General features: G+C 39.2%; 6 protein-coding genes across 6 annotated transcripts; 1 reads left to right on the plus strand and 5 right to left on the minus strand.

Annotated features, from left to right (window-relative positions):
- Window positions 1-11296: 11296 nt before the first annotated feature.
- On the minus strand, window positions 11297-16946 carry LOC147857726 (uncharacterized). The gene is made up of 9 exons (XM_087327462.1): window positions 15852-16946; window positions 15021-15219; window positions 14837-14929; window positions 14630-14758; window positions 13387-13440; window positions 13194-13271; window positions 12054-12116; window positions 11845-11957; window positions 11297-11515 (listed from the first exon to the last, which is right to left on the minus strand). The coding sequence occupies exons 1-9, from the start codon at window positions 16925-16927 to the stop codon at window positions 11410-11412; spliced, it is 1911 nt and encodes a 636-aa protein (XP_087183588.1). The 5' UTR covers window positions 16928-16946; the 3' UTR covers window positions 11297-11409.
- A 1669-nt stretch (window positions 16947-18615) lies between these two features.
- Window positions 18616-30935, plus strand: DEX1 (defective in exine formation protein (DEX1)). The gene is made up of 14 exons (XM_087326883.1): window positions 18616-18746; window positions 18849-18971; window positions 25569-25679; window positions 25781-25863; window positions 25948-26065; window positions 26153-26307; window positions 26425-26978; window positions 27916-27986; window positions 28243-28499; window positions 28579-28760; window positions 29353-29636; window positions 29781-29898; window positions 30015-30197; window positions 30474-30935. Exons 1-14 carry the CDS (start codon window positions 18742-18744, stop codon window positions 30783-30785), a joined length of 2556 nt encoding a protein of 851 aa, XP_087183009.1. The 5' UTR covers window positions 18616-18741; the 3' UTR covers window positions 30786-30935.
- Window positions 30936-36235: 5300 nt separating this feature from the next.
- On the minus strand, window positions 36236-39870 carry LOC147857728 (pentatricopeptide repeat-containing protein At2g39620-like). Its single transcript, XM_087327204.1, has one exon. It carries the CDS (start codon window positions 39830-39832, stop codon window positions 36695-36697), a length of 3138 nt encoding a protein of 1045 aa, XP_087183330.1. The 5' UTR covers window positions 39833-39870; the 3' UTR covers window positions 36236-36694.
- Window positions 39871-41776: 1906 nt separating this feature from the next.
- Window positions 41777-48418, minus strand: LOC147857729 (putative apyrase 6). Its single transcript, XM_087327335.1, has 8 exons — window positions 47625-48418; window positions 45965-46077; window positions 45634-45741; window positions 43584-43638; window positions 43292-43480; window positions 42771-42868; window positions 42460-42656; window positions 41777-42248 (listed from the first exon to the last, which is right to left on the minus strand). The coding sequence occupies exons 1-8, from the start codon at window positions 48295-48297 to the stop codon at window positions 41978-41980; spliced, it is 1704 nt and encodes a 567-aa protein (XP_087183461.1). The 5' UTR covers window positions 48298-48418; the 3' UTR covers window positions 41777-41977.
- An 11697-nt stretch (window positions 48419-60115) lies between these two features.
- On the minus strand, window positions 60116-63400 carry LOC147857730 (pentatricopeptide repeat-containing protein At4g13650-like). Its single transcript, XM_087327832.1, has one exon. The coding sequence runs from the start codon at window positions 62706-62708 to the stop codon at window positions 60207-60209; it is 2502 nt and encodes an 833-aa protein (XP_087183958.1). The 5' UTR covers window positions 62709-63400; the 3' UTR covers window positions 60116-60206.
- A 3455-nt stretch (window positions 63401-66855) lies between these two features.
- Window positions 66856-70570, minus strand: LOC147857731 (electron carrier/iron ion-binding protein). Its single transcript, XM_087327485.1, has 4 exons — window positions 70307-70570; window positions 68591-68652; window positions 68320-68468; window positions 66856-68083 (listed from the first exon to the last, which is right to left on the minus strand). The coding sequence occupies exons 1-4, from the start codon at window positions 70528-70530 to the stop codon at window positions 67265-67267; spliced, it is 1254 nt and encodes a 417-aa protein (XP_087183611.1). The 5' UTR covers window positions 70531-70570; the 3' UTR covers window positions 66856-67264.
- Window positions 70571-71918: the final 1348 nt, after the last annotated feature.

Consider the following 71918-nt stretch of genomic DNA (forward strand, 5'->3'; position numbering starts at 1 on the left):
ACAAATGATCAATGTGAGAGACACCCACAGAAAAACAAAGGGGGTTTACCTTTGTTGCTCCTACCGTGACCTCCATTAACCCATCCTCCACCTCATCAAGAATGTCAAGAGGTTCATAGTTGTTGTTGTCCAATCCCTCCTCAAGATCCCTAACATTGGCTTGGGCCACCACGACTTTTGGTGATTTCCTTCGGGGACATTCAGATGCTAAGTGTGGACCGCCACATTCAAAACAGCCCCTTCGAAGGTTTGGGAGCCTTTCCCCATTAGATGTGGATGCCATGCTTTTTCGTGCTCCATTATTACCCCCCAATTATCTTGGGACATAGCAGGTGATTTGTTGAAGACTCTTTACCCTTGACTACTAAAATCGCGTCTCATAGGGAAGTTGATGGACGATTTCATGGCTTGAAATGGTTGTTGAAGCTCTTCAAAATCACCAATTCGTTCAGCTAGTTGAACCACCATCTCCAAATTCATCGGTTGGTGCTTTTCAATCTCCATCCTGATTTTGGATCTTAAACCAAACAAAAAACCATGAATTTTAGTCACTTCATGAAAATGCAGGAGTTGAAGCATGAGTTGTCTATACTTGTCGACATAAGTCGACAAACTCCCCTCTCCTTGCCTTAATTTCCTCCATTCATCCATCAAACGAGTTGTTTCATTTGGTGGGATAAAATATTTCCGCATTCAAGTTGTGAAGGCTTGTCATCCCATGAACTGGTATGTGTTCTCTCCGACCAGATACCAATTTAAGGCCGTCCCTTCTAAAAAGTTTGTTGCAGATATGGTCCACTGGTTTTGAGATATACCAATTTGCCGAAGAAAGTGTTCTACCTCATGAACCCACCTATTCAAGGCTAGTGATTTTCGTTCGCCTGAATACATCCGAGGTTTGATTGGTGTGAACCTTCCGCCTCCCACTTCTATGCCCCTATTTGCATTTTTGAGAACGAGATCCACTAAAATTTCTCATTGATCCTTCAGTGGGGCTTGGTTGTGGCCAACATCCGTCTCCACGAGTCTTCTAGTTGTCTATTCTCGTGACTCTTGCCCTTCTACTTCCAACGCTTCATGGAGAGATCCGAATTCGATCCACGCCACTTCTTCCAAATCATGTGAGGTTTGCCCTCTTGGTTGTTCCATTTGATCAATACTATGCTCTAATATTTCTCTTGATTCAAATTCATCCACAATTTCCATATTTCCCCTTCGTCAAAGAGGGTGTGGTTCCCTATCCATTCTCCTTCTATTATTCAACATATTTTCAGAAATTTCTTACCTGAGGGTATGGCCGGTCGAGTAGGAATGTTGTCGATCGACACTTCTTATTCGATTAGCCGTATTTCTTGTGGCTATGATAGGATGTTCAACTCAACTGTTGCAGACAGAAAAAATAGAAGAAAAACAAATTCAGCCACCAATGTAGCCTCCACTCAATTTCTAACCACCACTTCCACTCTTGGCCGCCACGATTCAAGTTGTTGTTTGCTTCTCTCCTGGTTCCTAGATCTTTCCACGCATCTACACCTTCTTGGTGATACGCAGAACCTGCTCTGATACCAACATTCTTGTATTCTCAAATTGGATGAGACATCCGAGAACGAACATATTTTTTGTTTCTCTTCTCACTTTATCCCATAGACTTGTCTCTTCACTAGAATAGTCCAGACAAATTGTTCTTCCTATCAAAGACTTGCTCTTCTTATTCGTCTTTGAGACCACCCATGATGAGAAGACAATGAAAATAAATCCTATTCCAATGCAGATCAATATCCATAACCGCAAACCGAATACTATGGTTTTCTTTGAAAGGGCATTGTCTAGATCAATATCCATTCAGACCATAAATCCTAGAGTTCTCTATTTCAGAAAAATCATAAAAGAGTACGAAACTTACTGGAGAATTGAAAAGGATCAAATTTGTATCCTGAACATTGACGCCTTGAATCCGTAGAAATACATATTAAGAAAACCTTCAAATCCCTAAAAATCCATATTCGGAACAACCAAAACCTTAGAATCCTATATGCAGAAAATCAATGTAGGCCACATTCAGAACATAAAAAAGCTCGTAATCAAGAAGCCCCTCAAAACCCTAAAAGCCCCGCATTCCGGAAACTCTAAAAATCTAACATTTTAGAAAAAAAAAATCCCATCAAAAGTCCACATTCAAAAAAACCCATCAAAACGCTTAAACTTCCTAAAGAACCCGTAGTCAAAAAACCATCAAAACATTCAATCACTCGTATTATTACTCCAGCCAAGCTGCTTCTTTTTCTTTGACATAGCCTACCTTTCTGTAGCAACCGGAAGCAATACATATATGTATGTTGATATGTCGATTAGTTTTTGTCAGCAATCTTCACCTTCAGGTTTTACCGGTTATCTGATTCAGTGTTTTCAAAGAGAGAGAGAGAGAGAGAGAGAGTTGCGTGCAAAAACGAAACAAACTGACATAGAAGAAACAATGAAGTAGAGGACTGTGAATTGGGATTAGAATAGAAGGTGGATAGTTTAATCTTCTTTTTTTGTGATTGTCTAAATTTGGAGGACACTCACACAAAAGCTAATTCCTTCCTTCCTTCCTTCCTTCCTTCCTTCCTTCATTCATTCATTCATTGTATGTATGTCCAAACCTATTCTATACATATGCCCTTGTCCACCACCACAATAAGTTGTCGAAGGTTGATTGATTTGGATATATATATATACTTGTATGTCAAGAGCTCTAATGTGTGACTACAACATCTTACACAAACAAGACTCGACCTTTATACGATGCAATCTTGATGCCTATTACAATTACCAATAGAGATTTCTTTCGTATGAGCCTTACCGTTCATCTTTCTGCAAAGGTCGACGAGGACTAGTGTGGGAGAAGCTCATATTTCCTTAGCACATCAACTTATAATTGGAAATAGGAACATTGTGTCATGTGTGATGTACCATGTGACATTGAAGGCAAGGAATAATGAATAGATAAACCATATATACATATATATATATATATATATATATATAAGTGCAATTGGATGCAGGTCTTTGTGGAACCTTTGGTGGTGGTGAGGATAGTTCCCACTTTGTTCGTGCTCTTTTGGGCTCTCTAAAAATTAAGTGTGGCATTGTTGATGTTATTCACCTAAGCATGGACAAGGATAAAGGAAGAGGAGGATTCCATCTCCTTTTCACAAATCTCATTGATCTCCACACACGTTGCTCACACTCTTTCAATCGAATTCAAAAACATAAATGTCTTGATTCTTTGATGAACTTGATTGCCTTATTTGTTTCAATGGTTGGAAAATCAAATTATGACTTCTGGAATGGAATATTGACTTGTGAGCCCTGGAAATGGGAATACCAATGTACGGCAACCTCATGTATTGTTTATTTTCATTTATCATCTTTCAAAGATTGTAATATTGATGGCTCCATATAGTGCAACATATGGATATCTTTCAATACACCCATTGGTTCACTTTGTGAAACTGCAAGTGAGTTGACTGGTATCGATCACAATGAAGAATTAACCTAGAACACTAGTTTTACATATAAGATATTCATCATTTTGAATCCAAAACACGTTGCAAAACGCCTTCAACATAGGCTTGTGTCTCCATTAAATTATGCACCTACCTTGATGAGAAAAAATGAATGCCTATGGATGGGCACGTATAGGCATATGATGCCACAAGCTACATAAATTGTTGCATAATGTCTATTAGAAATTTAATTATACTGCAAGTAGACACGGAATCTAGGTAATATAGGTTGCTCAGCTCCTGTCGGAGTTGAAGCTTCTTGGTTGTAGTGCTTGTGGCGAAAATCTTCTTCTGATTTCCCCAAGCATCTTTCGGCGTTTTTGCATCCCGAATGTAGCTTAGGAGTTGTTTGCCCACACAAGACACGAAGCAGTACAATACTCTGCTCGCCAATTGTTCCCACACCGGGAAATCTCTGTGTGTCGATTCGGATGTTGTGTCATTTGCTCCGTCGACATAGCTCCAATAACCGTGCCCGAGCAAGTACTGGTGCATCTTGTAGGACCAAGACGTGTAGTTGTTTCTGTCGAGCTTCTCTATCAGAAGCGAGCTAGCCATGCCTCTCTATCCATCGGTTTTACCTGTTCTTCTTGGTTGGTTTTCCTTTCAAGCTATGTCGGCTGCAAAGGTTCTCAACCCTCAAGCTCTGATACCATGAAAAGAATAGCATGTGGAAGCAATAGAAAAACGAACACAAAAAAATACGCAAGTTTAATGGAGAGCTTGAATATACACGGTACGTGGGAGAGACAAAGAGAGAGAGAGAGAGAACACACAGAACTCAATTCAAAATAATACTCAATATGTACATCGTATGTGTTCAGTGAACACTTTTATACAAGTCCATACGGACTAACAGAAGTACGGTGTACTTCAATGCTCACACAAGCGTCTAACACTAACTATGAGACATTAACTACCTAGTAGTCTAGGCTGCTACTAGGCTTCCGGTTACTGATGGATCCGGCTAACCGGCTCCCCAGCTCATTGGCTCACTTGCTCACCGATCCGGCTCATCCTTCCGGATGCCGATCCGGATCCGGTTGAGCTTGCCGCTCAACATTATACATATACAACAATATGACAACGCACACTACTGTGATTGCGCTATTTCATATTTATACTCATATGAACTTAGAGCTATTTACAAATATAGCCTCAATAGGCTTACTCAAAACATATTTACAAATATGTCTGTCTTCCGGTTCTCACCGGGTCCATCCGATCCGGTTCTCACCGGGTCCTCTTCATTCATAACCGGATCCCATCCTGAGGGACCCAATTCCCAACAATCTCCCCCTTCACTCCGGCATGGGATGTCTCGTCATCCCGATCCGCTTTCGGCACGTGTCCAGCTTGTCAGTTATCAACACCTTGGTCAGCATATCTGACCCGTTCTCCTCCATGTGGATCTTTGTCAGCACGAACTCTTGATCTTCTACTCTCTCTCGGATCCAATGGTACCTCCGCTGGATATGTTTCGTCTGGGAATGGTAGGTCGTGTTCCTCGCAAGGTGGATGGCACTTCAACTGTCGCAATAGAGCCGGCATTCCTCCTGTTGGATCCCTAGCTCTCCGATGAAGTCTTTCATCCAGATTATCTCCTTGCTGGCTTCCACAATTTCCATGTACTCTGCCTCCGTGGTTGACAACGCAACCGTCTTCTGCAACCTCGACTACCACGAAACAGCTCCCCCTACATAAGTCATGACATATCCAGATGTAGACTAGCTGGTATCCGCATCAGCCGACATATCTGAATCGGTGAAACCTTCCAAGAGGAGTTTACCGGAGCCAAATCGGAGGCACATACTCGAGGTGCCTTTCAAATACCGGATTATCCACTTTACCGCGTTCCAGTGCTCTCTTCCGGGATTGCTCATGAGCCGGCTCACTACTCCGACTGCATATCCGATATCCGGTCGGGTACATACCATCGCGTACATCAGGCTTCCAACAGCAGAGGCATATGTTATCTTCATCATATCCGTCTTCTCCGCCTTTGTCCTCGGGCTTTGTTTTCCGGATAGCTTGCAGTTTGCCGAAAGTGCCGCTCTGACTGGTTTCGCCTCCGACATGTTGAACCATTGAAGCACCTTTGTCACGTACTTTTCCTGTGACAACCACAACAGCTTCTTCAACCGGTCCCGGATGATGTGCATTCCCAATATCTATCTTCTTGGACTCAACTCTTTCATTGAGAAGGTCCAGTTCAGAGCCTTCTTTAGCATCCGAATCTTGTCTTGGTCTCGTCCGACGATCAGCATATCATCCACATACATGAAGAGTATTAGGAAATCTCCTCCGTCAAATTTCTTCACAAACACGAAGTGATCGGCCTGCATCTTGTGGTACCCTTGGTCGGTCAGGAAGGAGTCGAACTTCGGGTACCATTGTCGGGGAGCTTGTTGCAGTCCGTATAAGCTCTTCTTCAACCGACACACCAAATGCTCATTCCCTTTCTTCACAAATCCTTTTGGCTGCTGCATGTAGATCTCCTTTTCGAGGTCACCATGGAGGAACGTCGTCTTTACATCTAGTTGCTCTACCTCGAGGTTCATGCTTTCCGCTATGCTCAACACCGTTTGGATGGAAGTCATCTTAACTACCAGGGCAAAGATCTCATCGAAGTCCACTCCTTTCTTCTACTAGAACCCCTTCACCATGATCCGGGCTTTGTATTTCAATGGGTTTCTGGCATCTCCCGGTTTTAGCTTGTACACCCATTTGTTCTAGAGTGCCCTCTTTCCTTTCGGCAACTCCGTCAATTCATACGTGTGGTTCTCATGTTGGGAATTCATCTCGTCCTGCATGGCACTCAAACACTTGCGGCTATGGGTGTCTTTCTTTGCTTCTTCGAAGCTTTTCGACTCCCCCTCATTGGTTAGCAATACATGCTCTACATTCGGAAATCTCCTGGGGGCTCTTCTCTCTCAGAGAGGATATCTCTGTCCTTGGTTTCTGACTACCAGTTCCTCCATTTGTTCCGAGTCCAAGTCCAATTGGGGATCTTGTTCGGTTCCGATGTCTTCTTCTTCTTCTTCTTCTTCTTCTTCTTCTTCTTCTTCTTAGTCGGTTCGGTTTCTGGTCCGAATCCGGCCGGTTCGTCGAGTGTCATCCGGTTTTCAACCAGGTAAGTCCTTGTGCCCTCAAGCTGGTTTTCATTGGATGATCCGGAGTTCATCACCTTCTTCTCCAACTCCCAGTCGGCAATGGTCCTGTCTTCCATGAAGACTATGTTCCGACTCCGGAACACCTTCTTGTCGACCAGATCCCACACCCGGTAACCGAACTCATCATCACTGTATCCAAGGAATATGCATGGCCTAGACTTCAAATCCAGATTTGCTCTCTTGTCCTTTGCAACATGCACATAGGCGAGACACCTGAACACCTTCAGATGCTGGTAAGACATGTCCTTACTGGTCCATACTCTCTATGGTGTGTCTCCATCCAAGGGTACTGAGGGTGATCTGTTTATCACGTAAGTCGCCATCATCAGCGCCTCAGCCCAAAATGTCTTGGGTACCTTTGCATGTGCAAGCATGCTCCGGACTCTCTCCATTACGGTCCAGTTCATCCTTTCGGTCAGCCCGTTTAGTTATGGCGTCTTCGGCATGGAAAATTCGAGCCGGATTCGCTTCGACCAGTAGTGCTCCTCGAACTGCCCCCGGTATTCTCCTCCGTTGTCCGCTCAAACCGCCTTCAGCGTTTGGCCGGTTTCTGTTTCCACTCTTCCGTGGAGCTCCTCGAAGACGGATAGCACTTGATCCTTTTTCTTCAGCGGTGAGACCCACAGCTTCCGGTTGTGGTCATCTATGAACGTCACGAAGTACTGCAATCCGGCATGTGACTTCGTGTCCACTTGACACACATCGGTATGCACCAGCTCCAGTGGTGCATTCCGTCTCATCGGTGGTCTTGACCGAAAGGAGGTTCGGTTTTGCTTGCCGACCAAGCAATCAACAATTGGAACGATGCTCCAAAATCAACAACCCACGTTGTATCGTCGCGGATAAGGTTTAACTCATTCTCCTCAGTAATGAGCATCAGTTCTTCTCCGCTTGTCGTTATTGCCATCATTCCTTTTCGATCCGGACCTCTCTGGTTCGAAGCGTTCCACTCTAAACCCTTCTTCGAATCGGCACTATCGGTTCCTTTCTCTTTCCGGACAGTTCTTCTAGAAGTGCCCCGACTTCCCACAGTAGAAGCAAGTAGGCCTCCCCCTTGACTTCGACCTCGGGGTTGAAGATTAGTACACGTACACACACGAACAATAGAGAGTACACAGGATGTTTATGTGCAAAACCCTAATAGGGAAAAACCACGGGAGCCCACAGACTCCAAACTATCACTATATAAGAAAGGTACAATCAGAGACTCAGAGGCAACGACCTTGAGCTCTGTATCTTCGCCAAACGGCTGTTACAACAAAGTAACACTCTGTATCTCTCTCTCTCTCTCTATACAACAGTTATACACATACAACAATATGACAACGCACACTATTGTGATTGCCCTAGTTCATATTTATACTCATATGAACTTAGGGCTATTTACAAATATAGCCTAAATAGGCTTACTCAAAACATATTTACAAATATGTCTGTCTTCCGGTTCTCATTGGGTCCATCCGATCCGGTTTCTGGATCTCTTCCGGTTCTCACCGGGTCCTCTTCATTCATAATCGGATCTCATCCGGAGGGACCGACTTCCCAACAAGTTGGTTGTAGTTAAAGCACGTTACTGGTGTTGAGTTTCTAGATTCCCCTTGCTTGAATTGGGATATTTGACTTTGTGCGGGATGATCTTCTCGGGCCAGCAAGGCGTAGGTATGGGCACGAGGAGCATTTTCCCAAGACTCGAGCCGGGGGTGTTTTCGATTATCGGTGTACAGAGGGTCTTGGCGATGGTTGTCGAAGGGTCGTGGATTATTGCCCGAGGGTCGAGGACCACGACTATTATAAGGAGGTCATCGGTCATGCCGTGGATACCTCAGTTCGTAGTAGTCCTCTCAGTCGTAATCATAGCGGTAATAGCCGTCGTCCAAACGATGGCGGTTGTCGCGATATCGATAGCCATCATCCTCGAGGCGCGGTCGATTATCTAGGCGATAGCGCGGCTCCTCCGGTCGGTATTGATTATCTCGGCAATAACGATTTGGCTTGGGTCGGTAGTCGTCATCCTACGGATGTCGATCGTCGTACCAAGGCCTCTCGGCATCCCTATTCTGTGGTGGGGAACGATCATCCTGTTGAGAGCGATCATGACGTGGCTCGATCTATCGTACAGGAGTAGACATGGTTCGATTAAGCATATTGTGCTCACATTGTTCGACCGTATGCACCCGAGAATGGCAGATTGGGTAGTGTGGCCGGATTGCGTGCACGTTGTGCATTGGAGGGCCTGTCGAAACTAGGTTTCTTCGTGGGTCGGCAAGGCATGTTGGGATGGGCCCATCGAAAAAGAAGTGTTATGATGCGCTCTATCTATTGTGACGATGCGAGCGACCACTTGCTCGATGGTTTGTTGGGAAAAATCTGTCAAGGCGAGAGTGGTGCGGAGGGGCTCCTGGAGGCCGACAAGGAACATGTTTTTTAAATGATTCGCGGAGACATCTTGAGCGAGTTGCCAATAGAGATCCTGGAATCGGATCGTGAACTAAGAAACCGTCTCATGCGGTTCCTGTAATATAGCGTAGAATTGGCAGAGCAATTCCTGCTTAGGTATTTCGCGGTGAAAAAGTTTGAGAAATTGAATGCAGACGTCCTAAAACGTCGCAAATTCCCCATGATCGCGGCGGGAGTACCACCAAGCCGCGGATCCATTGAGGGATAGTGTGAATTCAGTGATTTTGGAGGCATCAACCTCCGCAACGGTGAGACGTTTGTGTCAAATGGTTGGCTTTCCAAGTAGACACAAAAGAGCATATGTGAGACTCTGCATCAGAGCCATCCGTATAACGGGGATACGGGTAAGGCATGGTGTCGAAGTCTAGGTCTTCTGGTAACGCCGGAAATGGGATGAACTTGGCTTGGATAACTTTGGGAGGACTCGGAGGTGCGGCGAAGTCAGAGCCTATGTGTGACTGTGTGTCAAGAGCCGCTACTGGTGAGTGGTGCGACTTCGGGGGCTACGGTGACGATTATTGCGTGAGCACGGAGTCGGTAGTTTCCTCGGCTAGCTCGGCGTGGCAGGAGGTAGCCGAGAACGCGTGGTGCGATTGGGTGTCGTAATGGCACATGGGGTTTCCACCTACGTTGTTCGTTGTATTGCACAACGTGAACCGGGCGTGCCAAATTGTGTTGTCTCTACTCAGAGATAACACCTTCGATTACTTCTAAGGTAATCGGGTCAAGGGGTCGTGGTACGTAGTGGTGGATAAGAAACCTGGGATTGCACGGCTAGTTGATTACAAAAAACAGTCGGCCACAACCGGCCGTGTAAATTGTACTTGAAATTAAGATAGCAAATCCTAATAACACAGATAGATGCTCAAACATATTAGACCCACAAAGATAGATATATTAATAGATTCAGATGCAAAAGTTAGACGGCTCACGGTTAGAGTTCTATTGTACAATCAGATAGATAACCGTAACCCTCTCTAGACTAGGGTATAACTCTCCCTCTATTCCTCCTTTTTGTTGATATTGCTCCTCGTTTTATAGCTTCCCTTTCTGCTTGGCGGGCTTCAGCCAATCCTTTCTTCTCGGCCTTCATTCTCGGCTACACGTATTCTATTACCTTCCTCATTCTTGGTTGTCATTTTTCACCTACTTTACCTACTCATATCCTTAGATTCGTTTCACATTGTATCCCTTTTGTCCCACGGATAACAATAGATAATGAGCCTACAATTGCACCAAAACCAATGGAACTTGGCTATGATAAGGTTGAGCAAAGAAATATCAACTAAATTTCGATAGCATGAATGAACTTAAATGGCAATTACTTATTAAAACACTTGAGCTAGGCATACAACTCACTTGATATCAATGTTGATCCATAGCTACCCAACTTGGCCACAATGTCCAATGTGGAGTATATGCAACTCAAAACCAAATCAAGATTTTGCAACACTTATGTACCATGCCTTGGGAAAAATGTGGAGGCTCACATTTCAAACATCATACGCATACGTTACACCAAACTATAAAACCATCTTCTCTTGGAAACAAGAAACTACTTTCACTAGCCATTATGTTGCCCCACCATTGCTTCTATACAACTTGGTTCACATTCTCTTTTATGTAAGTTGGGGGCCCATGTTAGGGCACAAATGAAGAGACTCATTGACAACGTGCATTCAAAATGAACAAGTTCAAGAGTAAAGTGTCACACTTTAATATAATGTGCTACATTCAACCATATTCAAAATCGCTTTCCACAAACTATAAACCTGATACTCCCTATGCACATTTTTCTCATAATCATATTGCACATTCTCGATTGCAACACTCAACAATAAAGTTCTTATACATCGGGAGTCATTACTCAATTCCACACGTTATATAAGAACGTGCCACTAGGGTTCATAGGGAAATAATAAAATCCTTTGGCTGTTGGCTTGGCGGTTTATTTTACACCATAGCATCAAAGTTATAGAATTGATAGAATCCAAGTTTGCTCCTCACCCGTAGGCTAGGCCCTGTTCTCATAGATCACAATCGGTCTCTTGTGGACATTAAAAGGATATCTATCTATCTCTATATATATACACCTAAGTTTTCGAAATGAATTACATCGATAGCAAAGTGATTGATTGCATTTGCTTAAATATTTCAATAAAAATAAAAAGCATATGCACAAATGGATCATCAGATACAAGCATATGAAGATGATTGTTATAATGAAAAGATTAGTAGGTCAAAGGAGGGTTAAAATCGATTTTGCGAGCAACTGCAGTAAGCTTTTGCATAGCACAATCTTCTATTTGTCGAACTCTCTCTCTGGTGATCCCAAACCTGTTGGAAAGAGGGTAGGAGTAACGATCACCATATTGAACTGTAAATCAAATACTACATTCTCTTCTTTCCACTAAATCTTATTGTTCAAAGATAGTATTATAATAGAGGCAAAGAAAATTTTAAATATTGCTATTTGCAAAGCCACCAAAATATGCCTAACTTGTCAGGCACTTAGCAGAATACCCTGAAGTTTTCAAATTTTGCAAGAATACCCTCTACTTTTTCAAATTTTTATTACTGTAGAGGGGTATGGAGCAATATTTACAAACTTTGGGGTATTCTAGTCGGTTTTGCCCCTTTATGTTTTTGGGTTTTCTATTCCATACCTATGGCTGATTTTGCTGAGGGATACTGCCTTCCCATCAAGGCCATAATGAAGCCTTATGATTTCTTGCTCGCGTTGATTCAGCATATTAGATAACAAGTTGTCCACATCCTCCTGCAACAAAAGAAACCCAAATTCCCTTCCTTATTTTTAGCAGTGTGGGAGGCATTACTCAGTAACACAAAACAACATGGCATAAACTGTACTCACCCTCAAGAATCTCTTCCCAACTACCACCCAAGGGTCACTTTCAGGATTAGGATCTGCAACAAACTAAAGCAAAAAGAAGAATGTGAGACAGACCCATTTTATACTGGAACTATATTTTCTGGCAAGTTAGTAATTCTTTTGGAGCAGTTAAAAGCAATCTAAGGATACTAAATTATTAAAAATCTTGTAGACCAACCTTGCATATTAATGACAAACATTGGTGGAAAATTAAGGTATCAACCTTGCATATAAAAGCTTATCGACCAGCATCGCAAATTTTGATGCAAAAAACACAATTGTGAAAAGCTATTAACGATGAAGAAAGGGTAAAACTATAAGTAGAGCTAAGGGCAAGTCATATGTCAAAAAGCAAACAGGAAAATTTGCATATTGATCACAAAAAATGGTGAACAGCTACAGTCATCTGATGGTAAACCTTGCATATATGATTGTCTATTAGCCTATAGACCAATCTTGCATAATAATGATGAAAATAAATGGTGAAAAGCTAAGGTAAGCTGAAGTCTCAATAGAATATTTTTCAATAACCTCTAATCTCATAACATAGTATATACTACTACTAAAGTATGGTATAATAGATAAGATTAGGTTGAATTAGATTAGGTTAGATTAGATTAGATTAGAGGAGAGGAGAGGAGTAGCTATCGGCAACTGTACGGTTCGAGTGTGTCAAACTCAAACTCTTGTAAATTGAACCGTTTAAAAAACCGTTTACAAAAAGTCCACGAAACCATTTAAACCAAAACCGTTCAAACCAACCCTTTGCAAAAAGTCCAAGCTCAAACCAAACGGTTTTAGAGATTTTCAAACCATTAAACCATAAAAAACGTTTTTTCACGGTTTGGTTTCGGTTTTCAAAGTTAGGTCAAAATCAAATTCTCAATTCTCAATTTTTCAATTTTTCAATTTTTCAATATTCCAAATTTTAAATTTTCAAAATTTTAAAGATTTTTCCTAAAATGTCAGAATTAGGCTTAAAATGAAAAGGTTGTTAAATGAAATATTCAAGAATATATTTAAAAATTTTAATCAAGGGTAGGGTAGCGTAGTATAGGGTAGTATAGTGTAGAGTATTTCATCGTTTTTGTCATAAAAACACTCAACAAGTAGCTTGATTACACTATGTAGGGTTTCCTCCTCAGAACTGAATGATCCCCATCGTTTTCCCTTGTCAAAAGATATCATCTTCTTTACAGCCTGTAAGAAGTAATTAAAATAGATAAGAATATCATCAGGAATGACTTAATATCAACCAGAAGAAAGAAGAGGCGTCGTCGCATCCTTTAAATCTGGAGGGAAATAACCTGTTTACCTTTAATGTCACTGTGACTGTTTCCTCTGACATGTTTACAACATGAGAAAGATTCTGCATGGCACCTCAAAATTATTAATGTTTATCCTTCTTAACCAAAAAGTTCCTCTACTTCAAAAATAATCAGCACAATTAACAATCCATGATTATTGAGTCATATCCTTCATAACTAGGTCTGGAAATGTGCTAATAAGCAAGATAACAAGCTGATTTGAGCTATTGGCAGGAATATGCAGTTCATCCAAGTTGCTTATATGTCCATAATTACAATACAAAGTAAAATGCCCCCTGGAAGAATGTCACCTCCAGGCTTGCTATAAAAGCAATGCTATTGTTTTCAACCATTCAGTTCTAAAAAGCAAACTTGTAAAGCTAATGGTTGAGGAGAGAAGTGGTAGTGTAAACGATCTCAAACTAAAATAAATGGCATCTACAATGAAAGTAGGTTTTAGACCCATTATTTTACATTTGAAAACACAACCTTACAGTCATAAAGCATAAGATTTTCCACTACGACACAGCGTGAACTGTACCACTATGCCATCATGTATATATGTTTAATTTAAATGATAATTTCCTATGATTTAGGATATAATGTCTTGCTTTACATTTCTGACAATAAAACAATTATAAAACTGGACGGCATTCATTTCCTAAGAAACAAATGGAAGACAAGGTAGGTGCAACTATAGATACCATTTAAAACCAATACCTGGAAAGGATGCAGATTGTTAAACATAAATTCTTTTGGGATTTTGTGCGATATTCTGTAACTTTGCCATACCTAGTATATTAAAGATGACCCTTTGCTTTTCCAACGATACATGGAGATATGAGAAAGCCTTTATAAAACTTTAATGAAAGAGGGAATTAAAGATGACCCTTTGCTTTTCCAACGATACATGGAGATATGAGAAAGCCTTTATAAAACTTTAATGAAAGAGGGAAATTTTGATAATGCTGCCCTAGTTCTTAGCACAAGCATTCCTCCTTCCAAATGGAGCAACCCTAAGAAAATTATCATGCTAAATGAGATCCAATTCCAAATAGACATCTTTAGATGTTGGGGCAAAACAGAAAAGAAACTGAACTGCTATTTGCATGGGTGCACACGTCAACACTCTGAATCCATTTCTTCTCAGAAAGATAATTGATGCCGACTAATGTAATCGGCACAATCATTCAAACTTAAAATTAAAACAGAGCTTTGAAATGGAAATGACCAAAAGCCACAAAGCAATACCTTCACAGAAACAGGTGTTCCTTCTGTTGTCAGCATTTCCGAAGCCCTGTTAATAACACCTAACCTATGATGAATATGGGCAGGCAATCTCACAGTCCGTGAGTGCCCCGCCAAGGCTCGTGTTATGCCCTAAATGATCAATTTTCGCATCATATCAGAAAGGGAACATAGAGCCTAAGCCCAACAAATAACTTGTTTGCAACATACTTGCCAAATCCACCAATGCACATAAGTTGATAACCGGAAGCCTTTTGTATGATCAAATTTTTCAAGCCCTAGCAGAAGCCCAAGGGCACCCTCCTATGTTAATATTGTCACACAACCACCATGTTAGGGAGAAGAAAAATGAAGCTACATACATGATGTGGTATGACCTTTCTTCAATTGTTACCTGTACAAGATCAGAAAAGCTTAGTCCATGTCCAGTGTATTTATTTGCAACAGAGAATACAAGCCGCAAATTCGAGATAAACATTTGATCTCTTGCTCGATGTGCATCCAAGATTTTTCTTTGCACTTGAGAGAATGGCAGGTTAAGAGTCGAAGCCCATAGATCATTGGAGGGCTCATGCCCAAGGATTTTCGTAAGCCTGAGATCCATCATCCATCTCGATTTTCATTTGAAAAATAAATAAAAACTAGTGATGCCATGCAAATGAAAAACGACCCAGATCTTATAAACCTAAACGGAACTCATCATAAACCTGACGTAATAAAGAATTGAAGGAATCATAACTATCATTGAGTTTGATTCAGATAGAAGCACTATTGACTGTGGCTCTAATGAGGTTGCTGCAAGGTCTTTCCAAACATATCATAGGGATTTGCTAATATGTGATTTTCAATGTATCTATGATATTTGCAAGGTGATTTGACTCCATTATTTGAGAGGGCTAACAGCCAGCCAGCCAGCAGTGGGCTTATAGTTTAATTGGTTGAAACGTACCGCTCATAACGGTAATATTGTAGGTTCGAGCCCTACTAAGCCTATTCCCTGACATATCGCTGGTTGTGCTACAACTTGATTGCTAATACCTCACATGTTTGTGCAAGGAGTTTCCAAACATATCGAGTGGGTTGTGCTAACATTGATTGTTAACGTACGCTGTATTGGTAATGTGTCAAGTTGCACAATGTAGCCACTTCACTCTTAAGTCTCACATAAATAAGGAATGACTCCTTACTAAAAGAAAAGAGAAAGGAATAAAAGGAGCAATCTTACTTTATTCGTGCCGCTTTGAGGTTAGTTCCGATTTTCATTTTCTTGGAAAGGAAGAGTTCCTCCTCTTTAGTCAAGAGCTGTTTTGTGCATTTCATCCCCAAGGTTGTAACTGATGCAAGAGACTCATTGATCCTAGCTATCGAAGAAGCATGTAAAGATCGAAAATCCCTCGACAATCTCTTTCTCCGTGTGCTCAAATGTCGTTTCAACCCAAGTCGAACACCCATCATTACTTCTTCTTTTCCTCCAGGTTCAATCTCGGATGCATATGATATGGCCCTAGAGAGCCCTTTATCTTCTTTCGTCTCTGGAACAAAACTTTGTTTTTTAGAACTTTTCCGAGAAGCTGACTGTGGATTATGAAGGAAGCCTTTATCTTCTTCAGTGTCCAAAACCATACTCTGTTTTCGACGTCTTTTCCGAAAAGCCGAACGCACATTACTAAGAGACCCTCTATTTTCTTCATTCTTTGATACCATACTCATTTGGCAACCACTTTTCTCCAATTGCACCCTACTAAAGGATACTCTATCTTCTTCACAGTCTGATACCATGCACCGTTTCCAACCATCTTTCCAGGAAGCCGAATGTGGCCCCATAACTTCACTCTCTGATACCATACTCTGTTTTCGAGCATTTAGGCGGCGCTGTCGGGCTGATTTCCGACCTGAGCCTATCCTTGGGACTTCTTGTCCATGTGTGATTAAAGTCCATTGGTTCTCTAACAAAGACCTCTGAAGTTCTGTGATGAGCACTTCAGACCAATAACCTGTAGCCAGAGAAGGCACCACCTCCCTCTCTCTGTCAATCTCTCTCTCTCTTTCAAGCAAGGACCCAAATCCGCTTCTTGGACTAGATTCATCTATTAGAGGGTGTAAGGTAGTGGATTTCAAAGCTTTTGGTACGGGTCCACTTCTTGTTTTCCTGTTGGGTTGATTCACGGAGCAGATTAGTCTGTCAAAGCTGAGTGTGAGAAAGAGTCTTTCAGAATCTTGCATGTGAGGAGGGTGAGGGTGAGGATGGAGGTGAGTAGTGGGGAGGAAGGAAGAAGCCAAGAAGAGCTGTTGGGTGGGCATTTCTCTCAGCTTGCTTGCTTGCTCGCTCCTTCCTGTCTGTCTTCTTCACCACTCATACATACCATACCATTACCATTACCATTACCATACCACTCACCACCAATTCAGTCAGTGACACAGAACAAAACCAGAGCTACTAACTACTACATACACACATACATACTGATACAATAAGAGAAGAAAGAGGGGGTATGGTATGTATACATACAGTCTACTACGGATATATGTTGTTAGAAGAATCCCCCCAATTCTCAACTCTGCGTAGTCTGTCTTCATAGGGCTCTCAAGGTTTAGGGTTTATTTAGGATTATGTTTTTTATGTTTGCGGACTCGAGCTCGAGCTCGGGTTTTAAAAAGTATAGCATTAGCTTGTCCTATCATTTTCCAGGTGTTAGTAAACCCTATTACATCGTGCTGCTTTTTAGTGATAGGTTGGTTGCATATGTGGTGGTAAAACCTTTGGGAATTAGGGTTTTAAGTTATAGGTATTGATTGATTGATGTCTAGGATGTAGCATCATTTCATTGTATATTGTCATATGATTGTCCAACTAAGAGTTTGAAACCATTTCTAGTTACTGATTGCACGGTGTTTGTTTCGAGGTTTATGGTCTAGAGTTTCCGTCCATACATGGTTTGAGATTTAGGGTTTATAGTAAAGAACGATTCAAGAACTAGAACATCAGACATCAGACATTTCAATATGAAATTGGAGGTGATGTCGTTAAACTTTAAGATTTCTCGTATATTTAATGTAAATCAAGCTTCATGGGGGCATGTTTAGCTACACACAAAAGTTTGAAATATATAGTTGTAAATGTAATTGTTTTGATGAGCCTTATTTGAAAAGCATTAAAACTAAGCTCACAGGTTAATAAGTTTTTTTAAACTACTATTTTAACCAATCATATATTATGGTGGTTATCAATCGCTAATTATTTCGTCTCCTACTTGTGCACTCTGATTAGTTTTTACATCTTTACTCCTTGTTGTGTTTGGAAACAAGAGGCAATGCATTAGATTGTGCACATAATCTCTTGTTTGTGATGACATTGCATGGAATTGTCACCCCTCTCCTCATTGGCAACAATAAGGTGTCGAGCAAAGTTTTCACAATTTAATTCTCCTTCACCTTCATAAAGAAATTCAAGTTTACAGTTTCTTTCACTCCGTCTTCAAGGATCAAATAGCAATGCCATCTTTCATTGATCGTATCGTGGGACAATTTCGATGTCATAAAACCATTTTGTTGAGCAACCTATTTGTGTGGATGATGATCTCTAAGTAAAAATACGAAGACTTTTTTTTATATAACAAATTAATTTGAATCAAACCCACAACCTTAGTATTGCAAAACACAACTCGGGTCTTAAACTCTCATTGAGTTAATTTAAAAAACTAACTTGTGACACATTTTTTCCTATCTATCACATTATTATAACACATAATAACACTGAAAAATTATAACACATTATAACACAGAAACATTATAACACATTTGTTTCCAAATACATATACATATATGTATGTATGTATATAACGAAAAAGGAGTAGACCGTAGCAGTGCAATATTGTATGTATGTAGTTTGTAAGTAAGTAAATAATATACAGTATACATATGTATGTATGTATGTATATGTAAATGACAGACAAACATGTATGTATGTATTAGCAGTAGAAAGAAAAAGATTCATTCATTCAGCCAGTTTTGTTTTTCCTGCAGACAGACAGACAAACAGAGAAGAGAGACGATGTTCGGCTACAACCAAGAAGACGGGAAGTTGATCTAGAGATCCGGTGGGGAATTCGAAGACCATGAGGTTCTTCTGTGCCTCTTCTCTACTCCCATTTCGCGGGAAGCGCCGCTGCCTTTCCGTTTCTTTCTCTCACCTCAAATCTCACCTGTGAATGTGGTTTTTCAGGGCCTTATCCTTCAAATTTCTTCTGTTCTCAGCGCTCATCCTGAGGCTCAACGCTCAACAAGAGAATGGTAACAAGTTCAGAGAGAGAGAGGCCACTGACGATCAGCTACCTTATCCCATTCTGTGAGTTCTTCCAACGCTTGTTAACATTTATTTCTTTGTTGATTTGATTATACGAGCCTGCAGATTGTGTCGAAGATTCATTCACTCCTTCCATGTATTGCCATGCTACTTCATATTGTGATGCATTTCAACATTCATAACATACCTGTGTTTTATGACACTGGTGGTATTAATAGTAGATAATGAGGACGAATTGAATGACCTGAATGTTCAGTGGCGACCTTTGTGATAGGAACACTACCATAGATTACGAACTAAATATAGCTGAGAGCCTTGAAATTTTCTTATTTGGTATTGGACATGTTATAAAGGTCTATGGTTCAGAGGTAGATCTCACAAATAATCATTATAGGATACAATGATTGTGGTCTTGGGAACGTCAATATCATAGCCCAATCTTCTATGGCTCTGATATTTTGGGTAGATGACTAGGATGGACATACTTGCGTAGGGTCCAGGGATGTGAACACCTCTATATATATTAAAGGTAAAGAGGGATGTTTGAGGGAGCAGCTATTGAGGGATGATGTTCAGCAAACAGAGAGTAGAGACACAGACTTTTGGGTGTACCCAACCACCTTGATTGGTACACAAGAAAAAAAAGGTTATTATATTAGTTAACCCTTATATTAGTTAACCCTACAAAGAAAGAGGTGTGTTCACATTACAAAAGGAGGTGTCCTGTCAGGTGAACAATGTGTTCGCATATACGAATAATTACCTAATTTGTGAACTACGGGCCTTTACACCTAACAACCTCCCACTTAAAGGTCCAATGTGAACATTCAAGTAACTCGCACTAACTGTATGCAATGCTCATGTAGAGCTTTGCCAAGACTTTTAGTGAGAATGTCTGTAGGATTATCCCGTGTTTTGATTTTGGTCAATGTGACTAGACCATCCTCCAAAACTTCTGATAAAGTGATGTCGCACATCAATGTGTTTGGTGCGCAAATGAAACATGGCATTCTTCGCCAGATACACAACACTCTGGCCATCACATCCTAACACAGGAGTACTAACAGACATGCCAATATCTTCAGCAAGTCTTCTGAGCCATATAGCTTCCTTTGAAGCTTCTGTAGCTGAAATATATTCAGCTTCAATAGTACTCAGTGCTACAATCTTTTGCAATTTGGAGCACCAAGACACTGCTCCACCAGCAACCGTAAATATATACCCGCTAGTAGACTTACGTGTATCCATGTCACTTGCCATGTCTGCATCACAATATCCCTGCAAACTTAATGCACCCTTCCCATAGCATAAACATTTTCTCCGTGTACCTTTAAGATACCTGAATATACACTTGACATCCTCCCAATGTGCTTTGCCGGGATTAGACATATAGCGATTGACAACTCCCACTACATAAGCAATGACAAAAATATGAAGGAATTCCCTTCATAGCATTGACTTCTATCTCATCCTCTGGACAATCAGCCTTGCTAAGTTTAAGATATGAAGGCAAAGGAACTCCAAGGAACTTTGCTTTTGCCATATTAAATCTGTTAAGTACTTTTTCACTGTAATTTTCTTGTGACAAAAACAACAATTTGCCCTTTCTGTTTCTACTGATTCTCATGCCCAAAATATGCTCTACATTTCCCAAACCTTTCATAGAGAAGACCGATTTCAGTTTATCTTTTAGAGCATCAAGACTAGTCTTTCTTTTCCCAGCTAGCAACATATCACCCACATATAGAACGAGTATGATGGGACTGTCATTGATATCCTTTTCCGTGTATAAACAATGATCTGCATAGCTACAATCAAAACATTGAGAAAGCATAAAAGTATCAAACTTCTTATACCATTGTCGTGGTGCTTGTTTTAGGCCATACAGGCTACGTTTTAGTTTGCATACCAAATGCTCCTTGTTAGGGACTACAAAACCCTCAGGTTGTTTCATGTAGATCTCTTCATCAATATCACCATGCAAAAAAGCGGTCTTTACATCCATTTGGTAAAACTCCAGATTAAGCATTGCAGTGAGAGCAAATAGCACACGAAGTGTGGTCATCTTCACAACAGGAGAGAAGACCTCTGGGAAGTCAATACCTTCCTTCTGTGCATAACCCTTGGCAACTAATCTTGCCTTGTATTTTGGTTTCCCTTCAATTTTCCTTACTTTATAAACCCACTTATTCGGAAGAGCTTTCCTTCCTTCAGGTAAGGACATAATATCCAAAGTATCATTTGCATACAAAGATTTTATTTCTTCTTGCATTGCAAGCTCCCACTTACTGCTAAGTTCACATGACATTGCCTCCTTATAAGTAAGAGGCTCACCCTCATCTGACAGCATGACATAATGCAAAGAGGGGTCATATCTATATACCTGCCTCCTTAAACGATTAGACCTACGTACCCAATGATCAGTATTTTCTGGGATTGGTTCTAAATCTGGAGGAAAATCAGTTTCAGTGCTTTATGGCTGTTGCAAACCATGTCTAGCATGTCATTCAACATCTATATTTTGTTGTTCAGTACCTTCACCTCGTTGTCCAAGACCTTCATGAGCATCTCTTTGTTGTCCAACTTCTTCTGGCTCAAAGGTAACCTGTCGATCATCATATTCAACCTTTGGTATAGCATCATGAGGTTTATTTTCAGATTTTGTGGATGGCTGTAATTGCTGAAATGTAACACTCTTAGAGTTCTCAATAGAGGAACAAGCATTTTTCAGCAATTTTTCTTCATTAAAAACAACATCCCGGCTGCGTACAATTTTTCTGGACTGAGGTAACCAAATCCTATAGCCCATTTCACCTTCATCACCATAGCCCATAAAAATGCCCATAGTGGACTTAGCATCGAGCTTGTTTCTCAGCTCACATCTAATGTGTTGCCCATGGTGGACTTAGCATCAAGCTTGTTTCTCAGCTCACTTCTAATGTGTACAAATGCATCACAACCGAAAATTCGTAAATGGAATATGAGGCTGGTTTGCCAGACCAAACCTCCTCAGGGATTCCATTCTTTAAGGACTTGTTGGGAGAACATTTACATATATGAACCACGGTTTTTAATGCTTCTCCCCAAAATTCATGAGGGAGATTAGCTGTGGACAGCAGGTCCTATTATACCATTTTGCCACCCCATTTGATGAAGGGTTATATGGAGCTATAAGCTCTCTTTTAATACCATATAAGTCACAAAAGGACTTACATTTTGCAGATGTAAACTCACCCCCATTATCTGTTCTAAGACATTTCAAATTTGTCCCTTTTTGGGTAGTCACAAATGCATGAAAAGATTTAAATGCACCAAATGCATCACCTTTGTTTTTCATCAAGTACACCCAAATCCTAGAATAATCATCGATAAAGGAAATAAAATATGCAACACCGCCCAAAGATTTTACAGGCATGCTACATACATCAGAATGCACCAAATCTAGCACATTTGGTTTACGAGAGACTCCAGAATATTAAGGATTTCTCATTTATTTGCCAAATATACAATCATTACAAAAAACCAGCTTTGATCCTTTAACATCAAATATTTTTAGAGCAGAAAGGACTTCAAGTCCTTTTTGGCTCATATGTCCTAATCTCTTATGCCAAAGCTCTAAACGAGAGTCAAATTCAGCAATAGCAAGAAACCTTCCAGGTAAAGCTTTACATTGCAAACAGTAGAGAGTGCCCTTTTTGCAACCTTTCACAATAACCATAGATCCTTTCGTAAGTTTCCAGAATCCACCACTGAATAATATGGTGTAACCATGCAAATCCATCTGTCCTACAGATAACAAACTTTTCTTAATGCCAGGTACATATATGACATCTTTGAGCACGAGTTCTTGACCATTATCCAAAGACAAGTGTATGGTGCCAATACCATCAATATTGCAAGCACTATTGTTAAAAAGATAAACTTTTCCATAACTGTCCGCATCAAATGTGGTAAACACTCCAAACATGGAGTAACATGAAAAGAAGCTCCGAAGACTACTATCCATGTCTGTGTCAATCCATCATCAATTGACAATAAAGCATCAATAACATCTGTTTTGGTGATTTGTATGTCTTGAACATGAGCTATTAAGGCATCACCTGTAATACAAAGTACATCACCATCTTCACTAGATAGGTCTTCAATGATAACATCTGAAGCCATATTAGCTTTCTCTGTTGTATTAAATTTATCATCTTTATTTTTCTTCTCTCCTACATTCTTCTTCCTTTCTAGTTCCATCTTCCAATATCTACTATCAGGTTTCTTATGACCTTTACGGCCACACTGCTAGCATGTGATATCTTGTTGCTTTCCTTTCCCTCTACTCTTACTTCTATTTCTTTGTTCTACATTTAGGTTCTTGTTATCATATCTCCCCCCTAATATTGTATGCTGAACCACTACCTTCTCCGTTAGATTGTCTTCTAATCTCTTCATTGAGAATAGAGCCCCGCACACCATTGAAGGTCAAGTTGGGGCTATTAGACAATGAAACAACTAATGTTTCCCAAGTATCGGGTAAATTCATAAGTAAGAAGATAGCTTTGATCTTGTCATCAAAAGCTGGTAATCCTGAATCTTGTAGTTGGGATAGAGTACCTGTGAATAACGATAGATGCTCTGTTGCACCTTTCGACTCATCAAGCTTCATACTGACAAGTTTTCTCATCAAATGCACCTGATTAACAGGATTAATATTCTTGTAAGTTGTCTTAAGTTTCTCCCAGACTTGATGGGCAGTAGTCAAGTCCTTTATATCTACAAGAATCTCATCAGAAACAGCCATTTTAATATATGTAATGGCTTTCTTATTCAGAGTGTTCCAAGCATCATTTTTCATGCTCTCTGGTTTCTTTTCCAAGAGAGCATCTTCACAATCTCTCAGAAAGAGGATGCCCAGCATACGCTCTTTCCACAATTCGAAACCTTTTCCATCACATCTCTTGATTTCAAAGAGGTTTTTCACTTCAGTTGAAGTGGAGGCTATTGCTCCCAAGATTTATGACAGATTTCTTCAGAAATTGAGCAGAAGACCAATAGGATAGGGTCTGAAAGAATTGAAAAAAAAGCTGTGTTTTCTGCTGATTCTGAATCTAAAAAAACAGCAAAGCAGTGGAAAAAGATTTGGCTCTGATACCAGTTAAAGGTAAAGAGGGATGTTTGAGGGAGCAGCTATTGAGGGATGATGTTCAGCAAACAGAGAGTAGAGACACAGATTTTGGGTGTACCCAACCGCCTTGATTGGTATACAAGAAAAAAAAGGTTATTATATTAGTTAACCCTACAAAGAAAGAGGTGTGTTCACATTACAAACGGAGGTGTCCTGTCCAGGTGAACAATGTGTTCACATATATGAATAATTACCTAATTTGTGAACTACGGGCCTTTACACCTAACATATATTTCCCTAAATATAATCAAGCTCCTAGAGAGAGCTAGCTATACATCCACTTTTGCAATAGTTTACAATGTAGGTTTAGGCATTTGTAGACTTCGACGCATGGATGACACATTTTTTCACAATGTAATTTCAACTCCCAGATGAAACATGTTACAAGTTCAATAGCTGTACATGGTTTAGGCAGGTTTACTGGCCTAGTGCTTCAAGTGAACTTTATGGTATGATCATTGTTATATGCAATTGCATAAATTTACTGCATAACAAGATCTAGGGTTGCTATATGATTGACATGGGGCATTCTATAAAGGTCTTGTGAGTTGAATCCTATCTACTTTTCTGGTGAGGTTACACGATGCAATTTTAGTGAAGTTGGGGAAAATTTTGCAAAGCTCGATATACTATGGTATTATTCCATGATATAGCACTCAAATCAAAGAAACTGCATTAGACCATAGTTATGAGAGATGTACAGTATTGTTTCTATATCATTAATGTTATGGTAGCTATGATAGTTCCCAGATCAGCGATTATATATATATATTATTTATGTCTATATATAAATAATATGTCTACGTGTAAGAGAAGCTTCACAAATATTCTTTACGTAAAGCATTGATATTATGTTGCCTTGTAACATTTTATCGCAAGGTGTTCCTCTATAAACTTCATGATATGAATGCTGTGTGCTTTTGCATCAGTTAACTTGAGCTAAGACAACATAGGACTCCACCTAAATTATTTGAATTAGGATTTATATAATATGAACTATATGACAGTTAGACCCATACTGTCAAATTGTTAAATTACGCATATTAGGCATCTTATGGCCATTCTTAGTAAATGCAAGTTAGTTGAAAAAGAAAAACGGGTGTAAACTCAAATAACTATAGAAGAAGGTAAACTAAAGAAAACTATACAGGGAAAAGCGGTGAACTGACTCATGTCAATCCAAAACAGTTCTTTGTACCACTGGTCCTGGTGGAAAAAAAGACAGTAGAGTTTTAGTTTAAAACCTTTCTAACCGTGGCCCGTATCCATGGCTTGGTTTAAAAGCCATTTTGGGATTGACTTATGAAAATATACTTGTACATCAATTCTAGAGTTGTGTACACATATTTACATAAGAGTTGTAGCTGTCTGATGTGTTTGTGTTCAACATGTGTCTGTATGTGTTCATGTAGCACCTATTGCAAGTTGTCCTCATACTAATGATTCTTAGTTTCTTTGTGCTACAGTGATGAAGTAGCGTTAACTAATACACAATGCCCTCAGCATGTTGAATTAAGATGGCAGGCAGAAGTAAGCTCTAGCATATATGCGACTCCTTTGCTGGCAGATATTAACAGGTATGTATGATAAGGCCAAACATAGCTGCCAAGAGAATGCAAGAGTATCTTTTGTCTGAGTTCATGATAAGTAGCCCCTTCTTCTGTTAAATATTTTGTAGTGATGGGAGAATGGAGGTGGTTGTTCCATCTTTTGTGCATAACATAGATGTCCTTGATGGTTCAGATGGTGAAAAATTACCTGGTATCTCTCTTTTCTATTGTATTGTAAAGCTGAAGCTAGTTTTGTAATGTTCCAGAAATTATATCCTGTTTTATATGGATACAGGTTGGCCAGCAACACATCAGTCTACAGTTCATTCAAGTCCTTTACTGTATGACATCGACAGGGATGGAGTTCGGGAAATAACAGTTGCAACGTACCATGGAGAAATCCTTTTTTTCAGGTCTATTAGATGTTTATAGTGTTTTTTTTTCAGGATTGGAAGATGATGAAATTCCTAAAGTTCACATTATATTTCATGTGTGTGAAGGCCTTCAGGTTATTTAATGACAGAGAAACTGACTCTGCCTAGAGAGCGTGTTCGTAAGGATTGGTATGTGGGTGTAAAAACAGATCATGCAGACCGTTCACATTCTGATGTAGATGATAAGGGTCTCACTGAAGAAACTCTAAACCACCCTGATGGTAAACATGATAGATTCCTTTGTGAGGAGCCTTTTTATTATTGGAAGTATCAAGTATACCTCTTTCAAGCTTTTGTTTCCCTCCAATTATTGGGTTCTTAGTTGATGAATAATGCAGATAATTCTAAATCAACTAGGGACAATATCGAGAAGACTACAACGTCAAAGCCCGTTGATGCTAAAGTTGAAGTTAATGCATCAAAAGTGTCTATTGATAGCATTGACACAGTCAACAGGAAAGAAGGTGAACTGCCCGTCAGTACTACCAAGGTGACAGAAGGTGTGAAAATTGATGAAGTGTTGAAGAGTGAACTATTAGGCAGTGGATTGGAAATGGCTGCTGCTTCTATAAATAGGTCCTTAAATTTGGATACGTTATCCACGGTACAAAAAGGCCGACGAAGACTTTTTGATGCTCAAGATGGTTTGGGTGTAAATGATACTCCGACGGTGGAAAATGACCAAGAGGCCTTAGAAGATACTGCTGATGCTTCATTTGATGTTTTCCGTGATGAGGAGGAGAACATGGAGGATGGTTTGACGGAAGAATATCAATATGATTATGATGATTATGTAGATGAGGCAATGTGGGGTGATGAGAACTGGAAAGAAGCTCAGCATGAAAAGGAGGAGGACTATGTAAATATCGATGCACATGTCTTATGTACTCCTGTAAGTCAGTTTCTCTTCATGTTTCAGATCATTAAATGATTTAACAGACTCTGTTATTCCTCTTCCTCAGGAAAACCATTTTGGTACTTCCTGTTCTGATACTTTATGCATTTATTTTTGTCTAATATTTGATAGAAGTAGTTATTGCATTCACTAGCAGGTATGGGCATCAAGTCTTCATCATTTACCTCGAAAATTTCATATGGAGCTACCCTGTGTTTGGACAAGTGTTGTGAATGAAACCTTCTGTGGTATTGTGTTTTTGTGTGAAGGAAGAATGTTTTAAATGGAAAGCAGTTTCTCTGCTCTCTTAATAAGTATATCCAGTGTTTATTTGACCGCTCGCAGAAAGTTATTAATCTTTATCTAGCTTGGTTGATTATTTCTTCAAAAAGCAAACTTGGCAGATTAATTATGAAGAGCTTTTGCATCAAATATGATGAAGGAGAGCATGCCATTCTCATTTGTATGCTATACATTGCTGAGATAATGTTCAGCTTTTAAAGCTGATTTACAAGACACTTTCTCTGTAACTAATTTTGGTCATTTGCACTACTATCTTTGTATAGGCAGAATATTAAGTGGCAATTCAACTATATTGGCCAATGACTTCAGTATTTAATTTCTGAAGAAAATTTATTAAACAACTGTGGTGATATGGTGCATTTGTCTAGACTTCACGGTCACAAGGAGGGCTATTTCTTAGCTTGCCATTCTCTGCTTGGTGCAAAAGCTTTTGTTTCCCAATTTATTCTATGGACAAAGTAACCGTGCACCATCTGATCATTAAATTAGAAATAACATAGAAAATGATGTATTTTATATCAAATCAAATGCACAGGATATTTTCATCGTGTTTGGTTTAAATATTTGTGCATTTTGTCTACTTAATCATTCAATGAGTTGCATGTTCTAACATTATACATTGTTGTTTCAGGTCATAGCTGACATTGATAAAGATGGTGTTAATGAAATGGTGATAGCCACTTCTTATTTTTTTGATCGTGAGTAAGTTGTCTCACTAGATTTATAGCTCAGTTCAGTATAACTTTATGCATTGTTTGCTTTTCTTCTTTCCAGCTGCATTTTTAAGGCATCTGACCAGGTCAAGTTAATTCTAAATTTGGACACTAACCACTGAACTTAAGTATCAGTGCTACCTGTGACACAATTTTCAAAGTGAAGTTTGTGATTTACAATAGACAATCTTTATTTTTGTAGTTCTCCAAAATTTATGTTTTAATTGAAAAACCAAAATCTTCAGGTACTATGATAAGCCTGAAGCTGCAAAGGAGTTGGATGGTATTGATATCACAAAATATGTTGCGGGTGCTATTATTGTCTTCAATCTAGAGACAAAACAGCTGAAATGGAAGAAACTTTTGGATCTTAGCACTGATGATGGCCAATATCGTGCATATATCTATTCATCCCCAACTCTGGTTGATTTGGACAATGATGGTTATCTGGACATCCTTGTTGGAACATCTTATGGCTATTGTTATGCCCTTGATCACCGAGGTCAATCATATGATACAAACTGTCAAATACATATTTCAGTTTGTGCTCTGTTCTGTAAACTCATATGGATGTGTTACAGGTGAATTTCGAGAAAAGTTTCCATTATTGATGGGCGAAATTCAAGGGCAAATCGTAGCTGCTGATATAAATGATGATGGTAAGATTGAGTTAGTTACAACAGACACTCGAGGTAATGTAGCTGCATGGACCAATCAGGGAGAAGAACTCTGGGAGGTTCATCTGAAAAGTCTCATTGCACAGGTAAATAATATATATAACTGTTACGATGTTTATTAACTGAAGAAAACATATGGGCTTTAATTGTTGTGGATGCAATTAGCAGAATTGAGGAATTCTGCATTAGCAAGTCAACCCAGATTCTGCTTAAATTCAGGCTTTTATGTGAGAAAACAATGTGACATTCAGCTAGACTCAGACTCGGGGCATAACCATTGTTCATTAGATGATAGACTAGATAGAGCATACATTGCATTTTTTTATGGACATTTTCACAATGTATGAAAGAGATCATTCTTACTTTATTTAAAAATAGGAGTATCCCTCGATAGAAAGCATATTTAGCCTTTTATTAAGAAGTTTTAGGATAGCAATGAAATCATGAGCCAGTTATGATGCTGGAGAAGCGTCATGTCAATCAGCAATATTAAGAAAAGGTTCTCTAAATATCCGTTAGTAACATAATAAGTGGCTGTTCCTTTATGTTTTCGACTGTCTTGATAAGATCCTATTGTTCACAACCATATCTAAAAGAACAATAGCAGTCTTAACAAAGTAAAAGTTATTGTTGGAAATCCATGTACTATTTTCTTAATTAAATTTAAAAGTTTTGCAGGGGCCTACTGTGGGGGATATTGATGGAGATGGGCATACAGAAATAGTAATTCCAACTGCATCAGGTAACATTTATGTCCTAAAAGGTTCAAATGGGCACACAATGCGACCATTCCCATTTCGCACTCATGGACGAGTAATGGCACCGGTTCTTCTGGTGGACTTCAACAAAGAAAACTCAGAAAGAAGAACTCTTACCCTGGTAGCCACTTCATTCGATGGATACTTGTATCTCATCGATGGTTCAACGGCTTGTGCTGATGTTGTAGATGTTGGGGAGACATCGTGAGTCTCGATATCTCTATGACATTTTCCTCTGTTTTAATCTGAGTCTCAATATCTCTATGACTTTTCCTCTGTTTTTTTCTGTCCTCATATCGACATCTATCCATCCCAATTTCTGTCTCAATCCTTATTATTTTAATACAGGTATAGCATGGTCTTAGCAGATAATGTTGATGGAGGGGATGATCTTGACTTGATTGTCTCAACCATGAATGGAAATGTATTCTGCTTCTCTACCCCTGCTCCATACCATCCCCTCAAGGTAACTAGTGTCTGGAACTGTATCCGTGTGGTGCTCATGAATTGGTTATTTATATTTTACAAAACAAGATCAAATTTATTTGATAACATCACTTATCTTATATGTGAAATTTGCAGTCTTGGTCATCCCAAACACAGGGAAGAAATGTTCTTGCATCTCGTTCGAGAAGGGAAGGTATATATATTTCTGCATCATCTAGGAGTTACCGCGATGAAGGGGGCGAAGGCTTCTGGGTGCAGTTCAATATTATTGATGAGCATCATTTACCTTCTGGTAGCCATGGACCCTATAATGTAACGGTGAGTTTGTGTTATTCACTCTTACAGTGATAGATACATACATGTAAATATATTGATTTGTAAAATTGTATATATATGTATGTGTGTGGGATTGAGTTTATATTAGCAATACATATAGTCAAAATATTACCACAATCTGATTTCTCCACCTTAATACCTGGGGGTTTCCACTGGTGGGAGTTGAACCCCCTGACCCATTGCTTATCAGGATCTTTTTAATGCTAAATAGAAATTTCTCATATTTTTATTTTTATTTTTATATATATTTTGCCACAGGCGACACTTCTTGTTCCACGAAATTATATGGGCGAGAAGCGGTTTATCGAGTCTCAGTATATCAATGAACCAGGAAAACACCAATTTAGATTGCCCTGTGTGCCGGTTCGGTCTTCGGGGACAGTAATCTTGGAGATGATCGATAAGAATGGGTTTTATTTCACCGATGAATTCTCACTCTCTTTCCATATGCATTATTACCGATTGATGAAGTGGATGGTGGCTTTGCCAATGTTGGGAATGTTTTGTATTTTGTTATGGCTTCATCCTGAAACAGGAGCTGCCCTTCCATCATTTTCTCGAGATAGGTGATTTTCTATAGCTGATGTATTGTTTCCATGAGAACGTTAACATAAATTATGCTGGAAAATTTGGTGGAGTTTCTTCTCCAGAAACCAGTTGTAACCTATCAATTGAATCATATGGTTAGTGACAATTCACTAAAGAGGATTTTAATGAAAATGTTAGTGATGTAAAGTCAATGACATATAAGAAATTTTGGGTCCCTATTGTAAGCATTCAGATGGGAGTTTTATTCCCAAAGTTTTTTAAATTTCAGCTGGTACTAGATGTGTATTCTCAATCCATATTATCCTAGTTTGTTTGATGATCAATCATTGCAAAAATTGCCTCACTCATGACCATGTCTTCTTGACAACCAATAACTAAAATGAGTGGCGTCATTCATAAGTTGTGTTTATAGTGGCTACACCGTTTATTTTTGAAACTCCAGTATTTTGATGAGAAACTTATGAAATTCTTGTGTCTAATGGTATTCTTTTTTTATTTTCTATGCATGTATAACTTCAGTAATGCAAATGCTGTTGAAGTTATAGTGAAATATCATGAAGGATTGTAACGAAGCTTGTATGTCATGATTAGATGCTATCTCAACTTTCAAGTGGATCTGAAGTATGCTAGACAGGTTTATTTTCAACGTTGATGATCTAGAGATGCACTTATAGAGAGGAAAACAAAGGAAGTTAATGCATATGTATGATGATATATTAGCATCCATAGGGGAACCAACATGGCGGGCACATGGAATTAACAATTGTGAGAAGGAAGGGACTCATTCACTTGTATGGATGTGGATGTAAAATGTTTCAAAAGAAAAAGAAAAAACAAGGAGACAAGATCCTTTTTTGATGTTTGTCTCAAACTTAATCAAATCAAAGCACACTTTTATTTTAAGTTGGAGTAGATCCTTCAATTGTGATCTAGTTAAAGCATGCATCATGTTTACTTGAGGCCTATTTAGACTTTGTAACTTCTTGAATAATTGTGAAAAATATAACATATTTTTAGATATGTGCTGAGCATTATATATTTTCATTGTATAATGCATGATCATGTAAAAGGATGCATAAAGTTTCAGTGTAAGAAAGTTAACAGAAATAAGGATGGTCAACTTTGCTAAGCATTTTGGAATTCTACATGTAATGATACTGGCAAACAATACTAAAAAACAGAAAAAGAAAAAGAGATCAATATGAAATATATTGACGATGGCAATGAAATGTGGATTTAGATGAGCTTAAACCCTAAACCCTAAACTCTATCTATTATTGTAAACTAATCTTCATAATCTCATCTACAAATTAAGCATAAATATGTGCTTAATTGTGATTATGAGGCCTCAACTCTGATTGAACAGAAGTATGTAGTTTTTGAAAATAAGCAAGCATGCTGCTTGTATTTCTAATGCAAATTTCTATAAAAATCAATGACAATGTAAGCGAATTTCCAAACTTCATTTGCCACTGAGTTACCCAAGATGATACAATAAAGAGAAATCTGGGTTTAGTAGAAAAGAGAATTTGTTGATGATTACGAACTGCCCTAATGTGCATCAAGCTCCATCTCCAACATAATGAAAAACAATAAACTTTGCAATTTGAGGTCCATGATTACTGGCATAATACGAGGATTTATGCTCTTACCAATCATTACTGTCCTAACACCCAAATCTACTAATATGCAGATAGATTTGCATTATTCTCAAGGAAATGCGTAAGAGATATGGTTTAGAGTATATTAAATTAGGGTTTAGAAGTTAATTTGCAAAATTGACTACATAAATAATTTCCCTAGTGTTTATGAATATATACATCATAGCATATAACTTTGTATACACCAATTTGGATGCATCCCATTTTGTGTATGTCAGTTGGCTTGTACATCATTTTGACTGTCATCGATAGTTTCCACATCCGTGTTTCTTACAGGAACATGTTAAGGAGATCTAAGCATGTAATACATGGAATGAATTGACACATGAAGCGCTTTAGATCCAACATGAAAAATCCACAACATAACAAGTAGCAAAACTCTCTTAAAAATATTTACTGCATTACCATTATGGACATGGAAAATGGCATCATCTTTTTAAGTTCTGCATGATGATTGATGACGACGATAAAAAAGATGACCAAATGTAATCACTTCAGAAAATGTGAACACATTAACTGTGGCCACCTAAGATGATGAAAATGATAAGAAAACTAGCCAAATATGGTTGCTTGGGATATGATGATGATATTGATGATGATGATGACCATTTAATAGAGAGACCAGATGTGATCAATTGAGAAAGAAACCAAAGAAAAAAGCAGACCAAATGTGGTCACTTGAGATGATGATGAAAATGTCGTACATAACAAAACATACAAGAAGACTCCATCAATTGAGATAAAACGGCACTGCAACATGTGCTCAATTGCGTGTGGTCACTTGAGCTCTGAATCGACATGAGTCTGAAGCACGACATCAGTGAGAGGGTAAGCAACGCATGTGAGGACATACCCGGCTTTGATCTGAGCATCACTAAGGAAAGAGCCATCCGATTGGTCCACCTCCCCTTCCAGGAGCTTCGCACAACATGCGGAACAAGCACCCGAGCGGCAAGAAGCAGGGAGGTCGAGGGGAGGGTCTTCATCTAGATCCTCTGCAGTCACAAGAATGTAATCATCATCAGGTGCTGTGAATATCCTCTCTTCTCCATTGGGGAGAAGAAGCTTGACCTTGTAGGAAGCCATGGCTCGCACATCTCGATTAATTAATCTGACTGTGCTCATCGGATGCGAGAAGAGTCGATGATGGGGGAGTCTAACAGCATAATCTAAGGGAGGAATGATACAAATGTTAGGGTTAGAAGGCATCCATCGACATAGCACCGAGGATGCCATAACCATGGAAGGAGCAGGAGCAGGATACTTGCTCTGTTCTGTTCTGTTTCTGTTGCTTAAGTATTATCTATCTATCTATTTATCTATCTATCTATATATATACTTATATTGTCTCTTAAGAGGCCAAGCTGGCCTATAATATATATAAGACCAAAACAATGGGATTTTAGATCATACAATGTTGTCTCTACCTTTTGAGAACTCAGAAAACCAATACAAAAACAAATAAAATGAATACATTTAAGATTCTCCAGTTAGATATATTTTGTAATTTTGAACTTTGAAATATCTCTATCATGTAGCTCGATCCGGAATGGACGAAGTCTCCCGTGTGCGTCAAAAGTGTCTAACATACATAGTTCATCTTCCTACCAAGTGATATTTTTGGGTTGATCCATGCTATCTTGTTTTCTAGTTAATAATATTGGTTCGGATGACTTTATTCTTTTCCATTTTGGTCATGTTTAGATGGGACCAATCCATCTTATGTATTGGAATGGGGGTAGTGCATTTATGCTTATGCTATGTGACTCGATCCATTGTTGCATTTCAACATACCAACACCGAGGTTCTCCATGTTCACCAAGTTATTTTGATAACCATAAGTGTCAACCTTGTGTACCTTCCTTTATGGAGCTCCCAAAGCTGTTGGATATAGATCATTAAGATTGCTTCCATCTCCGCCTAGATTGTATCATGGAGCATTGATGCTTGGCTCCGTATCATGTGTGCAATCATTAAGACTAAAGGTCTCTCTAAACCTTTCTAGCTATTTGTTGTGTTAAGACTTGCTCTCCACATTTCTATTCCATAGAGAAGAGCTGATGCCACGAGTGTATCAAATACTATAGTTTAGTTCGTGGCTCTTGGAATTGCAAATGTACACATTGTCTTTCGAGAGCACCAAGGGTTGCATATCAAGAAGATATTTAGGCACAATCAACCACTTGTAAGGAGAACCAAGGCCTTGTAATGTTGCTCCCATGTATGTGTGCAATTGATGGTAATGAATGAATGAATTGGGGGGATGATGCTACTATGTATGTATGTACATTACAACTATTTGTGGAAGAAGCCCCCTTCCCAATACCTTCAATTATGTTTCTGAACAATATGCAATGATAACACTAGCCACACAAATCGTGTGTAGTATATGTAAATCATTGTCTACTATGACGTTAGGATCATTGGAGCCATTGTTTGTGCAAAAAGAGTCGAGGTTCAAACTTGCCGTTGTGGCTGTTTCCGAAGCTATTACTTGTGTGTTTGGGTTCTGTTCACACTTTTTGCCCAAGTTTTTTTTTTGCTTATTTCGTTAATATACACCATTAGGAACGGTTTTTTCACGCCAACTAGAACTTGATTTTACTTTATTTAAATTCTCTTCACAAAACATCATTTTGTCTCTATAGAGCATTTTATATGTGTCATTGACGAATAACCTCTCTTCTTTTTCTTACATACCCCCGGTTTCCTCTCTCATTGCTGCTTCAACATCATCTTTACGTTTCTAACAAGAACAATCCCTAGATAATTGCAACTTGCCATAAATGTTCTTATAGTAGCAACATTGTCGTGAAGTAAATACTTCACTAACAGAAATTCTAATTAGAAGAACAAATGTTTGACTTGAAGATGGGTTAACTCTTTAGGTGCAAAGGTCAGAATCTCAAATGTGTGCTATAAGCATTCAATACTGAATGTGTATGACACATCCACATTGAACCCTTCTAAAGTCCATTTAATAAACAAAAATTGGAATGTTGATTAGGTACTTTGCATGCATGCCAAGTGCCAACACCATGTGAATTAAATGGAAAAAGAGTCTACTAAGAGGTGTATGATATATATATAGATATAGTCTATAGATATAGATTCTCAAGTAAATTGTAACTAAGGAAAGAAAAAGGGATTCTCAAGTAAATTGTAACTAAGGAAAGAAAAAGGGAATTTGATCAACGGGTTCATGAATAACTAGACTTTACTATTGTACCTTGCATTTAAGGCTTTGAATATTTAGGGTTAGGGAGTCACTATTCTATATTGTACTTATATATATAGCTATTAATAATAATCTCTTGATGGGTGTATTTAGAATTGAAGGTAGAGGATCAGGTCAACCAATTATATTTATTGATGCATAAGTCATCAAGCTCTTAATATAATCACTTCCCACTTTATTTGATCAAAATGTATGTTGAACCAAGCTCCAGTATACTTGCCATTATCTAATCGAAAGCTCGAAACGTCACCGCCATTCATAAAACTTGAAGTCAGATCAGTGTCATTGAAGCAAGCGCTACAAGGACCCCATTATAAATCAATGTCTTAACTATTCTTCCTCTCTCCTAAAACATCACATGCCTTAAGAGCACTCCTTGATAATGTTAAGCAAACTGAAAAAATAAAGAATGGAAATATATAACTAGTTTAATACCAAAGCTTCGTAAGGTGTGTTGAATAACTAATGCTACAATGACGTGTGATACACATTGATTTTCTTTACAAGATCTTTCAAGTTCCAAATGAAGCTGTTGTTCCATGACGCTTCGCGGTCACTCTTTAAGGGTTCTCCATTCTGATATTAAGTAGCTTGTAAGCTCTCAAAATTATATTGCTGACCAAGTTTGCATGCATATTCATTGGTTCTCCAATATAGAGAGCCTTGTGCTTGAAAGTAGTTCTTTGCTATTATTGCACTGGAGTCAAATGAGTTGGTTCATCTGACTTCATGACAAGGTTGTGCTTGAAAGTAGTTCTTTGCTATTGCAGTGGAATCAAATGAGTTGGTTCATCTGACTTCATTACAAGGTCCGCACACTTCTGAAAAGAAATGCTAGGATTGCAATTCATTAGTCACTACTCTCTTCTTCAACTCGACTGGGAGACTCGGCGTCTACGATGGATTAGCACCTCCAGATGGATTAGCACATTCAGTTATGATCCCTTCATCATCGTCAAGTTATAAGATGGACACATTCACTTCTTCATTGCCATCAGCATCATCATCAATTGAAAGACGTGCAATATAACTTAAGCTGCCTTCAATGTGTGATCTGAAAGATAGATTGCTATCCCATCATTTCCAAGGTCAGCATTTGCTGCCACTGTGGCAATCCAGAACCCTTCATCTTCAACTTTTAGTTTATTGAATATTTTTCTTGCTTCGGCAATGGGGCCATATTTCACATATGCTTCCACTAAAGTATAAGCCATTGATGTATCCATCTCAAACCCCCTTTTTAAAATATCTGATAGTAATCGATGGATTCTTAACTCCGCTCCTATACCACCACAACCTTTCAGACTGCAAATATATGTTACGACGTTAGGAGGCACACCATCTTCCTGCATTTGTTGCAAATAATTGATTATATCTTCTCCAGACCCACAACCAGCCATCAAAGCAGTCCAAGAGATAACATCTCGATCAGGAATATCATAAAATACTTCTTGCACTTCCAGAAAGCATCCAAAAGTAGCATACATTCGCATTAAACTAGTGCCAACAAAGGATTCCTCTTCGAATCCATCTTGGACAATCTCAGAATGCAATCTATAACCCTTTTCTACATCTCTTTGGTTACTACAAGCTTTCAAAATAGCTACATATGTCACAGCATTTGGGAAGATTTTATCTTCCAATTGCATCTTTTCAAAACGCTCTAGGCCTTCCACAATGAGCCCATGATCAATGTAACCAGCAATAAGGGTGTTCCATGAAACAATGTCCCGAGAAAGCAACTCATCAAACACCTCTTGTGCCCCTATTAGTGAGCCACATTTTGCATACATATCAATTAAGCTATTACCAACAAATACCTCCTTCTCAAATTCCTCTTCAACAATCTTGCCATGGATTTCCTGACCCTTGTCTAGGTTCCTTACCGTGCCACAGGCTTTTAAGACGCAAACATAAGTTACAGCATTGACCGATAGGTTCTCTTCTTGCATCAAATGCAAACAGTTCAGTGCATCCTCAGAAAGTCCATGATCTGCATATCCCCCAATCAGAATGTTCCACGTGTCTATATCTTTACGTGGCATTCCATCAAAAACCACTTGAGCTTCTGATAAGTTGCCACAACGACAATACATATCCACTAAAGCATTGTAAACAAAAGAATCCATATCAAGTCCTTGTTTTGTAATGCCAACATGTAGTTCAATGCCTTTCATAATATCCTTCATATTACCACAAGCTTTCAAGAGAAGGACATAAGTTACAGCATTAGGTGAAACATCTTCTAACTGCATATATTTGAATGAGTCCAATGCTACGTCATAGAACCCCCATTCAGTGCATCCTCCAATGATTGCAGTCCATGAAACAACATCTTTTACTTCCAGTTGATCAAAGACTTCCCATGCTTCATCCAAAAATCCACATTTGGCATACATGTCCACCAACATGCTACCAACAAAAGTGTCCTTCTCAAAAGCTTCTTTAGCAATCTCATAATGAATTAATTGACCTTTGTCTAAAGAATCTGTATTGGCTGAAGCTTTCAAACCAAAAAGAAATGTGACGGAATCCTGAGGTATGCCATCTATCTGCATTTGCATAAAATGCTTCAATGCTTCTTCACCAAAACCTGATTCAGCATAGGCTGCAATAAGCGTATTCCACGATACTGTGCTCCGAGTTTCTAGCTTTTCAAAGACTTTCTGAGCATCTGCAAGTGCACCACATTCAGCATACATATCCAGCAAAGTGGTCCCTACATAGAGGTTATTATCCCACCCATCTTTAATGATCCTCATATGAACCATGTACCCCTCATTTAAATCCTTCATCCCTCTGCATGCTTTCAAGACAGACGAAAAGGTAACGGCGTTTGGAGATACACCTTCCAATTCCATATTATACAAAGTAATCAACGCCTCTTTACAAAGGCCATGATCAACGTAGCCAGTTATGAGGGCAGTCCATGATATTACATCAGGAACTGATACCTTCTTAAACACCTTAACTGCCTCCTCAGCTAATGCAAACTTGAAATACATATCAATCAAAGTATTGGCCACCTGAAGGATAGTCTCATAGCCAGTTTTCACAACTCTCGCGTGAATATCCTGACCCTTTTGAATATCTCCTATACTAGTACATGCTTTCAACATGCATAGATATGTGACTGTATTCGGAATCACTGATTCTAACTCCATTAACTCAAAACAACAAAGGGCTTGCTCAGAAAGACCATATTCCACATATCCTGAAATCAACGCAGTCCATGAAACCACATCTCGGAAAGGAAGCTTTTCGAAAATCTCCCAGGCTTCGATAAGAAATCCACATTTAATATGCAAATCTAGCAAACTATTCCCAACAAAAAGATCAGTCTCGATCCCCTGTTTCACAATATCCATGAATATTTGTCTCCCTTTCTCTATCCATTGCAACTCAGCACAAGCTCTAAGCATAGATGTAAGCATAAACTTGCTGGAAACAACACGCTGATCTTGATATAATGAGATGGCTACATTTAGTTCACCAGAATCAACATATCCTTGTGCAACTGAACTCCATGAATATTCATTAGGTTGACTGAGCTTACAAAAGACCTTATGAGCATCAGTTAAACCACCGCATGCCATAAACAAGGGAACAAGATAATTACCTATAACCATATCTTGTTCGATACCAAACCCACAAAGGTGAGCATAGAGAATCTTGGAATATTCCAGATTCTTAAGCTTCCTATTGGATAATACAAGAGAGATGAGATCTTCCATTGAAGGAAGAGGATGCCTATGCAAAAACGAGGCGATCTCTTGTGAATATTTGACTTTGCTTTCCAAAACAGGCGAGAGGTCTGACAAAAAAGTTGCTTCGCTGCTGAAAAGTGAACATATTTCTGTTGAGCTCTTCTTATGCTCATGGAGCTCTGTTCTGGACATGGGGTTTCCGTGGAAGCTTGTGCTTGAATTAGAATTGTCATGGGAGCATGTTCCTGAATGAGGTTTCTCTGCACGGACAGAGTCAGTGGCAGAAGTTAGGGCGAGGCATTCAGAATTACCTCTTTCAATTGGGAGGAGAAGCTTTCCATGGCATCCTTCCATAGGTTTGAGAAGCCAGGCAGTTCCATTGGTTTGAGAGGGATTATCTGCAAGCAGAAGTGCAGGGGAGGCTTCTGCTGCAACCTGCATAATCTGCACATACATCATCATGTCTCTCGATCATTCAAATTTCAGACCATTTCAGCAATCCTGCCTCTCCCTATCTATCTATCTATCTATCTATCTATCTATCCATCCATCAAATCAATCCATCCTACAGTCTCTACTTCTACTTCCCTTCTAATTGAACCTCTCCAAAACAAAACAAAAACTCAACTAACTACTCTTTTGGACAAATGTGTGCCCAATATCCGGCCGTGTAATAATATGCTGTCCAATATCCGGTCGATTCAAGCAGGCTGCCCGTTGGAACCACGATCCGAGGATATGCTGGAAATGGATCCCTAATTAGGTACATAGTCCCAACCTCTGCCCCCAATGACTACTACTTGCTCAATACCTCCTTTTCATTGGGTGCATTGCATTGAACATGCATTTCCCATCGTGCTCATCGTAATAGATTAGGCCAACGTTAAGTTGGTTGCTTTGATTTGGTGTTGAGAAGGGTTGATTTGGCTAGAGTTTATCAAATCTTTTAAATAAAGTTGCAAAATGTTTGTTACAAGGAGTGAAAACAATGCCTTTACAAGGTTTACACATGGCAATGAGCAGCTACAAGCACTCACAACCGTTTTTTGTTTTGTTTTGCATTATATTGCAATGAGAAAGCTCCTCAAGAGGTGGAAACCCTCAAAGAATGGATACGAGATAAGAACAAAGAGGTTTTCCTATACTCAATAAAAGTTAAAAGCATTCGAAGAAACGATGATGAAGATGCTCTTAGATGTCGTGAAAATATTGCAAGCACATCACAAAAATCACACACATAATTACATGCGTTGTGCGTCATACTTGAAGTTACATGTGTGGATGAATAAGCTTCACCAATTTACATATTTGAACAAGGTACAATACATAAATCCTTGGTGATGGAGAATAGAGCAACACTATTAGTTGGGTAAGGATGGGGTCATGGGTTCAAGCTCCACGTGGTTGTGAATTGATCAATATTTGATAGTTTCAGTTGCCATATCTAAAATTAATTTGGGCACACATATTGAAACAAACTTGTCTCCAACACGAAAATGTGACAAATGTTTTATGTTCCCCAATGTATGGATACTCATTGAGCAATGAGAATGGTAGACGAGAATATCATAACCCCACAAAGTGTACAAAATTTTAAACATTTTTCAAATAATTCATATCTATGCTATTCACCAATATTTAAAGTGAAATGATATAAAATAATAACAAATTAAGTTGATTTACAGTTTCCTAATTTGAGTGGAAGTTCAAATAAGATGATATATGCAATAAGTTTCTAACTTGATAGTGAATGCATAGGTGTTCTACATCATATATGAGACTTCAAACATCTCAATAAATGCTTATTTATTTTACCTTATTGAAAATTCAAATATATAAACAACATCATGTAACAATAGTGTGTGCCTTGCAGTGTTATGGTTATGGGAAATGTCTCAAGAACAGGATTCATTGGCTTAAAAAAAATCATATTCTACCTTTAGAGAATGCACACTCCTAAAAAATCATATTCTAGTTTCATAGAGTTCACTCTCAATGTTGACATATCAACCTTTTCTCCTCCACAAAAGATAATACGACTCTTTGAAAGGCACTACTAATCAACACTATTATTTTATGTTGTCTAAATAAATATGATTAGTCAATTTGACATATTGGTATGCAATTTGAAATTTAATAGATATGTGATCTATAAATTTGACATGTTGATAGACAATTTGAAATTTAATGAGATATGTGATCTATAAATTTGACATGTTGGTAAACAATTTGAAATTTAATGACATTGCAATCTACTTACCAATGATGCATCAGTAGATAGAATTAGCAGCACAAAGTCTTACGATTGTGTGAAAATTATGACATTATTGTTTCTCAATGTATAAAAGGGGAAGTATATTCCTTATGTTTGGAGTTTTAAATCACACTTAAAATTGTCGAAGACAATGCCACACAAACATTCGTATCAACAAGCCAAAAATACTCACTAATTGTATACGCTTTAGTGTTGATATATCGTATTACAAATTTCTGCACTAAGGTAAGAGAAAGATGACCTATTTGCAATTGGACATGCATATTAATAAAAAAAGCGTTGATTAGAAAATGTATTAAATAGTTGTGTGTATGTCATGGTCATGTGAAGGCTCAATATTTATTGAGATTCCGTGTAACAGTTGTTATGTACCGACCTTTTTCAAGATCATAGATCGTCTTCATATTGGGTCGTCGCCACCAATAAAAAATGAGAACTAATAATCCGATGACTAATGAAATGGATACAAATGAAAAAATGGTTTTGTAGTCTTCAATCATGTCCGTTGAGCTTTCTGTGAAGCCTTCTTCCCTGAGCTTCACAATAAATGCTCCTAATGCCCAATCCAAAGGAATCCTCCCAATTTGATTTGTGAACATCACGCTACACAAACAAATAATATGTCAACAACATATGAAAATGTTGCAAAAAGCGCAAAAATAAACTTTTGGCACCCGCATTTGCCTTGATTTTAGCAGAAGATGACCTATTCATTATTTGTGTGCCTAATCCAATGTTGAGCATAGACACCATGACTAAACCAAGGAGTTCAGCAATACCCAATGCAACATTGTTGGTAATCAGCTAATTATACCTGTCACCGTTCATCGGAAGACCAAGGCTGTCGTGCAAAAAAGCCACGATATATGCTGAGGAAAAGCAGTACTTTAAGAGGTCTTCCTTTGCAACACCTTTGTGCTTTTGCTGCAATGCCCTCCAATTATCTTCACAATATTTCATCCCAGCATGTTGAAAATCAGCCAGTGTTGCCTTTGGCATGAGGCCGAAAAACTGACCACACAAATAACCATGAACAAAACATTGAAATGTCAGTTGAGAAACAGGATCAAATGCTCGGGAAATCTATTTACTAACGTTATCCACTTCTCAGCACATCCTATTTACCTGTGAAGTATAGAAAAAATTCTCTGTCGCAAAGAATTTCCCATTCAGCCTCGGCACAAAAGTGGATCCAATGGCACATTTCTGATAGACACATTTATCTGCACTATCCACCATCAGAATAACTGTTAGGTGCTTAAAACTCAAAGCAAAAAGAAATTACAGAGATAGTAATCAATCACAATTATAAACATGCATCCATTATAATATGTGCAATTTTTATTCTCCTAATGAATTGCCATCAAAACAGTCTATTGACAATTGATACTGCCATTATTAACAAAGGACTATTAAGCAACAAACAAGGCACACGATGAATATTAAATTGCTATCAATGCAAATGCAATTCAACCAAACTAGATGAGCTACAGAATCAATAAGCCCACTCACAATACGGTCTCCAGACTTAATTGAAAATAACATTTTCAGAAGCGGAAAACAGAATAAGGAATGGACATTTCCCATTATTACTCGAACTTGTGCATTTGGGTATGGATATATCGAAAAGGAGAATGAATATTTACCTCGACCTATTCGAAGCAATTGCATCGCAATATTTCGACATTCCGAGAAATTTCCAGCTGAATCTATGGCCTGAGCTATGCCTGGCTCGACATCTTTAATAGAGGTTGAGATCTTGGCAAGCTCTTCAGAGCTCATCATAAATCCTCTCGGGGTACAAGGATCAACCACCCTATTAACCGAATGAGTGTCTACAAAGTCACAATTTCAATATAAAATATGTTTATTAACAAAGTTCTAAACAAGTATCTTCTGCAAATTCGATACAACAGACAAGAATCATGAACATAATACCTTCTTGTATGCTTCTAGAAAGCAGGAGCTGCAAAACACCATCCCATGCAGCTTCCTGCATCCCAACTAAGTACAATTTAGTGACCAATTCAAATTGAAGGTCATGAAGAATAGTGAAAGGATAGTTGCTAATGAAAGGCCATGGAAGCATGATAGTCAGAATCAGAGAATTGACCAACCATACAAACGCATTTATTGATTACTCCTAAACTTGGTATCATAGTGGAAAACAATCAAGAGGAAATGGAGGGAGAGGCTTGCTAAAGAATGTGATAGAGTAAGTACCTTCGCATATTCATGCCACATGAATATGCAAAGGACATTTCTGTCTGGTTTATAATGAAAAAAGTATGTTATGAGTAACTTGCAACAAGAAAGAACCTTCTGGTTTATCACCACAGAATCTCTGCTTAAATTTGCTTGTGAATCTGTTTGAATAACTTTTAAAAGCAACCATTACTCCTCTTTTACTTCTTTGAATGAAACTGGCTTCCAAAAAGGATTTGCACCACTATTTAATGGAATCTTTTCTGCTATTTGTCTTCTACATATTGAAGGAAACTTGATCCCAAATAGGATTTGCATTACTACTTATTTAAAACTTGAAAGCATCCACATGGCTTACGCTCACATAAATCCATCTTTTTGACTCCATAAAAGGTGAAAAATAAATTGATCAGCTACAATTTGGAAAGGCACAAGCTCATAATGGACTGGTCAGTGGGCACTTTATCTTTAGTAAAGCTATGTGTGAATGCCTACCAGCTGGACAGAATAACATTGTACTGATTATTAAGAGTGGAGTTTCCCATGATACATATCAAATATATGACTGCCATAACTTGGCTAAATTATATGGCTCATTCTTAGAGTCAGAATTGAATACATTGGAAGAGAAAAATAGCTGTCTTTCATCCGAACAGGCAGGTCTGATTTAATGGATGAGGCATCAAATTACATATCAAGATGAAGAGGTTCAAGACAATGCTTGGTGGCCATAGTATTATTATATGCTGATGGCATTGTGCTGATCTCCGACTCTCTGGAAGAACTATAAAGACATCTAGATCCATTTAAATCATTTTGTAGCAATGAAAATTTATCGGTGGCACATACAATCCTACACATACCTAGGAGTGAGTTTCACAAGGCCTCATTTCTCCCTAAAGAGGCTACCTGTGCTTGACTATCTCATGGATATGCAGCCTTTGGACCCCGTGAAAAACAATCTGCACATATACAATTCCAGGAACTAAGAGCTAAATTGTGATTATTAGGTGAACTTGTCGCACCGACTCTTCCCTATGGAGTAGAAACGTGTAGACCGAGCCTTCATAATTCATATAATTGGGAAGATTTGGATACATCTTTAGTTTTGATAGCTGCCACATGGTAAGGAGTAAAGCATTGGTGCCCCATGATATAATCCAGCCAGAGATAGGTGCAGTCCCAAATAGTGACTGAGGCATTGAGCACTAACCAAGTCTTTCTTTTCTTTACCTTAGGCTTATTAATCATTTACCTTATCATTTCCTAGGGTCCTGTACAATATATGTTGATTTTTATTATTTACGTATCTAGAAATATCATTTTGATTTGGTTTAAATAATTGAAGATGGATTTGAATCACATAATGACAGATACCCATGTTCTTAAATATGAGACTATAGACAAGGACATGCATAATACTTGAGAGGGGATGAAAGTGAATAACTCAGGGATCGTAAGTCTGCCTTTGAAAAGGGAGTCTGCTGTGAGGATCCTTGAATATGATCTGAGCATTAATGCAGGTAATTTTTCAGGTACGCATCATTAATCCATCCAGCTGTATGGAAATGTATACGGTTGTATGGTATGTATGACCGCAACTGTGAGATACTACTGTTTTTTGAATTTCGTTCTTGAAGGATTACCCAACACAAGTTTTGCATCAATATATGTGTATATTGAAATTTATATAGGAAGTCATAAATGCAATCTGACTTAACACCCAGAAATTTTTATTTCAACCAAAAATGCTACTTTGTTGTGTGGAAGGAAGATAACCAACCTGACCAAAGTGAAGAAAACTGTGCGTGTAAAGAGGATAAGTTACACCTCCAAGATCTACAGTATGAAGAAACTCGGGAGGTGGACGTGTATTTGGTATAAACGTAACCTAAAAGGAAAAAAAAAATCACAACTTAAACAAATGTGAAAAAATCTTTGTTAAGCAATTGACATATAAATATCTAGAGTACATATTGCTCTAGACTCCACAAATATATTTATTGATTGGAGCCACAATCCATTATAACACTGATCCATTATGTACATGTAGTGCAAAGAAATGGATATACTGTCTTAAGCAATGATAGTTGAAAGAAAATCTGAAGGTACACCTGAGCAGAAGCTCCACCCAGCTCAATTATTCCAACAGTATCTTCTGGGTCTCTTCCAAGGGTTCCACGAGCATAATTTGCAGCCACCCAAGCAAAAATCCCTTCATCTGTTCCTGTTCACAGAGATTGTAAGATGCATTATGTGTTATATACCCTAATTTGTAGAAAATGAAACGAATTCACACAAAAAACGTACAAAAATAGAAAAAAACAAAAAAAACGAAGGTGGAAGACTGCAAAGCATTTATGAAGAGACTTGTGGATCCATTTTGGGGTGGTTTTCATCATTTGCCAAATTAGAATGAAGTACTACCCAAGTGCAATATATACCTTGAACAACTATAACATATACCCAACTTAGCAGATCTTGTCCACTAAACATAAACTGACTCTGATGGATAAATTTAAAAAATATATAAAGAGCAAAGCAGCACAAACAATATCTCTAATACATGTCCGATAAAAGAGGGTTCAAATCCTGGGGTGTAAAGTTCCCATGACCTCTCCTCATGGAATTTTCAATACTCCTGCCTAGTAGCTCTTCTCTGGAGTGTTCTAGGAATATTTTCTAATTTGTGCAAGCATTATACTTTGATCTACAACTACACTTTGTTTCTCTGGGTTCATTGCCTCCTTTAAACTGGTATCAGAACCTTTAAATTTGTGTACAAGGTTTTATACAGAGTTCAATGGTAATTCTCTGAACCGAACTGAAATTACTCCTAATCATGCGGGGCATCATATTTATGCAAGAGAGTTTGTAGGAAACTGCTGGCATTTATCACAGCAAGTTTTTTGTGTCTTTTTTGGTCAAGAATCAGATGTTGTAGGTCTATCAACATGCAAATTTGGGCATTCCTGCATCATTTTATACTTGATGCATTACCACTGTGGAATTTAACAAAACCAGAGGTAAAAACCTAAAATTTTGCAGACAATTACAGTTTTTCAGATTTTCCCCAAATTTGATTTCAGTTCTCCCAGTAAACGTCCTTGTCATTATAGGTCCCTGTCTCACCAAAGCAAGCAATAAAAAGAAAAATAGATATCTCCATTCACCCATAAAATCTTAGGAAAATATTATCTTTGAAGCATGAAAATAAAAGCAGATGGCCATCAACCTCTAGAAACTTGAGATAATTGATCTCAATGTCATCTCATTAGAAAACATTTGATACTTGAAGCATGAAGAAAGCAGCAACAGATGCCCATTCATCTTTATAATCATTGATTTCACCTTACTAAACAAGTTTGATGCTTTAAATACTAACCTATAGCAACAAATGCCCATTCTTCTTTAGTATCACTACCGTCACATTAGAAACAATTTGAGTCTTTAAAATATACCTGCAAATGTCGGTTCATCTCTAGTATTACATCTCATCAAAAGCACTTTTAACAGAAAGGATTTCCATTCAATTATAGTCTCACAACCATCTCCTTAAAAAACAATTTGATTCTCGGAAGTATAGCAACAAACACCTATTCATCTCTAGCCTCCCTAAACACAAGTTGATTCTCAAAAGTAGAAGTGTTTCTATTTATCACTAGTTCTCGCTACCATCTCACTAAAAAAATTTGATGCTCAAAGGTGGAACAATTGTCAATGCATCTCTAGACTCACTAACATGTCACTAAAAATAAGAAAGAGATCACTAACCCGAAACAACAGATGCCCATTCATCTCGGAACCTGAAACCAGATGCTCGAAGGACAATTCGACAAGATTCCAAGATTCTCTCTTGTATAACAACATCTAATCTCCTCAAACCAGCTGTAGCCATAAGATAAATTCTTGCATTTTCTCTCTCTCTTTCAGGAACCTTCCTAGATGCAAACTTAAGCAACTCCATCAACGAATAACCAGCATTATGAGGATCCTCTGCAAAGGAAGATAAACCAGGTTTTGTCTTGAAAGACAAATCTTCTCTTCCAAACGTCACAATAGGAAGAGGACCGTTGTTAATGTATTCGAAAACATGAACTCTAGAGCCAGAGCTTCCTGCATCAATGATGATGGCATATCCCCTATTTCTTTTCATTCTATGGTTATGGAAATTAGAAGAGAATCGGAACCCTTTAGAGAAGGAGAGGAAGTACAAAGAGAAACAGAGTAGGAAGAGAAACAGTGTACAAAAGCATTTTCCCGAAGTGCCCGCTAGAGGTTTAGAATAGCTAGATGAGCGAAATGGGAATTGGGCAGCATTATTAGTATTCTTATGTGATGACGATGGTGTCGACAATGATGACGAAGAAGATATTTTGGTGGGCTTATTTGAAGTAAAGTCCATAGATTTAGAAGAGATCAATAGAGAGGAAGCAGACCGCCGCATCGGACTCTTTCCAGTCCGATTTCTCTTCGTCTTCGCCTCTTCCGCTGCCTAGTCCTCATGGAATCATTCCTCTGATTTCTTCATCTTTCTCTGATATAAAAAAGAAACAGAGATACAAGTCTCCTTCTTTTCTTCTCTCTCTCTCTCTCTCTCTATTTTCTTGCTTTCTTCTCTTGTGACTTCTGTGTCTTTTTGGTCTGCAGAAGAAATGGTACAGATCAAGCTCCTAATGCCCTGTTTTGTTTTGTTTTGTTTTGTTTTCTTCAGAGAGAGAGAGAGAGAGAGAGAGAGAGAGAGAGAGAGAGAGAGAGAAGGTTATGGGTTCAAGGCTCACAAATGTAACTTCATATAATATTTTTGCAATATAGAAGAGAGAGAGAGTGTGTGTGTGTGTGAGTGAGTGAGTGAGATAGATACATAGATTCTATTATCGTCTTCGGAGGTCAAATATGACCTATGAGACTAAAAATATTACATTTTCACGTGATACATCTGAAAGTGGGTAGCGACTCTCGATGTTCAAGAACTTTTACCAATGAATGTTGCAATCGAGAGTGCGCATTGTGGTTGTGAGGGAAATTCGTGCAAGGATTGGGCTTGGTCGAAGATGTGTGGAAAGCATGGTCAAATATGGTCGAAGGCAAAGCATTGTATCAAAGTGTGATACCCATCCCATCCACCAAACCATTTTTCCATATCTTGCATCCAACTAGAACACAAAATTCTGTTTTTATACGTCTTTTGGATCTTTTTGCTTGCTTCCCATTGCTAGAAGAACGGTTACGAGAGAAAGAAAAGAGAGCCCAGATGCATGTAGCTCAATTGGTAAGGTTGCCCAATGGAGACCAGGTGATCATGGGTTCAACCCCTACATTCCACAGTGGCATCTAGTGAAATAGAGATATATATGAAGTATATAATAGAGAGGTAAGGAAATTGGGTTTCGAAGCCAAGACACTATCTTGTAGTGTTATCAACTTATTGGGGTAAGCTAATTACGATAATAATAATAATAATAGAGAGAGAGAGAGAGAGAGAGAGAGAGACGTCTTCTAAGGCCAAAAATTGGCCCATGAGACAATTGGTGTACAACAAAATAGGGTATTTACCCAATCATCAAAAATAAAAAAAAGTAAAAATGGAACTTAAGCTAAAAGAGTTCTAGTATTGTACAAAACGTGTTATGGTGTAACATATTCAATAAAGGAAATGAATTTGTACTAGGCCTAGTTTCATTTCCATCCAAGCCTCTTGGCCCATGAGACAATTGGTGTACAACAAAATAGGGTATTTACCCAATCATTAAAAATAAATAAAAAGTAAAAATGGAACTTAAGCTAAAAGAGTTCTAGTATTGTACAAAACGTGTTATGATGTAACATATTCAATAAAGGAAATGAATTTGTACTAGGCCTAGCTTCATTTCCATCCAAGCCTCTCGAAATAAAGTGGGAGATCAAAGGGTTTCAGTGTGGGTGTGAGTCGTGGTCCCGGTGTAGAAGGTAACCCCAACCATGCCGTCTAGGTGGTGTAGCTCACGTTCCCTTATTTTCTTAATTGCTTCTACACCATGTTGAGTTGCTTTGAAACCCGTCATCCGAGGGTGTTTGGCTCTTCTTTGGTTTTCTGCTTCATCAAGGAAGAGGTTGAGTGATGTAGGTGTGTCCACATTCATCGTCTCCTGATGTCCCTAAAAAACTTCATTTTTTTACATGTTGGTGAATATTGGAAACGTTATTGTCAAGTTACATTTTGTAGTTTATTCTCTCTATGTTGTTTTAGCTCTAAAATATATCTGCCTAATGTCTTTATATCTAGAGTATCTAATAGTTTGGGGAGGGTGGGAGAGGGACCGAGTATGTCTTGGTATTTTGCCCTTATCTCAGCGTAAGTTGGACACTTGCATGTCATCCTCTATCCCTATGTGACATAATCTACACATCCTTTCCTCTCTAGGGACTCCATTAGTACAACCATTCTCAATCTCAAGTTGGTGAGATGATAATCTAAGTTGTCCAATGGCAACCCTTAGTGCATTTGGTAAGAATGCATCTAGATATTTTGGTCGTGTAATAAAACTTAACTTAGAGAAGTGCATGAAGTGTTCCTTATAGTACAACATTTTAGATGGGAGTGGCTCTAGTGGGGTGATCCATTTATACATAGTGTAAATTTTCCATATTTTGTGGCGTATTATTTTATTACGGCCCTCATGAGAGATTAAAGTGTTATCAATCGTGTGATCGTACCTAAGGGGAGGTAGGTTATTAATGTCTAGACCGTTTGCAAGAAGCCAACTCACCATCATGCCATAACATGAGCTAGTATAGTTTGACTCATATAGTGATCAAGATGCCTCAAAAGCTTGATGAGATATCCTATCATGTGGTTGGCTATGTATCCTATGAATAGAGACTACAAGTTGAAAAAGTGCTTCTACTAACATCAGGGGACCGTAAGTGAACTCAACTCTAATAATGTCATGCGATATCATCGATTTGCTTAGGAGTTGGTGTGATAACATTGTCATTAATGGTCTGTCTAATTGCATCCACCAATGGAACCCAAACCACTGATGCATACATGAGGGAGGGGGTCACTAATGAGTCAAAGAGCCACCCCTTAGTCACCCCTTAGTCCATGGCTCTTGAAAGTATGCTTGGACGCATTGTCTCTCTAAGAGTGAGAGGGATGCATGTCCTCTCGTAAGTCTATCCTTCGTTGCCCGTGTCATTGAAAATTTACCTGAGCGGACACTGAAAGTGACTCCAAGATATACGTATGATCCAACTACCTCAACTGGGCTATGGGAGATGGTTAGGTGGCACTTAGTTCTAACTTGAGCCGATGTGTGGAAGATAAGGACTTTAGTTTTTCCCTATGTTCGCTACCAATCCTCGTTGTGTGTGAAAGTCATCTAAGGCACTAAGGTGCCTTTGTAGGTCGTGTTCAGATTCAGAGAGCAAAACTATGTCGTTTGCATAGAGCAAGATATGAACCTGCGTACCCCCAAGGACTAGGCAGTTGCCTCCCTTACGAGCAATAAAATCCGTGATCTCATCAATGTAGATCCCAAAAAGAGTTGGTGATAGGGGCAACCTTGTTTTACACCAATATAGCTAGTGAAGTAATCGGATAGGCCAGTTGGGCATCGTACACCCCCGGAGACTTGCTCATATAGTGCGTAGATGGCCCAAATCATGTCATCTAGTATCTTCAAGCTTTTAATCCTATTAAAAAACCGCTCTCTAGGGACTGTGTCAAAGGCTTTGTGAAAGTCCACAAATCAACAATATAATTTCTTATTATGAGCATTTGTTTGGTCAATTAAACATCTAAGTGTGAAGATATGATCAATAGTAGAGAAGGCTCGTCTAAAGCTAGCCTATTCAAGTGCTCGAAGATTTAAGGTCTCCATATAATCGCTAAGCTCTGATTCCATTACTGCGCAATATAATTTATTGAGTGTATGACCCATCATAATGGTCCTATATGTATTTGGGTCCATGGGGTCCCCTTCTTTATGTATGGGGGTCACTGTGTTAATAGTCCATTGTGGTGGAAAACCCTCGGCGAGGGCACGGTTGAAGATTAGAGTTAGAAAGGGAGCTAGGCACTCTCCCACATATATGATATGTTCTGCTCACAATCCTGTGTGATCCATGGACTTCCTATGTTGTAATTTCTTTATAACCTTCGTGATCCTAGAGGTCGTGAAAAGTGTCCCCATGGTAGGTCGGGGTGTAGAAGGCATTGGAATGGGTGGCTAGTTTGGGACTTGGTAAAGTCTCTCTATATATGTGTGCCAAGTTTTGGGATCCTCGATGGGTGTTTGTGGGCTTGGTTCCCGTAATCTCTTCCACGCATTGGTGCAATCGATACTCATGAGCATATGGTAGAGTTCCCAATATTGGGATGCCTCCCACGCTTGTCTCTTACGACATGTCATCTTGTGCATTCTTTGCGAGCTTGTCCTGAGGTAATAGTGTTGACGACAAGGCCGTCAATGCGGAAGATCAAGTAGCATTCGATTGGGGTTGAGTACCTGCGTATGACAGTTTCCAAGATCGTGCACAGAGATAGAGAGAGAGAGAGAGAGGAGGCACAAAAGACTCTTTCTATTCAATAGAAACAATAATACAACCAACCTTACAAAAAGGTTACTAGGTCACTTTATATAGTGACAAACTTAGGGCAACTACCATTTATGCTAATTACACAAATGGCCCAAACTTGAGCTATACAAAGGGATAGTGTGAATACGTCCATTATACACTTGTATTCGACACTCCCCCGTAATGGGCGTATACATGGGTTATCTAAGATTACAGGTATAAACCTAGGTTCTCAGACATATCAGTTTTGTTCGAGTCGGCAGGGTCCGAAGGCAGAAGGCCGGACTGGTCAGGTCGGAAGAGTTGAAGCCGATCATTAAGGAACTGATGTCGGTTGTCTGAAACCATCCTGCGCTATGTCTGGCTCTAACCGGACTGGTTTGTCGTTACGCCCATCTGATGCCGAAGGGACCGAAAGCGGTCTGCCGAAAGACACTTGGTCATTCCATCTGCAACATTGTCGGTTGTGGATATTTTCTCTAGACCGATTTTCCCTGAAATGACGCAGTCCCGAACGAAGTGATATCGAACGTCGATATGTTTGGAGGCGTTGTGGTGAACCGGATTTTTCGACAAGGCAACAACACCTTGACTGTCGCTATAGACAACTGGGGCCGAGTCATGGTCGACTTGTCGAAACGTGTGCGCCAGCCAGCCGAGCCACAAAGCTTCTTTTGCAGCGTCGGACGCAGCTACATATTCTGCTTCGGTCGTTGAGGTCGCTGTGCACTCCTGAAGTTTCGACTTCCACGAAATTGCTCCATTGTCGAATTTGAAGCAGTATCCAGTTGTTGATTTCCGACTGTCTATACAGCCGGCGAAGTCCGAGTCGGTGTAACCGACTACGCCTGAGGTTGAGTTCGGACCGAAAAGAATGCCGTGGTCTTTTGTGCCAGCCAGATATTTGAACACATGCTTGACTGCGTTCCAATGCGATCGGCCAAGATTGTGCATAAATCTGCTGACGACTCCTACGGCATGAGAAATATCAGGCCGTGTCGCGACCATCAGGTACATAAGGGAGCCGACTGCCGGTGCATACGGTACCGACTTCATATCTTCCCCCTCCGGACCGGATGTCGGGCAGTCTCGCTGAGAGAGCCGAAGATTCATGGGGAGCGGGGTTGAAGCAGATTTGGCTGATTGCATGTTGAAGCGTTCCAAGACACGTCCGATATAGTCGGTCTGAGACAAAAAAAGATGTCGTTTATCGCGATGCCGACTAATCTTCATGCCAAGTATGTGTCGTGCCGGACCGAGGTCCTTCATGGCAAACTTCAACCGCAATTGCCGAATGAGATCGGCAAGTTCGCCCGCGTGGCGTCCAGAAATTAGCATGTCGTCCACGTAAATGATGAGGAAGATGGGTGATCCATCTTGAGCTGTGTTGGTAAAAAGACAATAGTCCTCATCGCTTTTGGAGAAGCCGATCGATTGGATGAAGTCGTCGAACTTCTTGTACCATTGTCGCAGTGCCTGTTTGAGGCCGTATAGACTCTTCCTGAGTCGGCAGACTAGATGTTCTTGGCCAGTTGCCACGAAGCCTTTTGGCTGCTCCATATAAATTTCCTCTTCAAGATCACCATGGAGGAAGGCTGTTTTGACATCTAGCTGAATCAGCTCCAAGTTGTCGGCTGCCACTACGCCGAGTAGAAAACGAAGGGTTGTCATTTTCACCACTGGTGAAAAAATCTCGTCGAAGTCGACGCCATATTCTTGTTGGAAGCCCTTCGCAACTAATCTGGCCTTGTACTTTGGGGTGGTCGAATCAGACGTCTCTTTTAGTCGATAAACCCACTTGCAAGGAAGAGCACGTCGATTCTTAGGTAATTCGACCAGATCCCAAGTCTTGTTTGCCCGAATGGAGTGCATTTCCGACTCCATCGCCAGATGCCAGGTGGCTGAATCGACAGATGTCGATGCTTCTTCGTAAGACGTCGGTTCGCCGGCGTCGGTGAAGAAAATTCCAGGAGAATACCTCTCCGGAGGTTGCGACAGTCTCTGGGATCGTCGAGGTATGATTGGACTGGTCGTATCGGGTATCGAGGTCGGATGGTCCGAAAGCGAATTATTCTGCTGTGCCGAGTCAGAGTTGTCCGAGTCGGTAGTGGAAGGTTCAGCTACCCGTGAAGCTGACCGTGTGTTAGGAGCGGGGCCTTCTTGAAGGGTCGGCACATCGGAAAATGTTACCCTTCGGACTTCGATCGGTGTTTTGACTGATGGATTCATAGCCGACTCGTTGAACACAACGTCCGAACTTCGAACAATTTGTCTGCGTTCGGGGTCCCAGAGTCGGTATCCCATTTCGCCGTCTGATCCATATCCAAGGAAAATGCATTTCCTGGACCGAGGTGCAAGTTTTCGGCGATCATCTTTCGGAATAAGGGCGTACGCCTCGCATCCGAAGATCCTCAGCTTGTCGTAATTCGGCTTACTGCCGATCCATAGTTCCTGAGGAATTTGAAGTCCTAGAGGTCTGCTTGGCGACATATTGATTATGTGTACTGCCGTGAGTAGAGCCTCTGCCCAGAAGCCATCCGACAGTCCGGAGTGTTGGAGCATGGAAACTATCCGTTCTTGGATTGTCCGATTCATGCGTTCTGCAATCCCGTTTTGCTCCGGACTGTGTGGTGCCGTAAATTCTCGTCGGATGCCGCGTTGTCGGCAGAATTTGACGAATTCTTCTGATTTGAACTCTCCCCCATTGTCGGTCCGAAAGCATTTCAGTTTTCGGTCAATTTGATTTTCTACCATAGCGAGCCAATCGGAGAAGATCGAGAAGACACGATCTTTGGTGCGAATTGGATAAGCCCACACCTTTCGAGTCGAATCGTCAATAAAACTGACGAAGTAAGAGGCACCGCCGAGAGACTAATGCGGCATTGGGCCACAGACGTCCGAGTGGACTAAATCGAGAGGTCTCGTTTCTCTTGGTGCTGATGTCGGGTGTGATGCGGCTGCTTGTTTGCCATACTGGCAATGTTCGCAGAATTGTTGGTCCGAGAAGGAGAGTTTAGGGATGTATCCGGCTCTAGATAGGTGCGTAATGCCGGCCTTGCTGAGGTGTCCTAATCTTCTGTGCCATAGTGATGACACAGGAATATCCACCAAAAACAGGTTACCCTCTCTGAGCGTAACATGTAACGGATATAGTGAGTGTATCTTGGGTCCTCTAGCAAGCAGGAGGTTCCCCCTGTGGAGTGTCCACCCTCCCGAAGAGAAACCGGCACGAATGCCATCTTCATCTAGTTGTCCGACTGAGATCAATGGCCTTGAGAGCTCGGGTACATGTCGGACATTGTGAAGTATAAGTGTAGAGCCACCTGCAAGGTTGAGCTCTACTGTGCCGATTCCAATGATGTCACAGTGTTGCGAGTTGCCGACTCGAACTGAGTCGGAGTGACGGATCGTATATTGCCGAAATTGGGATCGATGAGGAGTCACGTGAAATGACGCGCCCGAATCTAAGAGCCATGTGCTCGATTCTTCAGTCGTGAGCAGAACTTCTGATCCGACTGGATTTTCGATTGATAGTATATTCGGGTCGTTTGGTAGCACATCAGCTGAGAAGCTGACGTAATTGATCTCCTCATGCCGGCCACTCTTCTTGTCTGATTTCTGAGACTTGTCGTTCTTGTTCTTGAGTGCGCGGCAGTCGGCCTTGATGTGTCCGGGTTTCTTGCAATAGTTGCAGATTCGATTATCCCGTGACTGGCTCCGTCTTCGCTGATTGTTCGGCTGCCGTGAGGAATCTCTTCCTCGTATGTTCGATCGTTCTGTCGAACCTTGTACTACATAAGCGTCGTCTGTTGAGTCTTTGGCGAAAGACTTTCTCCGAGCTGCTTCGGTTAGGATTGCGCTCGTGACTTCGGAGTATTTAACAGCCGTGGTTGACGCGTTGCACACGGTTGTGACGAAAGTTTCCCATGATGAGGGAAGGCTGCTCATGAGTATCATTGCTCTGAGTTCATCCTCGATTGCCGTCCCCTGAGATGAGATTTGGGAGCTTATGCTTTCGTACTCATTGAGATGTGCTTGAACCGAATCTGATTCTTTCATCCGCAAGTTGTAGAGGCGCCGGATCAGAAACATCTTCGTTGCAGCGACCTTCTTTTCGTAGGTGTCCGACAATGTTTTCCACAGTTCGAATGTTGTCGTACACGATTGCACCGTAAAGTATACCGATTCCGATAGGTGCATCCGAATCGTGGCGCGGACGATTCTGTCCAGCTTCTGCCACTCAATTGGTTTGTATCCTTCTGGAGGTGCTTCATTTTCGATGGGATCGATTTGCCCCTTGACTATGAGATAGTCCTGCATTTGCTCCTTCCAGAAGTTGAAGTTCGATCCATCGAACTTTCGTAGACTCATTTCTGACGAGCCGGATGTTGATGTCATGACTCTGCCCTAAGTCGGCTACGAACTTTGGTGAAGTGCAGCGGTTTGGCCCACTCAGTGTCGTTCTAGTCGAAGTTGGACACAAGTGATGTTGATTACGGAGAATCGGGGATTTGGTTCGGATTGACTACCGACAACTGTCTTAGTCGAGTTGAACCTAGTTTTAACGATCCGACAATACTTCAAGCCGATTCGGTTTCGGTTGACTGCAACGGTGAGAGCAATGGAACCGACTGGTCCTTCCGATTATTGTCCAATCGAATGAAACACGAACTGGGGTTGTCCTTGAAGTCGTCGTTGTGCAGGAAGCCCACCTCAAGCAGTTACGATCAAGGAAGTAGAGTACAGCCGACTGGTTTACTCCGAGTGATGATCTAACGCAGCGAGATTCAAGCTTGTGTTTGCCTACTTTCTTCTCTGTTTCTTCGAATGACGCAAGAAAACTAAAATGCTTTGCAGACTAGGATGAAGCGAAAAACCGAATACTGTGCAGGATGTGATGACGGCCGACAGCGGGTTGAGGAACCGAATACTGTGCAGGCTCTGATACCAAATGTTGACGACAAGGCCGTCAATGCGGAAGATCAAGTAGCATTCGATTGGGGTTGAGTACCTGCGTATGACAGTTTCCAAGATTGTGCACAGAGATAGAGAGAGAGAGAGAGAGGAGGCACAAAAGACTCTTTCTATTCAATAGAAACAATAATACAACCAACCTTACAAAAAGGTTACTAGGTCACTTTATATAGTGACAAACTTAGGGCAACTACCATTTATGCTAATTACACAAATGGCCCAAACTTGAGCTATACAAAGGGATAGTGTGAATACGTCCATTATACACTTGTATTCGACAAATAGTACCACAAAGTTGCAATACTTTAAGTTTTCTATGTAAGTCCCTACAATCCTCATCATACCATCAATTTTGTGGCATAGACCCTATTCTACCTTCATTGGAGTGTTTCGTATATTACAAGAAACCATCTTGACGGATTGAGGTGAGGGTCTTCTCGATGGATGGAGGTGAGGTGCCCATGACTCGAGGTGTGAGTCATGGGCTTGTGGCATTGTCGTGAAACAATTGCTTCCCGATATAAAACAAACTCAAATATTATATAAAGTGAAATATGTGAGCCTTGAACCCAAAATCTTGTATACCAAATACAAAGTACAAACCATTAGAATATTAAGCTATTTAAAAAATTTATATTCTTATCATAATACTTAGGCCTTAGCTCTATTGGCATACATAGGATCTCAGGTGAACTAGATGGCTATCATGCATCACATGTAACACATGTGTGCCAAATGACGATCATGTATTACATGCATGTCATGCCCCCTCACATACATCCTATGCATGTGAGCACCTATATAAAGAGAGGGGGGGGATGCGTAAGGGGACAATGAATTCAAATGAGCTAATGGGATCTATTAAATTGAACAGAGGCTAGTTGGGTAGTATGTTATAGGCATCACTATAAATTATTTCGTGGTAAGTTATACCGTAGTTTTCTACACACGAGGATAAAGTGTGAGGGTTAATCGAGAGTGTAAAGAAGGGAGGATTACTTTTAATCATAGGAATTGAGACAACCCATAAGGGCCAAGTGTGATTACTCTTAATCATATTTTCGGCCACATACTAATATTCGGTAATTATCCTATATTCGGCTTTACACTCCCGCCGATTGTCCGATTCGGCTTCAACTTCCTTTCACACTTCAGCTGGCTCCTAGCATTTGGCTTCGCACTTTAACTCTTCGGCCATTCCAACTACTTTTTTTCTCTTCAGTCATTTCGACTCCCCCTTGTCAGCTCTCTAACTCCTATGGCAACATTGACCTTGCCTGGGGGCCTTATATCTGGATATAAATATGAGGCCTAGCGACCCTCGTTAGGGACATCATTGGAGTACGTTGAAACTTTGATCTTGTGGTGATCAAACCCTTGTTGCAAGCATGCTAGTACCAGGTACGACTTGATGCCAAGGCGGTTGTATGGGACGTCGATCGAGGCTTGAGTTTATCTCAATTCTTTGCTCAGGGGTGGTCAGGTGGATCGGCACCCTTCTTTCTCTCTATTCCTCTATCTACTTATTTCTTATTTCCTTATGCCATGCTTTTATTAGGATTAAGCTCTAATACGGTATGTTCAATGGGTCCAAATACTTCACCTAGTCATCTTCACACAATCAAGTAGCGTTGGTCACGTGAGTCCAAGATCCACCTTAATCATAAAACAAATTCGGTGGTGTTACACCCTCCTCCCCCTTTTTCCTATAAAAGGAGGAGGACAAGGCTCATTTTAGCTCTCGACTTTTTGGGAGGAGGAGATTTTGGCCATTTTGTTTGAGAGTTCTTTTTCTTCTTTGTCTCTTCCGTTCGTGAGTTCGGTATCGTCACTGGTCAATACGTGTGCTTGTGTTCGGTTGTTGTCTTTGGTGCACTTGGGCTCATCATTTGATGTTCGAATTTAGTCCTTGTCTCAAAGGGCATACACTATTTGTGCTTGTCTCCTTACTCTTGTTAAGCTCATGGCTTTGTAGAAGTTGCCAATTTGTAAACCTCCCAACTTCTTTCTTGTAATCAAACCTACTTTATAAAGGGCACTCTTGCATTGTAATAGAGTATTGTTTTCTTTTAGCCAATCTTATTCGTGTTTTGTGTTTAAAGCTTCTTGTCGTGCGTTCGCTCGACTTGTGACTTGGGGTTGATTCAAGCTTGTCCATGCACCTTTCCTTTTCACAAAGGCATTCAAACATTCTTGCTTTGTGTTTTAAATAGTCTTCTTGTCATGCGTTCGCTCATCTTGTGACTTGGGGTTGATTCGGGCTTGCCCATGCACCTCTCCTTTTCACAAAGGTGTTTGAACATTCATGTTTTGTGTGTTAGGCTTCCTCCTAGACAACGTTCACCCATCATTCTTGTCTTAACATGTCACCGCATCTCATGCACTCGTGTCGTGAGCACAAAGGTTGACGAGCCTTAAGGAGCTCCAAAGTTCGGCGAGCCCCAAAGGTCAACAAGAAAGTTTCCGCCTCTCTCTCCCCTCCTCTTGACTCCATAGTCCAAGACCCCCATGGTCCCGCTCGTGTAGCATATGCATGCACGTCATCGCAACACCGACAAGTTAAAAATTTTAACAGTTTTTTAATGAACGAGGGAAGGGCAACATTTACCCAAAAATCTTACACTACTTGAGTTCAAATCACGATGCTCGTTATAACATATAATGTTGATAAGCCAAGTATGTTAGTAGTTCAATGTAGCAAGAGACTTGTTAAAACATCTAACTTTTCTTGTTATAAATGGAAAGACAAGATGGACCGGCAAATGAATGAATCAATATCCAAACACATATCTATGCAGCTTTGACTGTCATTGAAAACTATCACATAGATCTATAAGAAACTAAGTTTGATTCAAGGTTTCCAATAACAAAGCTTAAAAGGGACAAATCTCCGTGGAATATGCAAACTCTTAGAAGGGTTCTCCATGCCATAATAGCCATGGGTTCGTTAAAGATCCCTTGGACAAGCTCCTCTATTCTCTCAAGTTGTCCTGCCCGACCAAGCATCCCCACTATGCATACCAGATGCTCTGCAATTGGATACTGACTATCAACACTCATGATGTTTAAATAGTATGCCTTACCCTCCTCCATTAGCCCCACATGACCACATGCAGCAAGAACACCAAGGAAAGTAATATGACTTGGAACTATAGATTTATGTCCCATATCCCACCATAGCTTCATGGCCTCTTTGGCCTTCCCATGCTGAGCGTAATTAGTAATCATTGTATTCCAAGTAACCAAACTTGGATTCGGCATCATATGATCAAACACATCCCTGGCACGTTGTATATCTCCACTCTTACCATACATGTTTATCATGCTATTATACAAATCTGGATCTTGTCGAAACTTGCTTTCCCTCATGAGAGCATGGAATCTGCATGCTTGTTGTAGGATCGCTAGGTTGGCACATGCCTTGAATAAGCTTGAAAAAGTAATCTCATCTGGGATAATGCATTCTTCTATCATACGCCGAAACAACTTTAAAGCATCCTTGGCATAATCGAATCGGACATATGATGAAATCATTCCATTCCATGTGGCTACATTCCGATGTAACGATCCACCAAATAGGGACTCTGCTACGTCCAACCTTCCACATTTCGCATACATATCAATAAGAGAATTCTGTACATAAACACTGGACTCCAGTTCATTGTCCATGGCATACAAGTGGAATTGTTTGCCCAATTCTACATCCTGAAGCATAGAACATGCATTCAAAAAACTAACTACAGTTATAGCATTAGGCTGTATACCCTCCACCTTCATTTGTTGCAAACCCGTCAAAGCTTGGGAAACAAGATTATGTTGAAGGAAACCTGCAATCATGGCATTCCATGGTGCTAACTTTTGCTTTGGAGATTTGTAGAATGCTTGCTCTGCCATTGTAATACAATCACACTTGACATACATATTGATCAAACTACTTGCAATGAATGTATTAGATTCATGTTCTGTACCGACAATGACAGAATGGATTTGTTTCCCTTCCATAAGATGCTGTAATACACTACATGCCTTGAAAATGCTTGAAAAGGTAAAAGAAGTTGGCAAAATCCCTTCACACACCATTCTACCAAAACAAATGAGTGCCTGGTTTTCAAGGTTGCATTGAGCATAAGCTGCAATGATAGAAGACCAGGATACTACATCTTGTTCTTCCAATTGATCGAACACTTTTTGGACATTCTCCACACTCATGCACTTCGCATACATGTCCAACAGTGCACTCCCAACAACCTTATCTGATTCATACCCATATCTCCTTATCAAATCATGTATCCTTTTTCCTTCTTCTAGATCATCAATCATAGCCAGACCCTTCAGCATGCTCACAAAGGTGATCTTATCTGGTTTTAACTTCATTGATCTCATTTGTTCGAAAAGATTGAGAGCCTCCATAACCTCTCCACTCTGAATATACGCTGAAAGCATGGTGCTGAATGTAATAACAGTATGCTCAGCCATCTTGTTAAAGACTTCACGTGCATCAAGTAAGCTTCCACATTTAGCATACATATCTATTATATTAGTCTCTACAAAAATGTCTTCGTGATGACCACTTTCCTTGACCAGAAAATGGATACACCTGCCTTGTTCTAGATCTACCATCAAAGCACATCCTTTCAGAATGCTTATAAACGTGACTTCATTCGGTTGCAAACCTTCCAATAACATGTCTGAAAATAGTGTTGAAGCAATGCGACCGTGCTTACATTGAACAAACGCACATATCATAGTGCTCCAGGACACTATATTTCTATCCTGCATTTGGTTGAAGACTTTATATGCATCATGTATGCTTCCACATTTGACATACATATCAATGAGGGCACTACCCACAAAAACATGCATTTCAGATCCGATATCAACTATATATTTATGAATTAGTTTGCCTATGTGAAATGATCCTAGAATCGAACATCCTTTGAGGAGACAAGAGAAGGTTACATTGTTTGGTTCCACACATGCAAGCCCCATTTTCCAGAAAAGTGTTAGAGCTTGTGAAGGAAATCCATTGGTAACACACCCAGATATCATATTGGTCCATGAAAACACATCTTTCTCACACATCTTGTCAAATATGCACCATGCATCATCTATGTTTCCACACTTAGCATACATATTTAATAGAATGTTGTCGAGTATTTGATGTTTCATATTATCAATTATCAGGTTAGCATGACCATATCTTCCCTGCACCAAATCTTGTTTCTTTGTGCATATTTGCAAGAGAGATACATAATCATCAAAGCCTTTGAGGATCCCTCCTATTTCAGGCCAATACAATGCATGGGTTATCTGTCTTTCCATTACACAGCTTTCAGTTTTTACTTTTCTATAATCATTCGAATGGCTAAAAAATTACGCCACCTCATTGTAAGAATGCCCCACATCCTTGAGCCATCAAATTTTGCTTGTTTTGACATGCACATAATTACCAATTAATTCCTTTCAAATAATCCATTTAGTCCACAGCAATGCAATGAATGATGTAGCTGTACTTCCATTAAAGGCGTTCAAGGTCATTTATCCATCATTCTCTCGAATGCCCAGGTCTATATACAGTATACATCCAACGAAAATGATCAAATCCATCATTCCCTTGAATGGCCATGTGTATACATACCCCCATCATTTTGAATACACATACAATCAAGGTCCTATTTTGGATGGTGCATAGGCCTATCCATTCTCAGCTTCAAGAGCTTTCTAGAACGCATCTATGGACAGGGGCACTGGTTATTGCCATCATCATCTACAGCAAACCATATACATAGATGGTGCATTACGCAATAATGGTTTCTGATTAAGCGTCGAGTATGGAACCAAAGATCCAACGATTGAAACCCTGTAATTTTCTTCACGGGTCAGTTGGTCTACGGGGCCTTTTACTGCCGCAAATCTTGTGTCTCCTTTTCCACAATCACGGCCAAGGTCCAAGTGCTCTGTGATGGCACCAAGGATCTGAATCTTAAATGGAAGTCCGAGGATCACATTCACCATGATTCTTCCAAGTCTTAGACAGTGGAGGTAAACCCCAAAACCTGAATGGGAAACAAAATCTCAGCCAAAAAGGGGAAGATCAACAAAATCAATCCTTCCTTCCTTTCTAAACTAAGGATGTTAGTTAACTTTGGAGCTTCTCGGGTCTAAAGTCTTGGTCAATGGTTATAAACTTATATGCAATGCACAAAGTCCTGCGCTACGAAAGACAATGAAGGGCATCTGTTTTTAACTTAGCGGAATGACCATAATTTATCCCATGGTAAAGTTGTACCGTAGTATTATTCTACACACGAGGATAAAGTTTCGAGGGTTAATCGAGCGTGTAAAGGAGAGAGGAGGATTACTTTTAATTCGAGGAATTGAGACAACCCATAAAGGGCCAAGTGTGAACTCGCTTGGGAAGGGGAGCTTTAGGTCTCGCTATAAATATGAGGCCTAGCTACCCTCATTGGAAACATCATTCGACTACGTCAACATTGTGATTGAACGGACTCTTGTAGTGAGCGCCAATACCAAGTACAACTTGCTACCATGGCGAGGTTCGAGTCTATCTCGATCCCTTTGCTTGGGGTTGGTAGGGTGGATCAGCACCCTTCTTTCTCTCTCTTTTCTTATCTATCGATCTTATGTTTCCTTGTCTTATGCTTACATTAGGAATGATCTCTAACAACACATGTTATATAATAGATCAAATATATTTCAACGATTATTATGGTTTGTTTTGGAACTTAATATGATCCTATTAACACTAAGTTACGAGAATATGAACACCCTCGGCAATTATTTTGGTGTACATCAATCATTGAAGCCACTTTATCCTCCTTAAGGTAATGCCATTCATAGTTATTCCTAACCGTAACATCAAATGTCTTGTATGAATACTCATGACGACGTTATAAAAACTACAATAGGGGGTATCAACACAACTTTTCCAAGACTCTTTACATCGGCCAAGCATGGCAGATGTTCTTAAAATGGGATTGAAAGAGTGCATCACATTGGGCTATACATTGACTTCTACTTCTAAATTTTTGGATGCAAAAAAGGTATGTTTAAGGTCAAAATATATACGACATTTTGCTTATGTGTAAAAGATAAGATTTCCCTTCATTTTGAAGATTATATGTATGTCAAAATATAATACTAATTTGTAGGCTAAGCCTTGGTGGTTAAGGCTAATCTATTATTTTTAATGATTTTCATATTGATAAATTGTATAAAAAGATAAATTCTCTCCATAAAAAGTTGTGCATGAGAGTGAGAGATTATTTTTCATTCCAATTTCTAATAGTTGTAACTTGTAACTTGTTTAGATCACTCGAAGAAGAAGACAAAGAACGTAACCGTCTTCAAAATGTGTCATCCCACACGTGTATATTTTTGTATATAGCGTTATCTTTGGTATCTTTTCCAAATGGTGGGTGCTTCTCATTTATAAAAACATGAAAATGAAGGGTGCATTTAACAATCGGTAACGGTTCGGTTTGAACCGAACCGCGAAACCACATCTTAACGGTTTAAATGGTTTGGTTCAATTCAAGTTTAGGTTTTTTTAAACGGTTCGGTTCGGTTTTGGTTCGGTTTCAACAGTTAGAAACCGCGGTTTAAACGGTTATTTATTTTTTATTATTTTTTTAAAATAAAAAAATTGTTTTAAAACAATCTTTTCATTTTTAGACCTTATTCTCACATTTTAGGAACATCTTTAAAATTTTAAAAATTTTAAAAAATAAAATATTGTAAATTTTAAAATTTTAAAATTTGACCTAAGTTGAAAACCGAAACCAAACCATGAAACCGCAATTTTAATGGTTGAACGGTTAGAAATTTTATTACGGGTTCGGTTTAACAGTTTCGTGGTTCGGTTCGGTTCAGGTTTCAAAAAATTTAAACGGTTCGGTTTTGACCCTCTCAAACCAAACCGTTGCTGATTGTTAGGTGCATTTTATTACTTGCATAAAATAAATGCCATTTGATGTTGAAACCATCATGATCCAACATGCATGAAGGACAAGTGTGGCCGTAGCAATAAGCAATGGTTCAGTTCAAGAGTGTCTAACTCAAACCGTTAAAAAAAATTGAAACTTAAACCATACCAAACCACGAAACCATTTAGACCAAAACATTTACAAAAAATCCAAGCTCAAACCAAAGGGTTTTAGAGATTTTCAAATTGTTAAAACCACGGTTTTGATTTTCATGTTAGGTCAAATTTCAAAATTTCAATTTTCAAATTTTCAATATTACAAATTTTAATTTTTCAACATTTTAAAGGTATTTTCTAAATTTTAAAGATATTTTAGAAATTAATTAAATAGTTTAAACTAGAAACCATTAAGCTAATAAAAGCTCAAATTGAACCGTTCACTCCTAAATTGAACCAAATCATTTAGAAATACTTGTACCTGAACCGAACTATTTGAACCGAATTGTTTAAACCATTAAGCCACGGTTTTGCGGCTCATTTCAGTTTAACCAAACCATTGCCGATTGATGTGGTTATTAAAATTCAACCTTGAGTTGCATTGTGATGAGTGAAGCATGACTTCTTATTTTCAAAATATGGAGGATTAGTAAATTTAATGATGAATTTCCTTACAATGATTTGCTTTGCAAGAATGCTAAGATGAACATAAAGAAGCTTTACAACAACCTTTTGAAACAGTTTCTTGAAACAATGGGCAGCTCTTCATAAAGTGATGATTACAATTTACAATACCAAGAGAAAACCAGAAATTTCTCGCTAAATATGTTCAAGTAAAGTGAATCGAATACAAAATCTTGCACCCTTCATAAAGTGATGATTACAATTTACAATACCAAGGGAAAACCAGAAATTTCTTGCTAAATATGTTCAAGTATAGTGAATCAAAGACAAAACCTTGCGCGCATGATCATAAACCATATTAAATGTATATACTTACGTCATTAGTTTTACGCAGATATGGCCACTCTAGTTCTTTGGTCATTATGTTTGTTGCTAGCTAGTTAAAATTTCCAAGTGATCACATCTTTTGCTACATAAAGTAGTTCTTTTTCTTCTTAACAAGGTGAGACTAATATCGCTACCTTTTGGAAAATATTGTCTTCAAATCCTTTTCTAATGCATCTCCATTAACCTTACAAAAATAATCTTGGCCTTATCATGTGTATTGTCTATTTGTCCCATTTACAAGGAGACAACTGTACTGGTCTATGAATGGCTTGTCAACTTATGTCGAGCCAACTAAATGCATATATTTGAAAATAGCATGCCACTAACTAATTAAACGCCTTTATGCCATGTGATAAGATAGACATTTGTATTGCACCTAGAGACTATTTGGATCTGACAAAGAAGATAATTGTATCAATCAAGAGTAAAAGATCATTTCAATATACAATAAAGTTAGCCATCCAGAAACTTCCTAAGAATTTTACGAAAACCGTAATGGCAATTCTATGCAGAAAGTTATAGACAAAATGACCTTGAATTTCCAGCATTTCACTTAATCATAGTTGTAAGCATGAACAAGCACATATATTCAGGCACCTATATTACATGTGAAGATGACCTTTGTTCTACTCAACAGTTCTTATCAAGTCCCAAAAGAACTTAGACACTATCATAAAATGTGAATTAGATGTTAGCAATACTCATTCATTGGATTAAGGCAAATACTTGAATTTTCCCATCTTCCAATGATACAATTGGCTACACTGCAGTCACTATTGATTTTTTTCTCTTAACCTGGATTCTAAAGCATTGAGGAAGATGAGAAAACTGCCTCTCGTCAAGGATATATCTATGCATATGTAATATCCTTGAATATATCATCCTCTATGCTAAATAAGTAAGATAGACTGAACAAATGGCATTATCAAAGACTTTCCAGAGTTACTACAGGCATATCATTAGCATAGAAATCCAGATTTCCTGGAGGAAGGTCCACTTTCCACCAGCTTTTCAAAACTCCATATGCATCAATTCTTGCTTTTGTAAAAGCGCCCAATCCGAAAACATCACTGCCCTTGTCGTGTAATGGTAGCTCTTGTGAACTCTCTTCGTTACTCACTGACCCTAATGTAAGCTTACTGTCACCAGTCGTCACTTCTCCTCTTGTGAGAGCTGGACGCAACTCTTTCTTAATAAAGTTTTCTTCAAACATTTTCAAGCATGAGTTGTAATCCTCTGGGTTTTCAGCTTGTTTGACTTTCTCAGTTATAGAATTGAACACATCCATCTTTCTCAGCCTTTCCTTCCCATCTATACTTTGAACTTTGATCCTCTTCTTGTCTCTTCGCACATCTATAAGACCTACTTCATTTTCTGACATGCCCTCTATCTGGTCACCGTTATATAATTTCTGTAAGCTTCGATCAATTGCACGCCTTAACTTCTGTTTGTGAGTTTCTCTTCTCTTCAAACTGGTTTTCATCCTGCAACGAAACCCAGCTAAGAGTGATGCCACATTCACTGCTCCTCCAGCATCTGATTGATCATTCTCTGATGCATTTGCAATAAGTAAATGACCATCTGATGATAGTCCTTCCAAAATTTGGGAATCTCCAGCGAAAATTGCCTCCAAAAGAGATATGTTCTGCATATATCGATCAAATGCCTGATCCTCATCCTCAATGATACTTTCTGTAAAATTCTTGAGCTTCTGGAACCTCAAATGGTTTATGAATGCTGCTTCCTGAAACAAAAAGAGCAGAAACATTTGGCATAAGTTGACTAAGAATTCCACTAGAAGAAAATGTTTACTGCATTAAATTATCAGGATTTCCTCTTATAGAGCAGAGTTATTTGAAGATTAAAACCCTTCATTGACATCAACCCTAAACCCTCAAATAGATCATTTACAGGATCAAATTATCTTATTTTCCTCAAAAAGGGAACAGAGTTATTGCACTAAATAATGAGGAGTCAGACCTTCCTTGTGATCAATCCCATGGGCTTGACAGTTCTCAATCTCAAATTATCATTGACGTGGGCATGTCTGACAATGGAAGATACAGCTGGTGGATGTGGAGGCGGTGTTGAAGCAACGCTTGGTGGGGTCTCACCACCAGGTTTTATTACTGCAATGTTGCACACAATTGTTTTCAAGAGAATAAAATGGAATAAATATCAAGAGTTGTTTTTATGTCCAGTACTCTGAGATTGTCTTGTCTAAGCTCTACTATTACTGTCTATGGCTTACCATGGATGTGGCACAGGTTTTTGGATTTCACACAACATCCTTTGCAACAATTGAAAGGACACCTGGATCCAACAATACCAAATTTACCAACTGTTACTCACTGATGTAAAAATGGTAGTTATTCACGAGGTTAGAAATGAACCGACATAGTTAATTTTTCAATTAAAACATTATGTCACTGTTTCCATAATTACATCACATTTGCACTACCTCATAGTATTATTTTTATAGCCTGGTGTGTGCCTTATGTTGTATTTTTTAGTAGAGGAGGTTTTTATTTCCATTTACACAAAAAACATGGGTAAGAGTAGAACTACAAACTCTTAAATATTTTCCTAGCTTAATTAGCAACCACCGACAAAACATAATAAATTCAGACACAGCAAACATCTATAAACCATGCTCCTTGAAATTTCAAATGTCAAATACCTATTCAAACCAACAGTTATAAAATATTTAGATACCACCATCTACTTCTTTATTGTATGGGCACATCATGCATTATTATCACTATGATTTATCTACGTCAATGTGTCTTTATGTCCTTTTATTTTTCTTCTCTTCTCTATTCTCCTCTCTTTTTATAGATAAGTGTGCATTATTCAGACTTACATTTCAACTCAATGCCTCTGAAACCATTCAGCTTGAAATGAGACATTTTTGCAGTGACATTATTACAATAATATAGCATTTTATTACAATAATATATATAGCTTGAAGTGGGAGACTAGCGTCAACCCGATTTATTTGTACTTGGATTGGTTTTTCGACGCATCGACAAGCAAAACCACCGACGGTCCTTGAGGTGAGTGTTACTGGAAATGCATTTCCCCAAAAGGCAAATAATAAACATGTGTTTTCTTTAATAAGTGGGCTGAAACAAGCATTTCTCCTCCATGAGTAATGCAACTATGATCCACTCTTCCAGCCCAACGTCGATTCAGTCCACCAATCCTTCATGGCCCCTTCCAATAATCCTACATTGACTGATTTTGTTCCTTATGGAGAAATATGTAAGTTATAATCATTTTATCCCTAGAAAAGAACCAGCAGTACTCCCTAATTTTTTCATCGGCACAGCAACTAAGTGTTCAAGCCCCCTACTGGGTGCACCCTGGGTATGGGCTTCTAGATACACAAAATTTGCCCAAAGTTTCAAAGAGGACGTTTTCCCAATACAATACTCTCCATCTGAAGAATATATAGCAGCAACTGGACATTTCCTTGTGACCATTTCTTGTGTGTTTTTCATGTCACATGTGGTGAATACAGATTTAGGTGTAGGTTGTTGGTTTCATTGCGAAATTTCTGGAAGGGAACAACATAAACTTTTTTCTTTTGACAAACCTCGTTTCTTTATTTCCTGTGGTTTTGGCAAGTAAATACAGAAACACCCCACTTGATGCTGAGCAAGATAAATTTGTTGTTCAAAGTTATCCTATTTTAAAATCATAACCAAAACCTAGTTCTAGATTTTAGCCGATTTTCTACCAAAAAGGAAATTAATGCTGGAAAAATAATAAAAAAACAAAAATAAAAATCATGTGTACCATTTCAAATATGATAGAAGAGGGAAGAAGAAACAAATCAAAACAACGAATTCCACATTATAGACGAAGAAAGGAAAATAAAGAGAAAATTTTCAAGTTCAAGAAGAGAAAACACAAGTTAAACAAGGGGGGGGGGGTGCAGCGGGAACAAAAGAATGTAGCGAACCTGGATTTGGCGATGTTGCCACAGACAGAGCATAGATGCTTCTTCCGACCTCGCATGGAGATGCTTCGAGGAGTATCCATGGATGAAGGGGGCAAGGTTGCCAAGGATCCTCCGCCTATTCCTATACCTATACCTATTCCTGTTACTGGCGTAACAGTGGTGGTCACTGTGGGTGTGGTTGCAGGTAATGGTGTTATCGCAGCAGAAGAAGGGGATGTCTCCATCGTCGGCCTCTCTGCTTCTTCTTCTGCTTCTATCTCTCTCTCTCTCTCTCTCTCTGTGCGATGCCTCCTCCCCTGTTTCCAAAGAACTTGGAAAGAAGCCCAAAATTACTGCCCCAAGTTATTTAAGCTTACATTTTATTATGTATTGTTTTGTTGACCCCCACACACACTACATGTAGAAAGAAAGAAATATTAACGTCTTTTAAGAGGCCAAAATGGCCTATAAGACCAAATAAGAGATTACATCTTAAGTGTAGAGAAGAAATAAAGAAGCCATCATCAACATTACAGTACATACATACTTCCTATCATGACTCGTCATGTTGTCTCTCTGTCAAACCAACTCTTAAGGATGCATGTTTGTTTCATAACCCCCCCACCCCCCCCCAAGCTAAGATCCCTCCGATTGGTGTCACAAGTTTTCTAGTGTCATAATTTGGAGATTCGTTATTATACATGTTGTGTTGGGATCATGGGGAGCAGAAATGATGTTGTGCGAGTTGAGAGAGAGAGAGAAGTGTGTGTGTGTGTGAGTACAAGAAGACCATGAATATAGCAAAAGGATGTATTCTTGCATTGAGTCTCAAATGTAGTTAATGGACATACAATAGTAATATGGCTTTTATCCCTCAAATGTACATGCTAATTAGGGTTCATGTTGTAGTGTGTGTATGTAGCAATCAACAACGGTTCGGTTTTGAACTGAACTGAACCAAGAAATGGTCCAATGCGGTTCAATTTGAGCCTTTATCAGCTTAACGGTTTCTAGTTTAAATGGTTTAACGGTCTAGGGTTGAGGCTTCATTATTTTCTTTGATGTTTTCTTGAATATTTTTTTGAACAACCTTTTAATTTTTAAGCCTAATTTTAGCATTTTAGGAAAAATCTTTAAATTTTGATAAATTAAAATTTGAATTTTGACCTAACTAGAAAACCAAAATCGAATTGTTAGACCGTGGTTTTAACAGTTTGAAAATCTCTAAAACTTGTTTGGTTTGAGCTTGGAATTTGTGTAATAGCTCATTTTAAACGGTTTTGTAGCTCAGTTCGGTTCAATTTAAGTTTTAGTTTTTTTTAACGGTTTGGTTTTAAATAGTTTGACTTTCACACTCTCAAACTATTGCCGATTGTTATGTGTATGGACATAGAGTAGCCTGGTTTTTGCGACACAAAATCCCTAGTAAAAGACTACCATTTGATGCATGAAGTGCTTTAGTTGGGGCTCCCCATATGCACAAAAGCGGAAAGTGGGAAAGTATAGCCAACGTGGAGAATCCAATGTTTTTCACCCACTGGAGAGCCATTGCTATGAATGATGTTTTGGAAGGCTAAGAAATCTCAAGTCAAGTCCATTCAATCGTTTTCGTGTTAGAACTAGAATTCATTTA

This window comes from Azolla caroliniana, unplaced genomic scaffold (assembly GCF_043228905.1).
Source record: "Azolla caroliniana isolate FFs.n. ecotype wild unplaced genomic scaffold, voAzoCaro1.0.p SCAF_11, whole genome shotgun sequence".
In the NCBI taxonomy this organism is placed as follows: Eukaryota; Viridiplantae; Streptophyta; class Polypodiopsida; order Salviniales; family Salviniaceae; genus Azolla; species Azolla caroliniana.

Excerpts from the sequence above, each read along its gene's own strand:
- LOC147857726 (XM_087327462.1), bottom strand. The coding sequence starts at position 16,927 with ATGCCCACCCAACAGCTCTTCTTGGCTTCTTCCTTCCTCCCCACTACT. Across the intron at positions 14,930-15,020 it reads GCTTTTCTGATCTTGTACAG|GAGGGTGCCCTTGGGCTTCT; the intron begins GTAACAATTGAA and ends ATATTAACATAG. Across the intron at positions 13,272-13,386 it reads CAGTCACAGTGACATTAAAG|GCTGTAAAGAAGATGATATC; the intron begins GTAAACAGGTTA and ends TACTTCTTACAG.
- DEX1 (XM_087326883.1), top strand. Across the intron at positions 26,308-26,424 it reads AACTCTAAACCACCCTGATG|ATAATTCTAAATCAACTAGG; the intron begins GTAAACATGATA and ends TGAATAATGCAG. Across the intron at positions 28,761-29,352 it reads TGAAAAGTCTCATTGCACAG|GGGCCTACTGTGGGGGATAT; the intron begins GTAAATAATATA and ends AAAGTTTTGCAG.
- LOC147857728 (XM_087327204.1), bottom strand. The coding sequence starts at position 39,832 with ATGATGATGTATGTGCAGATTATGCAGGTTGCAGCAGAAGCCTCCCCT.
- LOC147857729 (XM_087327335.1), bottom strand. The coding sequence starts at position 48,297 with ATGCGGCGGTCTGCTTCCTCTCTATTGATCTCTTCTAAATCTATGGAC. Across the intron at positions 46,078-47,624 it reads ATGGGCATCTGTTGTTTCGG|GAACAGATGAAGGGATTTTT; the intron begins GTTAGTGATCTC and ends CTCTGTGAACAG. Across the intron at positions 45,742-45,964 it reads TGGGTGGAGCTTCTGCTCAG|GTTACGTTTATACCAAATAC; the intron begins GTGTACCTTCAG and ends TTTTCCTTTTAG.
- LOC147857730 (XM_087327832.1), bottom strand. The coding sequence starts at position 62,708 with ATGGAAAGACAGATAACCCATGCATTGTATTGGCCTGAAATAGGAGGG.
- LOC147857731 (XM_087327485.1), bottom strand. The coding sequence starts at position 70,530 with ATGGAGACATCCCCTTCTTCTGCTGCGATAACACCATTACCTGCAACC. Across the intron at positions 68,469-68,590 it reads AAACCTGTGCCACATCCATG|TAATAAAACCTGGTGGTGAG; the intron begins GTAAGCCATAGA and ends GCAACATTGCAG. Across the intron at positions 68,084-68,319 it reads TGGGATTGATCACAAGGAAG|GAAGCAGCATTCATAAACCA; the intron begins GTCTGACTCCTC and ends TTTTTGTTTCAG.